Source organism: Chrysemys picta, chromosome 9 (assembly GCF_011386835.1).
Source record: "Chrysemys picta bellii isolate R12L10 chromosome 9, ASM1138683v2, whole genome shotgun sequence".
In the NCBI taxonomy this organism is placed as follows: Eukaryota; Metazoa; Chordata; order Testudines; family Emydidae; genus Chrysemys; species Chrysemys picta.
The window spans coordinates 81,146,808-81,218,184 of record NC_088799.1 but is presented as its reverse complement, the minus strand read 5'-3'; the positions used below and the strand labels follow the sequence as shown (position 1 = coordinate 81,218,184).

Below are 71,377 nucleotides of genomic sequence, written 5' to 3'. Positions count from 1 at the left end.
GGATACCTCTCCTAGGGAGATAACCCTCGTAACTTGGAAGAGCAAGTTAATAATAATGGGGGATTCCGTTATTAGAAATACAGGTAGTTGGGTTTGTGATGACTGGGAGAACTGCATGGTAAATTAGCTTCTGGGTACAAAGGCTGCAGATCTCACAAGACATTTGGACAGATGTATGTGCAGCGTTGGGAAGGAGCCGGTGGTCATGGTACACGTAGGTACCAATGACTTACAGAAAGGTAGGAGAGAGGTCCTGGAGGCCAAATTTAGGCTGCTAGGTAAGAGATTCAAGTCCAGGACCTCCATGGTAGCACTCTGAAATGCTTCCAATTCCATACACAGAGCCAGAAAGATAGGCAGAACTGCAGGGTTTCAATGCATGGATGAGATGATGGTGTTGGGAGGAAGGTTTTAGGTTTATAAGGAACTGTGGGACCCTTTGGGGAAGGAGGGTCCTATACAGGAAGGAGAGGATTCACCTAAATCAATATGGAACCACATTGCTGACACGTAGAATTAAAAAGGGTATAGCAGATGTTTTAAATTAAGGGCTGGGGTGAAGCAGACAAGTGCAGAGGAGCACAGGGTTTGGGCACAGACATCCCCCAGGGATGAATTTATTAAAGGGGGAACTCTATAGCCTAATAAAGAGGACAGGCAAGACATTGGTAAAGTACAGGTAGGAACTAATGAGGAACAATCAAATGTAAAAGAGTCCCATTTAAATATAACATGAAGGTAAGCAACTGCATATTGACAAAATGTACTAGTGTTTATATAAAAATGCCAGAAATCTAAATGCTAAGATAGGTGAACTTGAATGCCTGGTATTAAATGAGGATATTGATATAATAGGCATCACAGAAACATAATGGAATGAGGATAATCAATGGGATCCAGTAATACCAGGGTACAAAATATACAGAGAGGTCACGGTGGTGGAAGAGTGGCAAAAATCATAAATGAATCGAACTGTACCACAGAATGAAATTCCATGCTTGAACAATAAGAGTATAGAGGTAGGAATATGCTCCCGACCGCATGACCAGGACGGTGATGGTGATTATGAAATGTTATGGGAGATTAGATAGTCTACAAAAGGCAGAAAATGCAGTAATAATGGGTGAATTCAATTAGCCTCATACTGACTGTGAACATGTCACCTCAGGAAGGAATGCAGAGAGAAATTTTCTAGACACCACAAATGACGGCTTCTTGGAGCAACTTGTCCTAGAACCCACAAAGGGAGAGGCAATTCTTGATTTAGTCCTAAATGGACTACAGCAGGGGTCGGCAACGTTCGGCACGCGGCTCGCCAGGGTAAGCACCCTGAAGGGCCGGGCCAGTTTATTTCCCGGCTGATATTGCAGGTTCGGCCAACCGCGGCCCCCGCTTGCTGAGGTTCGCCGTCCCGGGCCAATGGGGGCGGCGGGAAGCGGTGCGGGCCGAGGGATGTGCTGGCCGCAGCTTCCCGACGCCCCCATTGGCCCGGGACAGCAAACCGCAGCCAGTGGGGGCCGCGATCGGCCGAACCTGCCGCGTCAGCAGGTAAATAAACTGGCCCGGCCCGCCAGGGTGCTTACCCTGGCGAGCCGCGTGCCGAACATTGCTGACCCCTGGACTGCAGGATCTGGTCCAAGAGATAAATATAGCTGAACCCCTCGGTAACAGTGACCATAATTTAATTAAATTTAATATCCTTGTCCGGGGAAAATACCAACAAAACCCACCATGATATCGTTTAATTTCAAAAAGGAGAACTACACCAAAATGAGGACATTAATAGGAAATTAAGAGGAACAGTCACAAGGGTGAAATGTCTGCAAACTGCATGGAGACTACTTAAAAACACCATAATAGAAGCTCAAATAAAATGTATACCCCATCTTCAAAACACACACACTCTCTCTCTCCTCTCTCTAAAAGGACCAAAAACATCACCATTGCTAAACGGCAGAGTAAAAGAGGCAGTTAAAGCCAAAAAGGCATCCTTTAACAATTGGAAGTCAAATCCTCATGAGGAAAATAGAACGGAGCATAAATTCTGGCAAGTCAAGCATAAAAGAATAAGAACGCTGGTCAAAAAAGAATTTGAAGGGTAGGAATAATTGGTCAGTTTTCACAATGGAGAGATAAATTGCGGAGTCCCCCAAGGATCTGTACTGGGACTTGTGTTGTACAACATATTCATAAATGATCTGGAAAACGGGGTGAATAGTGAGGTGGCAAAATTTGCAAACAATACAAAGTTATTCAAGAGAGGTAAGTCCAAAGCTACTGCAAAGAGTTACAAAGGGATCTCACTAAACTGGGTGATGGGGCTACAAAATGGCAGAATAAATTAGATATTGATGAGTGCACAGTGATGCACATTGGGGAACATAATCCCAACTCTACATACAAAATGATGGGGTCTAAATTAGCTGTTTCTTGAGTTTCATTACTCAAGAAAGAGATCTTGGAGTCAATGTGGATAGTTCTCTGAAAACATTTGCTCGATGTGTAGCAGCAGTCAAAACAGCTAACAGAATGTTAGGAACCATTAGGAAAGGGATAGATAATAAGACAAAAATATCATAATGCCACTTTATAAATTCATGATACACCCACTCCTTCAATACTGCATGCAGTATTTCAAAAAAGATATATTAGAATTGGAAAAGGTATAGAGAAGGGCAACAAAAATGATGGGGGGTATGGAACAGCTTCTGTATGAGGAGAGAATAAAAAGACAGACTGTTCAGCTTAGAAAATGAAGGACTAAGGGGAGAATATGATAGAAGTTTATAAAATCATGAATGGTGAGGAGAAAATGAGTAGGGAAGTGTTATTTACCCTTTTACATAACACACGGACTAGGGGTCAGCTGATGAAATTAATAGGCAAGAGGAAGGAAGTACTTCTTCACACAACGCACAATCAAGTTCCACAACTCATTTTTGGTCCTGCCATGTGGGCAGGGGACTGGACTCGATGACCTCTCGAGGTCCCTTCCAGTCCTAGAATCTATGAATCTATGAATTGTCAGGGGATGTTGTGCAGGCCAAAAGTATAATTGGGTTAAAAAAAGAATTAGATATGTTTATGGAGGATAGGTCCATCAATGGCTATTAGACAAGATGGTCAGGGACATAACCCCATGTTTTGGGTGTCCCTAAACCTCCAACTGCCAGAAGCTGGGACTGGACAACAGGGGATAGATCATTCAAAATTGCCTTGTTCTGTTCATTCCCTCTGAAGCATCTAGCACTGTCCACTGTCAGAAGACAGGATACTGGGCTAGAGATGGACCATTGGTCTGAGCTAGTATGGCCATTCATATGTTGGATGGAAGGATTTAATCAGGTGCATGTGTTTACCTAGCCTCCTAGTGGCAGAAGCCTTCTCCTCCATTCCTCTCCCTGCTTGAGGTGTCAGGTTAACAGTCAGCTCCTGAACTCGGATATTGACAGGTGATGGGGGGGAAATTTTGTTTTTGATACAACATGTATGTATCAGACCTTTGCAGCCTTCCCAAATCCTTCCAGGGATAGTCTTCCTCAGGCACTTTTGTTTAGTTTGACTTTTATGTGTAGCCTCAGTGAGTTCCATTTCTTAGTTGCTTTGGGCATTGGAGGAACTGCAACAGCTCCTATAACTTAAGGTCATTCAGCCTGGGCCTTTAGAGGACAGCTATAACTGAGCTCAATGAGGTATAGGGGAGAACAGAGTGTGCCTATGCTTGCCGCCAGCGATACAGGGACACTGTGAACTCATACATTTTTAAAAATCAATTTTTCCTTACCTCTTAGATTATTCAACTGAAAGGACTTTAAAACTCTAATGCACCACTTATCATTTGTGCTCTTTACTTTTTGCTCCTTGCTCAGTTTAAGATGGAATAACTACAGCCTGCACCAGCTGTCATTAGTCCTAAGGGACCATTATAACAGGCAAGGATAGGCTGGGTGGAGGAATGGCTACTATGTCTTCTGTACTGCCTTTATGGAGGGGGATCACCCTGAGTGGGCTGAGACAGCTTTAGGGCTGCTTTGCACCCTGGAGCAGCGTAAGTGACTCATCCAGATAACATACAGTTAGAAGGCTATATCCTATGGGGATATTATAGAGAGCACAGCCAATGTTTATTTTCCAGGGCTTCTGAAGGAATTCTTTGAAACCAGTGATTCTGCCCTATGTCCTCTTAGGTCTTGTCTTCATTAGGAAAAAGGGGTGTTCTTACTTTGTGCTAGCTAACAGATGGTAACTAACACAATATTATATATCCTAGGGAAGACAATCCAATCTGTAGTTTCTATAAAGATTAGGAGGTCCAGGTAAACCCTAGTTCCCTTAGTGTCTTTCCTATGAACTGCTTATGTAACGCTGACAGACCGCAATCCTCAGCAGGCGGGATCAAACCTGGGAGCTCTGAAGCTTAGTATATGAGTCTCTACTGCATGAGCTAAAAGCCGTGTGTCTCAGCCAAGGCTGTAGTAGACTCATCAATCTCTAGCTGGGGTAGGTGCCAATAGAGGGAGACAGAGCGCCACACCAAGAAGGCCTGGGTTACACTACCACATGTGAAAGCTACAAACTGCTTTGTAGGATTTTCCCTCATGTTAATTACCATGTGTTAGCTAATGCAAGGTATATACACCTTTTTCCTAGTGAAGAGGTTTCCTTAGGGGGCTGAAATTCGTCCCTAATGTTGTGTAACTTCAATGTGTTTGGTCCACTGTCCCCCCCTGTGCTGTGGGTAACATGCTGACCCCCACTCTCTGACAAGCATGCAAGGCACTTGCCTTGATTTCAGAGCCATTTCAATGGAGCATGCTTTTCTAAGCCTGCCTGCCCTCCCCCACCCCCGCCCCCCGCCGGTGTATTTTTACAATGTATTCAGGGCATTCTGTTGGGTGAAGCTGGTCCTTTCAGTAGATGTGAGGGAATGTATGGGCATGCCTTTCATAGACCCTTCAAGTGTCACACTGCACATTCCTTGCAGATCCTCCGTGCCTTAAGCTGCACGTGTATTCCTTTTACAAACACCACATGCATCACACTGCACATGCATTCCCCTTGCACATCCTGTGTGTGTCTTGCACTCATGCATGCCTCGTGATATTCTATGCTGCAAGTGTTGTTCCAACTGCCTATTAATAGTGTTACAGTAGAACCTCAGAGTTACGAACACGAGAGTTATGAATTGACCAGTCAACCACACACCTCATTTGGAACTGGAAGTTCCACACAATCAGGCAGCGGCAGCAACCAAAAAAAAAAAAAAGGGACAAATACAATACAATACTGTGTTAAATATAAACTACTAAAAAATAAAGGGAAAGTTTAAAAAAAAATTTGACAAGGTCAAGAAACTTTCTGGGCTTGTTTCAATTAAATTAAGCTGATTAAAAGCAGCATTTTTCTTCTGCATAGTCAAGTTTCAAAGCTGTATTAAGCCAATGTTCAATTGTAAACTTTTGAAAGAACAGCCATAACGTTTTGTTGAGAGTTACAAACATTTCAGAGTTACAAACAACCTCCATTCCCAAGGTGTTCGTAACTCCGAGGTTCTGCTGTATTAGGGATAATTAATCCTCTCTCTTTGGTAATTAGCCAATAAGAAATTCATGACAGGCAGTTATAAAGGATTTCATCACAGATCATTAAAGCAAGTCAGGAAGAGATTTCACAGCTTTATAGCACTTGACCACAGATAGCCCATTGGGTAGGGCATTGTTTTAATCATCTTTTCCCTTGCAGCAGAGCCAGGCGTGCTCAAAGAGCAGCCCTATGCAAACTACTGATTGAAGTCTCTGTTCGAAATCTCTGGAGCCTGCTACTGTTTCCAGCTCTACCTGCAGGGAGAGTCTGCGGCACCAGCAAACATGGAAGCTGAGAGCAAGTTGGATTGATCAATTCTCATTATGAACAAAGGGCCACAAGCTTCACGCACCTCAAAGGAATTTGTTATTGAGGCTGCAGGACACCAACAGTCCCTCTGGTTCTCTATCTCCCAGTTCATGCTGCACGGTGTCCCCACCCAGAGATGCTGTAATTCCTGGCCTGGATTATGCAGGCACAGAAGGGCTTGCTGACTATACTGCCGGCACCTTTCAGCAGCATGACATTCACTTAACAAGTGTGAAATGTTTGCAGCCTTGTGTGGAGGAAATGCAGCCCTCCAGGGTCTACCTTCTCAAGAGGGTGAGAAGAGTTAAAAGGAAAAGAAGCAGAACAAGGAGCAATGGTCTCAAGTTGCAGTGCGGGAGGTCTAGGTTGGATATTAGGAAACACTATTTCACTAGGAGGGTGGTGAAGCACTGGAATGGGTTACCTAAGAAGGTGGTGGAATCTCCATCCTTAGAGGTTTTTAAGGCTCAGCTTGACAAAGCCCCGGCTGGGATGATTTAGTTGGTGTTGGTCCTGCTTTGAGCAGGGGATTGGACTAGACGACCTCCTGAGGTCTCTTCCAACCCTAATCTTCTATGATTCTATGAAAAGACAAATAGCAAGCACGAGTGATGGGAGGCTGTTATTCTCAAAGCACCTGCTGGATGTAACCATCTTCTCTGCACAATGTAAGGGACTATCTGTGCTGTACCTATTCACAGATCTGTCATTCCATGTAGTTAATGCAGGGTTCTGTTATTGCCCTGTCACTTGTAGTAAGGTAGGGTTACCATACGTCCGGATTTTCCCGGACATGTCCGGCTTTTTGGTCCTCAAATCCCCGCCCAGGAGGAATTTCCAAAAAAACGAACATGTCTGGGAAAATACTCCCAGCTTTGCCGGCATCCCTGCCCCAGTCCCGGCTTACCTTAGAGCGGGCTCTGGCAGGCTGTGAGCTGCAGTCGGATTCCCCCGCAGCGGCGGCGGCTGCTGCTGCTCAGAGACACCTCAGCCCTGCGCCCCCGGCCGGGCGCCTCCCCAGCGCAGCAGCAGCCAGAGCCCGGGAAGCGGGAAGCGCCCGGCCGGGGGCACAGGGGCTGGAGGTATGGGGGCTGCGCGGCAAACCGTGAAGCCGGTAGCGCTCGGGCAAAAGACGCTCGGCTCTTCAGCTGCACAGAGCTGAGGTGTCTCTGAGCAGCAGCAGCTGCTGCTGCTGTGGGGGAATCCAACTGCAGCTCGCAGGCTGCCAGAGCCCTCTCTAAGGTAAGCCCGGGATGGGGGCAGGGATGCCGACAAAGCTGGGAGTACCATGCGCTGCTGATTGCACAGGTGGGGGGCAGCACTGGGGGAGCTGCTCCGGGGAGTCGCCAAGAAGCACTGACAGTGGTGGAGGAGCAGGGGAGGGCAGTGTAAAAAAGGCAGGAGCGTGCAGAGGGATTGGAGCTCTGGCTACGATGGGCATCGGGCTGCCTTGCCTGCAAGCGGATCGGAGCTCCTGGGGCTGGGGCGTGCTGTATGGCGCTCAGCTCCCCATTTGTGATGAGAGACAGCAGTGTGGTGGATCACTGCGAAATTCCTGCCCAATCAGATCTGCAGGGGCAGGGCTTGCAGGTACTGGCTCTGACAGCTCCCATTGGAGCTTTTCCCAGCCAATGGGAGCCACTGAGCTTGGCTTGTGGCGGGCGCAGCACGTGGAGACCCTGGCTGCCCCTGATCCTAGGAGCAAACACAATGCCAAAACGAAAGTGTAAATTCACTGCAGAACTAAAGACGTGTTTTCGAAGTGGTAGAGATGAATGGGAAGCTGAGTGCATGGTATGTAGATGGGTACTTACGTCTCTGTGAAAAATAAAGGTGCTAATGATTTACAAACTCATGTGGACTCAGACAAGCACAAAAAAGCAGTTCGAAGAGAGAGCTCATCAACGAAATTGACAGATTATTTTGTAAAAACAGGCAGCGAATCAGAGGATGCTGTTACTGCAGCAGAGGGTGCGTTTGCATTTCACACTGTTAAGCATCATAATAGCTTTAAGTCAATGGATTGCACATCTGTCTTATTGAAGAAGACGTTCCCTGATTCTGAAGTCACACGGAAATTTTCAAGTGCTAGAACCAAGACAGAAGCAATTGTTATCTCTGTGCTTGCACCGCATTCTGTTGATGTTGTTCTGAAAACGTTTGAAGAAAATGACATAGCTTACTGTGGAGTTGCTACAGATGGAAGCAATCACGGTTCAGTGAAAATATTTCCAGTAATTATTCAGTATTTCAACTGGAAGAATGACGGTTTGCAGTCAAAATTGATTGAGGTCCAGAACGCACCTAATGAGACTGCCGACATGATTGCTCATTATGTAAAAGAAATGCTTGAAAAAATGGTTTGTTCAAGAAGTGTATTGCATTTACAGGTGACAACTGCAATACAAGTTTGGAGGACTCCGGCATGATGAAGATGGAAAGAATGTGTTTGCAAACTTAAAGAAGTTGTTGCAGAAGAGAACATTAATTGGTGTGGGTTGCCCTGCACACATTTTGAACATCTGTGTTCACCATGCAGCAGAAAGAATGAACATTGACATTGAGAACATTATTTTTAAAATTTACCAGTACTTTCATATCTACACTGTCCGAACTGAGCGGCTGAAGGAGTACTATGAGTTTGTTGATGTTGAATACAGAAAGCTGCTTTCTCATAGCAAGACACGATGGCTGTCATTATTTCCAGGCATTACAAGGCTGATACAGATGTTTTTGGCCTTGAAGTCATTCTTTCTGTCACAGGACAAACCACCCATAGTGCTTAAGACATTTTTTGAGTATGAATTAAGTGAGATTTACCTCTGGCACATGAATTCACTCATGAGTGTATTCCAAACTTACATCCAAGAAATCAAAAGGGAAAGCAATTCTGTCATGGAAGTGCTGAACAGTTTGAACTCGGTTCACACTATCCTTCTTGAACGCAAGACTCACAACTTTATGTCCCTGAAAGTTAAGGGACTACTGGCACAAAAGCGCATGGAAGGAATTGATGAAGAGTGTGACAAATTCTGTGCTGAAGTAAATAATATGTACAGCAGATGCTTAGAATATTTGGAGATTGGCTTAGACCCCTGGCCGACTTCTCTTGTTTCAGGTGGATTACCCTGAGTGAGACACCGAATTGGAGTGATGTGGAACCTCATATCAAGTACCTGACCGATAAGAGGGTGCAAATTGATGACGTGAAGTGTTTTGATCAGTTCAGCAACCTGAAGAAGTTTACGGAAAGTTGCAACAGTGATGAAGAGTTCAGTAATTTGCTAGCACACCAGAAGTGGATCAAATATTTTGAAAAATCCAAAAACATTGTGTCATTCAGAACTGTTAAAGATTGAAGTTCTTCTTTGCTATTCCTTCTCACAATGCAAATGTAGAGCGAATTTTTTCACTGATGCAAAACCAATGGACAAAGGAAAGGAACAACTTGAATGTTGAGTCGTTGAAAGGAATTCTACTTGTACAGTACAACTTCAGACAAACTTCTTGTAAAGACTTTTATGCCTTCTTAAAGAGCAATCAACCACTGCTGAGAAAAATGCAATCTGCAGAGAAGTGTGCGTGGGCACATGAGGAGAAAGAAAACTGAAGAACTGGTGAAAGGAAAGGACTCACTACATATAAAGAATTACGTCCAGGAGGAATTTTTAAATAGCTCAAAATGTCTGGGATTTTACTGGGTGGGGAGGAGGATGCAGAACCTCCGAGCCCGGGCAGCACCAGGGACCATTAGCCTGGAGCCCCTGCTGGGCTGCCTCTGTCTTGGGATCCAATGGAACGGGGGGGAGGAGGAGGGGGTGGAATTCCTGAGCCCACGCTGATGCTGCCCTGTCTGCAGCCGGCAGGATGGAAACGCTGGAGGAGAAAGCCTGGGGAGTTGCGGTAGGAGCTTAGGGCTGCAGGGCAGGGCAGAAGTCCCAATCCCAGGCTGCCTCGGCTGGGGTGGAAGACAGTCAGTCCCCGCCTGGTCGGAGCCTGGGCTGCCTCGGCCGTTGGGACCTGTGCAGACTGCAAAGCCAAATCCCCCTGCCGTCCCAGCATCTGTTGTGTGCACGGCTGTGTCTGTGGTGTTGTTGCTGCTGTGGGCTGTTAAACGCCTTCCATGCCAGCCCAGAAGTGGATGCATTTCAGTGGTTTTGTATCTTCAGGAGGCCATGGGTTCACAGGTGCTATAGAAACTTGGGATCTTGTTGGTATGGGGCGGGGACATCATCCTTTCTGAGCGTCAGTTTCCCCATCTGTAACGGGGACAGTGTGCTCCTAAGGGCATGGGGGAGAGTTTGTGAAGCCAGATGAACACTGTGTGGGGGTGGCCAAGAGGGTGAAAATTCCCTGTCACTGACTGAGCAGCATCTCTGTCCAGGCTGGGGGAGAAAGCAGGAAGCCTTGGCTCTGTGGTGGGTCTGAATGGCCAACCCTCCCATTCCTCCCTCCAGCCAGGACCCTCCAGCCCCTGCTGTAGCCCAGTCCAGGCCAGGCAGATGGCAGAGCAAAGGCACCCTCAGCCCATGATGGCTGCTGGCGACTGGACTTGGCCTGCGCCGCTGACTGAGTCGGGGGCGAGTTCTGGGTCACGCTGCCCATTTGGAGTTTGCATGGATGAAGCTGAGAGCGTTTTCTGGGCGACTTGAGAGACCCAGTGGGACTGAGACGAGTGCTGGGGGGAGAGGGGTCGCTGCCAATCACCAGCTGAGAAACCGAGAGCGCAGGGTTGGCAAGAACCCCAGCATTCAAGCAATGGAAGGAACTGGGGTGATCAGATTCAGGAACCCAGGGAACTGGGTGCTCTAAGGCATCTGGGGAGCTGGGAAACAGAACAGTGTGAGCTGCGTGTCCTGACCGCTCCCGAAAACTGAGTGCCGGGGCAGATCCTCCACTGGTGTAAACTAAGTAGCTTCACTGAAGTCATGGGAGACTACACTAGTGGAGTGCCTGACTGAATTGGTGCAGCTGTTTCGCGCGGCTGGGAGGGAGGAGGGGAAATGCGGGGTGCTCAGCGGAGGGGGCGGAGTTGGGGCAGGGACTTTGGGGAAGGGGTGGAGTTGGGGCAGGGCAGGGAAGGGGCCCCATGGAGTGTCCTCTTTTTTCAATGTTCAAATATGGTAATCCTAAGTAAGGCACACAGTGGGACCCCATGCTGAGGAGTGAAGCTGTTACAATAGCAAAGTACAGTACCTGAGTGTCTCTTCCGCCTGACACACTCTCCCCTCCCTCCCTATCAGCTTTCCTGAGTGACTCTCACTACTCAGTGCATATTAGACATACCCCAGGGTGAGGTGGAGAGCCAAGTCACATTTAGTCTGCCCCTTCCAAGGTAAGCAAAGAGCCCACTAAATGGAATGTAAATAAACCTCTTTGCCCCTGCCTTGGCCCACTCCTCTGCAGGTACCTCATCCCTTCCCAGGCTCAGCAGGGTTGTCCTCCTACACTTGTGCAGAGCAACACCTCCCAGGGCTTTCTCCTGGGAGCCTGGCTTCAGACTCAGTAGTCCTTCTCCCCTTTGTGTCAGGGGGTTTCCATGCCACCTTTTCTAGTTGCTGGTAGGGGGATCCAGGCCCTCTCTCCTCTCTGGGCTCCAGTCCAGGGATCCTGGGGCAAGCAACTATGGTCTGCTTCCTGAGACTCCTTGCTGCCTCCCTGGACTTCTTCCTACCTTGGCCTTCCCCCACGGCCGTTACCTTCAGCCTCTCCCTGGGCTTATGATACACATACCTCAATCTAGGCCTTTCCTCCACTCTCTCGCAACCAGAGAGGGACTGCAGAGCTCTTCTCCTTTCTCTCTGCAGCCCCCTGCTCATCTGGGCTTCCTCTCATTATGCTCACCATTCACCTCCTCCCCCTGATGGGTTTCTTCTTAGTTTGAGCCTTGCCCATCCTGCAGGTGTAGCCGGTGCACTAATTTCTCTCTATCTCCTGGAACTCTTTCATTAGCTGTATGGGGTATATACCACATCACAGGGCCATACTGGAACTCCACAGCGTATCAGCATTATTAAGGCTAGAGAGGTGAACAGTACAGGCTAGGTTTAATGCAACCAGCAGTGGTGGCCTTTCATCACACAGCTCTGCCAATGCACCTCAATCCTCACTTGCAGCACCTCCTACTTTTCTTGGTTCCCAAACAGGAAGAATGAGGTGCTCGTGTGAGTCATCTGGAAGCCAAAGGATGTGAGCTAAGTGAAAATTCAGCTGTTATATTCTGAAGTCCAGCCACAACAATCTGCAGGGAAACTTTCTTCAAATCCTGCACTTACAGCACGGTAAATCTGGGATTCTTCTCCAAAATCGAGCCACAATATGCCAGGCCTTATGAATTCAAGCTGTTCTCTGTGAGCAGGCTTCATAACTCTTAGCCAAAATCTCAAGATCTGCTTGGAACTTTCAACTGTGGACCAGGACTTTGGAACAACCCAGGCAGGGGTCGAAGAATGCATGGCGCATTTTACCCAGAACATCAGCCCAGGCAGACCAATCGACAGCTACTAGTTCTACATTTCAATATTAATTCTTAGTATGTCTACACTGCAATGAGACACCCAGGGCTGGCCCGTGGGCTAGAGGGGATGTTTAATTGCAATGTAGACATTCAGGCTTAGTCTGGAGCCTGGGCTCTAGGACCCTGAAAATTATAAGGGTCCCAGAGCTTGGACTGCAGCCTGAGTCCGGACATCTACTGCCCCTTAGCCCAAGTCAGCTAGGACAGGCCAGCCGTCTGTGTCTAATTGCAGCGTAGACATACCCTTAGGGTGTTGTTTCAAGCATCTCTGAAAATGGAGATGCGATACTGCCCACTCAGCTCCAAGAAAGTCGCTTCTTTAGAAACACTGCAAGCTGAACGGCAGCCCTGCACCAGACCTGAGGTTGTGTGGTTCAGTTGTGTCTTCACAAAAGAACAGTTTCCCGGACCTTTTTCAGGAAGGGCTCGTCTATGCACTAGCATAGTTAAAGTGGTACAAAGCCCCTAGTGTGGACACAATTATACCACTATAAAGGTATCTGTAGGGGTATAGCTTATTCTCCTTCCTATACAGGAATAAGTTATACAAGTATAAGGCATCTTTAGACCAGTGTAACTGTGTCCATGTTAGGGCTTGTACCAGCATAAGTAGTTCAGTGAAAAAAATATTACCCCAGTACCAGTACAACTTTCAAGAGTAGATCAGGCTAATATTTCCAAAACTGAGTGCTTGAAGTTAGGTGCCTATACCTCGATACCTAAACAAGTGTCTCACTTTCATAGATTAAGAACCACAGCTCCAACTCAAATTATTGCACATGGAACCTTAACTCTGCCCCCTTATGTGTGCTCATATCTTATTTGCTCACACTGTTTTTGTTTTTCCTATCAACTTAGATACACATGTGGAACATCTTGTAGTTCTGTATACTATTCTGTATATGTCGGACAAACAGAATGGGGGGAAAAACTCACTGAAAACCACAAATATTTCCTTCTTAAACATTTATTTAACTACAAATACAAAAAACATTCAAGGGCACTGAGTCCAAGATGGAATGTGGGAAGCCCCAAAACATTCCCTAGTACATTAAAACACAGGATTTAAAAAAAAAAAAAACCCACAGATGATGGAGGGGGGAAAGGAAAGAGCTACAGCTCTGATTTACAATGCCAATGAATTTACAAAAATATAACCTGTTTACAACCTTTACAAAAATAATATTCACCATAAAAAATACAAAACCTATGTATTTCCATGGGCAATCCCTGACTACAGCAATTGAAAACAACAACAAAAACCTCGTGAGATGCACCGGGATGAGTACCATGAGGACTTCCTCCTAGCATTTTAATTAGATCTTTCTGAACACACCAGAATTAAGAGTGCCCTGAGCACTAAAACAGCTTTCCCAGCAGCTACCTGCTCACATAACAGCATATTCAGGCTAATTCAGTTCAGTATCCCTGTTCAAGACAGTATTTAAAATACGTGCTTAAGTGCCATTAAAGTCAATTGGACTTAAGCACATACTTAAAGGTAAGAATGGATTTAAGAATTTTACTACATTCTTTCCTGAATTAGGGCCTGAGACATGATTGGGAAAAAGGAAGTTGAGCCAGGAAATATTTCCAATATTTCTAAATCAGTTATTCCCAACTGAACTCTTACAGAGGCTGAATAATTTTATTTCCTTTAGCTCATTATAAGCCATCCCTGCTCAGCATTAGTGGCTTTCTACACTGAAAAGCAGGATTCAGACTCTCTGGAGATTCCCCACACCCAAGTTTGTTCAACATTAAAACAGAAACTGTAAGTCACAGATTTCTAGAAATGTCATATTCCATTCACTGTGCTGAAATTTTTCTTTAAAAAAAAAAAAAAAAGTCAAGAACAACTCTCACTGATTTGCAGCCAAACCTTCAAAATGGCCATTGACTGTGGATGCCACAATTTTTGGTGGCCAAACTGAGATGACCGGGGCCTTATTTTCAGAGGTGTTAAATACCCATAGCTTCCATAGGCGTCTGCAGGAGTTGTGAAAATCAAATTCAAGGCATCTCAAGCTGGGCACCCAAAAGCAGTGGGTCACTTTTTAAAATTCTGGCATTAGTAAATAACTTTGGGCCCAATCCTGCTCCCACTGAAGTCAAGGGAGTTTTGCTATTGACTTACTTGGAAGCAGGAACTGGACCTTAAACTCCAGTTACATTTTTCCTAACCATTAAAAGCCCAGTCCTGCAACCCCTTACTCATACAATCAATCCTCTTCAAAGAATTTCATTGAAGCCAATGGGATGACTCACACAAGAACTACTTGCTTAATGGGTTGCTTGGGCCCCTAATTTGCTATATGTAGAAGAGTAACTAGAATCCAGTTAAACTAGGCAAAAATAGTCCCATCCTGTATTTAATTAACACTCTTTCATTAAATACACCATAATTAAACAGCTACACTGTGACTGGCCTAGAGAATACAGCCGGAGTGTGCTTCAGAGTAGCTTATCTGCATGCTTTACTTGAACAAAGAACCTTACATCGCAACCGCTTCATTCCTAAGGCAGAAGTTAATAAGGTTTGTCAATGAATAATATTGATCAGCCTCTGAACAACATGGTACACAGCTTAAAAATGATAGGGCACCTTAAAATACAGATATAAAAACCTTGAACTAGGGAAAGGACATGTTCGCTTAAACCAAATTCTCCAAAAGGAAAAATTCCTTTACACTGTGCTTTCCCCATTCACCATCAAGGCTACCCGGTGAGATCAGCAAGGACAAACAACACATCAGCAAATGGCAAGAATTTGCAACACACATTATAATACTCACATACAGAAATCACTGGTTGTTAACAACACTTACAAAAGGATCATCAGCATTTACCCAAGTTTAGCTTTTTCTCCCAGAGTGTAACTCCAGAGGTTCATTTATTCTTAATTGCATGATTATGCTGTTGGGCAGTAACAGACACAGCAGCCCCTGAAACAAATGAAGGAGCAGGAAAAGCCTTAGGCCTGGTCCCCACTTAGTCCGGACTTCGGACTAAGGTACGCAAATTCAGCTACGTTAATAACGTAGCTGAATTCGAAGTACCTTAGTCCGAACTTACCGCAGTCCAGACGCGGCCGGAAGTCTCCCCCCGTCGACGCCGCGTACTCCTCTCGGCGAGCTGGAGTACCGGCGCCGACTGTGAGCACTTCCGGGATCGATCCGGGATCGATTTATCGCGTCTTAACCAGACGCGATAAATCGATCCCAGAACATCGATGGCGTGCCGCCGGACCAGCCGGTAAGTGAAGACTAGGCCTTACATTCAAACTGGGCTGGATCCTGCATGGGGGCACTGCTGAGCACTCTCAGTGCTCCCCCTGAAGTCAATGGGAGCTGATGTAGTCAGCTTGCAAAACTAACTCGTGGGGCAGAACTACCATTGACTCCAATAACCCAGAGTTGATAACATGAAGGGCAGGTGAAAATCCATCCCGCTAGTGACCAGATTCTGATTTCACTGGTATAGGAGTAAATCCAGAGTAGCCACTTAAGTCAATGACATTACTACCAATTTGTGATGGTATAACAAAGATCAGGATCTTGGCCCCAGATCTGCATTTGCCCTGAGATGTTTTACATTTAGGCACCTTTTTAATTAGTGCTGCATAGTTAAGTAACCAAGTAATGAGGTATCATTTACTGACATTTTAACTTAGAAGGGATAAAATGTTCAATACTTCTGTTTATTGCAAGGCAATCTCAAAAACTGCAACTAGTTGAGCTTGACTTTGCCAGAGGTGAATAGCAGACAGGGAAAGCATCATGTCTAGCTTTAGGTGGCGATGCCCCTCACGCATGTGAGTTGACTTTTTCCTCAACAGGTTCAGGTCTTAAAGATGTTCAACAGAAACCAATGTCTATTAGTAACAAACCATCCAGGTGAAATGTGCACTTGAGTTTAAACAAGGCAATACTGCCCCCTGCTGGCTGCTGGGAGACACCATGCCTTTAATTACTCCATAAAAGGCAAACACCAATTAATTATAATCTAATTACACATTCCCATGTGGTTTGTGTTCTCAGCCAACTTCAGACACCCAGAGCTATGATAACAGCCAAGGGATTGCTATGATCAGATGAACCCAATGGGGTTTTGATTATATAAATTTCCTATTGTCAAACTTTCAACCGTAACATTCAATAATGAAATCACAATACATGTCAGTTTGTTAAGACAATCTTTATGTGCCAGTTAATTAGTACTGAAATGGTTTTAGCTAGCCCAGCACTGGAACTGTCAATACCAGGGGCTCGATAACAAGAACCATGGTCTTAAAAATATTTAGACATTTGCAAGTTCTCTTACTCAGAACAATAGATCAGGGGCATTACTGAGTGCATAAAGGGTGTCGTACATGGCAGCCGATCCTGGGGTTAAAAGAAAGCTGATGTTTCTATCCATATTGCTGAGTAGTAAAGGCTCGGATACACAAGTGACATCAGAAAAGCGCAGAATAGTGCGCACTTCTTGGACTGTAAATAGTTTGACATTTTAAATTCGGGGAAAGAGGCAGGGGAGTGGAAAGAGGGCAGAAAACACAGAGGCAGGAAAATGCACAGAAATAAAGGGAGAAGAGGGGAGCCTGAGACACAGGATAGGGAAGAGAGGAACCATGTACCACAGGCCAAATCCTGATCCCATTGAAGTTAATGATTATTTTGCCTCTGACTTTAATGGCTTTATGCTACTAGACCAGCTCTGTCATTTTCATTTGTCTCCTGTCTGAGGCTCTCCAAGGAGGCTGTAAACATTAATGGATTAATCCTCACAACAGATCTGCGAGGTAGGAGAGTATTATTGTCCCTACATTAGAAGTGGGGCAACAGGAATGGCGAGGTGAAGTGACCTGCCAAACACATTCAGCGTGTATGGCATAGCTATGTGGAGATCTCCTGACTTCCACTGCTATGCTTTATCCACAAGACCATCCTTCTGCTTTGTCCCTTTATAGCTTGATGGCTGCAAAGCACCATTGGTAACTGGCATAAGCAATATGTTTTTCACTCCAGAGAGTTGTTTACTAAACACAGGGAAAACCACCATCCTTTCTGCTCTCTAGGCCTTCAGCTACTGCAGAACATATCCGGAACACCCAGCAGCGGGGACACTGTGTTCTCAAATGTACCAGTGAGCTCCCTGGCACACCACTGATGCTCAGGCAATGTGAATTAAATTAAGACAGCCCAGCACTGTCAACAGCTTATGGTTCTTAGCTGGGATAAGGTGAAGGGTTTAATCAGGGACAGTCCAGCTCACTTTCCCGAAAGCTCATGAGAAGATGAACAGTGCCCACAATGCTAACTGGGTACAGATGGTCTGATATCTTGCACCCTATGCCTATGCACTTTGGCAGCACTATGTATACTCAGCAAAACTCCCTCCTCACCACCCATTGTTCTAGGCACCCTAATATCAGTGAAACTCCTTGAGTATGTCCCAAAGCTCATGAGGTTAACAACTCTACATTGGACTTGTACCCTCAAGGGTGTAGCAGGGTGAAACAGACGTGTGGCTAAATGGGGCAACTCCAATGCCAGCCCCAGATATCGGTGTCAAGCCTTCACAAAAAAAAAGCAATCCCCATATGTTGAGGTGCAGCGAAATACAGCACACATGGGAAATGTCGTGCAGCCCAACACCATCGCAATGTGGAGCTAGCCACATTCTTCTTCACCCTTGTTTGAAACAGCCAGCTCCACAGACCGGGGAAGAACTGAGAGATTATTAGAAAGGCACCTCCTTTCCCTTCCACTAGGTGTCAAGGTTGTGCCACAAATGAAGTAAAGATCCACCTGGAGATGACGTTTTAGGGAGCCTGTGTCATCAGCCACCTGACAGCCACACTGAATCCCACCTAACGTGAACCATAGTGAAACAGTGTGTTTTATAGAATCCGAATGACAGCCTCCATCTGTCTGAATTCATGGCAAAGTGCTGATTGCAATCAGTCTCCCAGAGACGCCTCTCCTCCTGGAGCAGCTGCTCTCTGAAAATGACCTCACTATGAAAGGAATCCGTCACAGCTGAGTGCCAGGGCTGAAAAACACATTAATATAATAGAGTATGTCATATGCCCTGATTGCTAGGGTCCTCTCATGAATTGACCGTGGGTGTGTTCTGCAACCACAAAACAGACTATTGCAGCTGATCGCCAAGGCTGGATTCCTGTCCTCTCTCCCGGAGGTGTTGGGTGTGTCATGTTTTCTCCTGAAGAATTTGCCCCTGACAACGATACTGCACTTAAAAGCTTACTTTAATATTGCCTGTCAATCAGTGAAGCGACCCAGTGACAGGATTTCTCCAGCCTTACAGGAGACTTGGATTGTTTCATATTCTACAACTTCCCCCCACCAATCCAATTTGTCAGATAGCAGTTCAAAGTGTAACCTGCTCCTGCTTAATGCACAGTAAGAAGAGAAGCTGGTGGCAGCTTTGAGAAAATAGCACAAAAACCTGCAGCCACCAACTTTGGAAGCTGCCTCCAGATACCAGTTCCAGGAACTTCAGGAAGTTTAACACAGCCAAACCATGGCAAACTCTGACAAATCCTCCTAGAGAAAATTAAAGACAGAAGAGTGCATCCCTACGGAACAGCCATTCTCAGAAAATGAGGTCATCTTTAGTCTGAACAACACATTATTTTATAATAAGGCCACTTCACCACTCATGGCATGATTACTTTAACAGGCACCATAAAGTGGCCAGGACACAAACTTCCAGACACCGGAGTCATTCAGCCAAATCAAAGACACATGGCACTGGGATGAGACATCATACTTTTCTGCTCTTCCAACAGAAGCCTCTTGCAGGCAAATGGCAACCCTCATTACCTGGGAGTAGTATTTAGCCTCCCTGCACAGGTTAATACTCAGAATATGAACACACAAAGGTCTGATTAATTCCAGTAGGGGGCGATATGCACCTGGCAGTACATTACACTAGCAGTGAGAAAATACTCTTTTGAGAATACTCCATTCAGCATTTCCCATTATGAACTTGGCATAGTTCGTTCTGGAGGGGTTCCATCCTTCTAGTTTTTAATTAACCAGGGTAAGGGGATAGAGTGGTTGTGCCATTGAGACACCCTCTATTATTATACTGAGTTTATTTTGTTGTAGCTACGTAACATACTAAACCCCACAGGCTCCGGTTTTATCAGCATAGGACAGAAGCACCTCCCGCAGAAGCCAATGGGAATGGCCTGCATCCTACAGCAAGAGAATTGGGCACCGGATGAGCTGAAAGCCAAGCCATCCTTCAGTCTGCACTTCAAAGGGGCACCATCCAGGCCAAGTGGTCTCTATTTAGTGTTTAGAAGATGAGACCCATGGTGCTCACAGGAGGGGCAATGGAGGGGAGACCCTTACCCTGGGTTACACACAGTGGTGAGCTGGGAACCGGTTCTAAAAGGGCTTCTAAATTTAACAACCAGTAAGTTGAAGTGACCAGGGCTGGATTAACGTTTTGTGGGCCTGGCACCAAACATATTGGTGGGTCCCATGTGGTTGTGATGAACCCCTTCCAGATATGGTCCTAGCGTGACAGCACCATTAATGCCATAGTAAATGTGGTATTGCCGGGATGGGGATGAAAACATTTATTCAAAAACAAAATAAGATATTTGAAGCCAAACTGCGACCTCCACTCAGCCCATAGAGAACAAACTGGGCTAACATCAATGTACTCAGAACACTGAATTTGGTTTGTGTGGGAGGGGGGTTGTTAGTTTTGTTTTTTTTCTTTAAACACTCAGAGCCTGCTTAGGGCCCTGAACACAAGTGCTTAATTAGCACACTTATGAGCCATATTAAGCCCGGCTGCAGCAGTCAGTGGTGTCGCACCTGTATTTCCCCACCACCACCTCCTCCACCCAAAGTTATGTTTCCTAAATACATTGTTGAAAGCTGCATTTTCTACTTTGGTACAATAATGTTTACAAAACTTTGGGGCAGGGTGTGGGGAGGAAAATTGCTGGTGCCCATCTTTTGCAAGGAGAAAGGGCCACTGAAACACACACACTTTACCACAAAGGCTACCACAATCCAGCCTCAAGTTCTTACCCCAATCTTCACACCTGGGCTCTCCTCCCATCCCTCCTACTGTCCCCATCCCACACAACTAACCCCCTAACAAAGGGTCAATCTCCCTGCTACTGCCCACTCCCTACACACTTTCACCCCAGGGCTGTCACCTCCCTCTCTTCTACTACCCCGCTTCTACACACACACACTGAGCCAACCCCCACCTTCAACCCAGACTCTCCCCGCCCTCCCTCTGCCCCCTGCCACACCAACTCCCACCTAAACACCCTGCTTCTCCTACACCCCCCACACGGAGTCACCGCCAGCTCCCCCATCGCACCTGGACTTGCCCCACGACTGCCCCTTTCCCCCAAAACTGGGCTGCGCCCCTCCCCGGAGTGCAGGGAGGTAGTTTCTGGGCATTCCCACTGGCAGGGGGCGTGGCAGCCAGCACTGACAAGTCCCGCTGTCACTGCCCCCCTGTGCTCCCAGGCACCACAGACAATCCGTGTGTGGGGGTGCTGAGGAGCTGTGAGGGGAGTGCAGGGTCAGGGCAGGGGCTCAGGGGGCTGGGAGGGTGCAGGGGTTAGGATGGGCAGGGGGTTGTAGGGATTAGGGTGGGCAGGGGGCTGGGCTGGGGTCAGGGGGTGATCATGCAGGGGGCTGGAGGGGGTATGCCCCAATTCCAGCCCCTTCCCTTAGGCCTCACCCTGGCTTGTCTTCTCCTCCTCCTCGGAGTGGTGTGCTGCGGCTCGCTCCTCCTTGCCCCCCTCCTGCCTGCAAGCGTGATCCAACTGACGGGAGGGGGGGGCGGACATAGCATGCTGAGGAAAGAGGCGGGGGAGAGGCCTCATCCCCGCCTCTTCTTCTCCTCCAAACATCAACACAGAGGAGCCCGTTAGCAAGCCCCTTTGGGAAAGGGAGCAGAGGTGCTTAGAAGAAGACCGGGGAATGCAACAAGTACCCTGCCATCTGCATTGGAGCAAATTCCACCATGCTTAAAAAAATCCTGACTCTCAATTCGAAATATCCCTTTATGAAAAGTGTACCATTCCACATCCAGGAAATACAATTAAACACACTGCTATTCTGGTATGGCACACAGAAATTCAGCGCATGAGTCCCTCCTGCCCAGCAAAAAAAAAAAAAAGGAGTGGCAGCTAAACAACCCTTCTCCAAGAACAGGTCCCCTCGTCGGCGCACAAAAGGAGAAGTAAACAAAAAGGCAGCCACGGCAGAAAGCTGAGCAGAAAACCAGCAAAATACGTCTGCCAAATGGAAAAGGCCACCTCTAAAAAGTGGGGGGGAAGAACAAATGATGATCAGGCCTCTAAGAGGAAGATACAATCAGCTGAGGGGGATAAATCCAACACAGAGGGTCCAGACCCTCTGAGCTCCCTCTTAGAGTTGGGGGATATTTTCATACCCCCCATCCAGCCCCTCACACAATGAATTCAATCATTACAGCTGAGATGTGATTCAAGGAAACACTGTGTGCTTCGAGGGTCCTGTCCTGCCCATGGAAGCAAATGGCCCTGTAACCATGCATGGTGACCAAGAGGGCCACGAGGTCTCTGGGCATCAATATAAACACGTATGAAGAAAGGTGGTGTTTGGAGGTACCACATGCATCTGCCAACCATCACCAGCATGAGGTAGGGCTCAAGCAGTGGTTGAGAGAAGTTTACTCAGTGAGCACTCACAGACTCATCATTCTACTCTGATTCTACCCCCCAACATTCAAAGGCCATCTCCACACAACCCAGGTTCACCCAGCCAAAACTATGCCTGGAGTTACCCCTCCCTCTATGTGCTGAGGCAGTGACGTGTGTTTCTCCTAGTGTTGGCAGCCCTGGGCCCGGCTCAGAATGAAATGATCGCAGAGTAGGAGCAAGGCATCGAAGCGCTGGAGTCGCTGTAGGACCTGGGCCAGGGCAGGAACAGTGACTGTGTCTCCTGAGGAGGCAAGGTGAGCGACGAGCTGCTTGAATCCAGACATCCTGCTCACCAGATGGGATGGGACCCCCAGCTCCACCCCCACGTGGCTGAAATTCTTGAGACCAGACAAGCAAGGGTCCAACTGGAAGCCAAGTAACAGCACCAAGGAGTGGGGGAGCTGTATTATGGGGAGACCTGGGGATGGCAAAAAAGGGAGGTGAGAGCCTGTCTACCAATGAGGGAAGGGTGTCCTGCAAATAAGGCAGTGAGGCCTATATCACAGCCCCTGCCCCCACCCATCTGATGAGCAACTGCAACATCACCTTCTGCCTGGCCTCAGCACAGAGGGAACTTTTGCCACAGGGCACTAATGCATTTCCTTTCAGTGCTTAGCCTCATGACCCTGGCTCTCAGCCCCAGGGGAGCTTAATCCTCACGCACCGACTTTTCAACTGCCAGGGGGTGCTCAACCTCCGGCTCTGCCCTAGGCCCAGCCCCCACTCACCCCTTTCCCCAAGGCCACACTCCGCCTCTTCTCGCCTCTGCTCCACCCGCCCCACCTCTTCCCACGCAGTTCTGCCCCCTCCCCCGAGCACACCGCTTCCCCGCTCCTCCCCCTCCCTCCCAGCCTCCCTGCATGTGGCAAAACAGCTGTTCACAGCGGGTGGGAGGCGCAGGGAGGGAGGCGCTGATGGCAGGGCCCATCGGCGGGTGGGAGGCGCTGGGAATGGGAGGGGGGAGCTGATAGGGGGCTGCCAGTAGGTGCTCAGCACCCACCATTTTTTCCCCCATGGGTGCTCCAGCCCCAGAGCATTCACGGAGTCTGCACCTATGATCCTCACTGTTAATACAGGTAAACTAGGTGCCTGTCTCCGACCCCTCCCACAATCCAAGGTGTGTCACAGAACGGCTTGACCATTCCCCGCATTAATGCCACAGGCCCAGTGAAAGAGGGTCAGCCACAGATCTCTACGTCAACTGTCAGGCCTCCACCTGAACCCTTGGGGAGCAAGGACATGACTGAAAAATGCTGCCCAGACAGCCACTCACCTTGTGTGACGCTGCTAATCTCACACACAAGGCTCAGGACATCATTCACCTGCTAAGACAAAGACCCCCAAGGATTGGGGAGATTCATCAGGGAATGAGCAACAATCATATGTGGATCTTGTCAGTGCTCCACTCAAAGGACCTGCCCTGTATGAGTAATGGCCTGGATATTTCCATTCCATCTATACATCGCCACTCAGTCAGGGCAGCAAGCCTATTAAGATGCTCTAAGTTCTTCCAGCAAACCACCATCTCAATAAACAAGTACTTGAAGCTAAGCTAGTAAGTTAATTACCTGCTAGACATTTTTTAGACTTATATTAATCACTAATCCATCGCAAACTGGTGAGGAGATCAGATGGCTCAGGGGACTGGGAAGCAGAATTGTTCACCACCAGGTCAGTTTTCCATACTGGCAAACATGCAAAGATGATTCACGGGTGTTGCAGGGATCAGGTGAACTGTACAGATTCTGCTGAGTAAAGGACATGCTTGGCCTTTGCCCTTTTGCCAGGCTGAGTATCTGAACCCAGCCCAGGTTGGTAGTTGCAACCATCTGATAGCTCTTTGGTGGCCCTTAGACAAGTTGGTAGGTCTTAGACCAGTTCCTTGCAAACAAAAAAGCACCACAGCTGGCAGCTTTCCTTGGGCTCTCAACACCAGTTAGTTTAATGGTGGAAGAGTTATGTGCTACCCTGGCCAGTGGGACCTGGGCTGTGTCCCTTCCAGGGCCGGCTCCAGGCACCAGCCCACCAAGCATGTGCTTGGGGCGGCGCCTGGAGGGGGGCAGCGCGGCGGGGCGCTCTGGCCCGAGAGCGGGGCCGCGACTGGGCTCGCCGCCCTCCTCACAGCACTCTGGCAGCCGGGGAGAGCGGAGAGCCCCAGCCGGGCTCTCCGCCCTCCTCCCGGCGCTCTGGCCGCCGGGGGCTCTCCGCCCTCCCACCGGCGCTCTGGCCGCTGGGGAGAGCGGAGAGCCCCGGCCAGGCTCTCCACCCTGCTCCCGGCGCTCCGGCCGGTCGGGGATTGCGGGCCCGCGGCCTAGGGCGGCAAAAAAGCCAGAGCCGGCCCTGGTCCCTTCCCAAACTCACACCACACAGCTCACTGAACAACAGATGGTGATGACTTTTGGATGGTCACTACCAGCCAGTGCTGGATCTGAACCTGCTCAGAGGTGAAAGGTTTTGTACCCCCAGCCCCTTTGCTATCCCGTCCCTCCCTGTGTGAGCCCCGTAGTAGCTGTTATTATACAGAGGAGGGTGAGATGGGAAGAACTTACAGGCTGCTCCCTGCCTTCAGCAGTGGGAATTTGGAAGGATGAGGATGATCCCCTGACAGGCTCCAGAACAAGTTCACTTTGTGTTATCAGAGAGGCACCAAACAGGGGAACTTCAAGGGTTAGCTCATCTGTATGTCTCCAGGTCCTCTGAGCCGCCTGCTTCTCTGCATCCTCCTGGCTTTTGGTGCCCATGAACTCGGCCTGGGTGGAAAACTTCTGCAGGTCTAGCTCCGTGCACTCCACTGGGGCATGGGGCCACCTAGGATGCATCTCTGAGGCACATGATGAGAGGGGAGTTTGGGCCTCTGTGAACCCAGCTGTGCCCTGCCTGGCATCTGAGGATGACGGGCCCCCTGCAGAACAGTCGCTGGACCCTGAATTCCTTATCAGGGGTTGGGTCTCCAAGACGCTCCTCGCCAGCTGGGATTTGGGATTGGGGCTGACAGCAATCGCTTCCAAATTGGGCTGGAGAGCAGGGATCTGCAGGCCTATGGCTTCACCATTCGAAATGAACTGAACCGGTTCAACGGGACCTGGAATCAGAAACTCCATGCTTAAAAGTATGTGGGTTTCCCTTCCACCAGCCTCTCCACCTGCTGAGGATTGGGCTCCCTCCTGTCAGCCACTCCTTAAAAACCCAATTTCCCACGAGGCCCTGCACTGCCACTGCCTGTCTCCAGCTGCAGAGGAACAGACAGGACAGGGCTACTCAGTGCCCGCGAGGTGGCAGTGAGCACTACTGAGCACAGCAAGGCTCCCCGCTCTTCCAGGGGTCGATCACCAGCCCTCCAGAGTCACCCCCACTGCACAGCCAAGCACTCTCTCCTCCCCAACCCACACATCCCTAGGAGAGAAAGACACTGAAGCTGGAGGAGTGGAACCTACATGTTCCCAGTGCCAGTGCAATGTCTTCTGAGTTCAGAATCCTCCCCAGGCTTCCACCTTTCACCCAGAGGAAGCTTCCTAGTGGCACTGTGCTCTGTCCACCTCGATTATCCCAGTGTCTGACCACACGGCAGCAGCGATTTTGACACCTCCCTCCCCCCCCACCATGGGGTGCTCCTTCCTGCCTGAGGAATGGAAACTGAGCAGACATTAGGGTGTGGGGGTCACAGCCCAGCCTGCCCTTCCCCCCAGACCCAAGCTAAATCAGCAGAGCAATGAGAGAAGTTACCTTCTGCTTGCCCGGAGCAAGGGCTCAGGTTCTTCACACCCAAGCAGCAGGGACTAGACATCTGTTCCTCACAGGGAAACCTGCTTGGCATGGCTGAGTCCCGGAACATCACCCTCTGGGCCGAGAAACTCTGGGTCCTCAGAAACACTTTAAAGGATAAAGAACAACTGATACCAGCGAAGACCTGGCTTGTTTTCCCAGAATGCACTAGGCCATCTAGTATGGCTATTTATTTGGTGACTGTAAAATTCAGGAGCAATCAGGCTTCACTGCCTGGCATGGAGAGGGCTAGTGCTGTGCACTGTTCCCCATGCAGCTGTGCCAATGCACCTCAATCGTATCTCTCTAACCTACTCCTCCTTGCTGTTTTCCTCATCCTCTTAATTGCTTCATCCTCTGCTGCTCCAGCCCTGGCCCCCTCACCTCCACAACTGCCAAAATCTCCTCAGTCTTGACCCAACCTGGGAAAACCCTAGAAGAGAAAGCACTAACCTCAAAAGTGATAACCTCACTGGCCCCATCTGGCACTCTGTTTGAATCTGAGCCCTTACATTCTCCTCCTCTTCCCTGCTATTTCTAGGGAAGAAGGGGCAGGGGAAGGAGGACCAGAGGGATGCTGCATTGCATTCACTCACCTTGCTGACACTGGCTCTTCCAGAAGCGCTTGCAGCAGATGATGGCGAGTGCCAGCAGCACCAACACAATGATGACTAGCGCACTGCTGGTTAGCACTAGGAGGGCGGTGTCCTGGGGAGGTACTGTGGGGATCACTACCTTCACCAGGGTAGTCCTGGAGCTGCCTGCAAACATACCAGCCAAAGAAGGAGGTCAGAGCACATGGTGTGCTGCAGGATGCTACAGAGAAGAAAGCAGACTGGACCAGGGCAGCACGGATCCAGCCTGAAGTGATTAGTACATGACCAGTTACAAGGATATTAAACACATAGACACAGATGTCCCTTAGGACAAGAGATCTCAACGTGGAAATTAAAAACATCTAAGGGCTAAGTTCCCTGTAAGCTGCGTGGGTGCATGGCCACGCAGCATCCTATTTAGCACCACACAGGTGCTCAGGGAACCTGCCCGGGGACCTGCTGCTGCTCGGGGGGGCACCCCAACCTAGCCTGGCCCCCAACCTGCCATGGCTGGGGCGGCCCCCCAGCCCCAACTATGTCACGGCCCGGACCTGCGGCAGCCTGGGTGCCCCTACCCTGGCCTGAATCTGGCCAGGGTGGCCCGGCCCGGACCCAGCTGCAGCTGGGGCAGTGCGGCGCACATAACAAAATTCATTCCACACATGGGTGGGAAAAATTAGAGGGAACACTGCCTAAGGGGCTTAGGAACCTAATTCCCAAGACAGTCAAAGAAAGTTAATGGACTTAGACACCTAAGCCACTGTTAGGTGGTCACTGTCAGAGATAAGGGATATTGAATTACATACACCACTGGCCTGCTCCACTCCACCACTCCTCCCACCTCCTGTTGCTCTAAGGAATCTAAATCCATGAACTTTCTGTGACTGTCAGTGGGAATTAGGCTCCTAAATTTTTCTTGATTTTTAACAACAGAAATACCCTGTTTCCCCGAAAATAAGACAGTGTCTTATATTAATTTTTGCTCCCAAAGATGCGCTAGGTCTTATTTTCAGGGGATGTCTTATTTTTCAGAAATGAAAAATGCCTTATTATCGGTGGATGCCTTATTATCGGGGAGGTCTTATTATCGGGGGGATGCCTTATATTACAACGAGAGGCAAAACTGTAAGTAGGCCTTATTTTCGGAGGATGTCTTATTTTCGGGGAAACAGGGTAACAAAACATTACAGGATAGAAAATGGCTGAGCTGCTGTGTCTGACCACATATCATGGCACTGCTGGCCCCACCTGCCCCTCCCCTCCAGCTATATACTGTCAGTACTTCCTTGGTCAGAACTCACTGGGGCAGAATTCTTCTGCTACAGCTAGCGTAATAAACTTCAACACAAGGACTAGACATTTAAATGAATAAGCACAGCCTCTGCAAGGACACTCATGAGGACAGAAATAACAAAAAGCCTCAATCTTCATGTTTCAGGGAAAAGATGATCGGCAGCGGGGGTCAGGAGGGAATTTTCCTTTGCACACTTAGGGCAAGTCTACACTACAGAATTACTTTGGTATACTACATCAAGGGCGTAAAAAATCCACACCCCAAGCGACATAATTATACCGACCTAAGTACCAGTGTAGACAGCGCTATGTTGGTGGGAAAGCTTCTCCTACCTACACAGCTACCACCTCTCACGGAGGTGGATTAACGAAGCTGACAGGAAAGAACTCTCCCGTCAGCGTAGAGCATCCTCATTAAAGCACTACAGCCACGCAGCTGTGCCAATTCAGTGTTTTAAGTGCAGACCTGCCCTTAGTTACACTATGGGGGTTTATGCCTTTATTTGAAGCATGTAACAGTGGCCACTGTCGGAGATAGGTGATATTGAATTACATGCATCACTGGCCCGCTCCACTCCACCACTCCTCCCACCTCCTGTTAATCCGGCAGGGCTCACCGCATGCCCTGTGACATGACAGGTTACACAGTGAAAGACAACAGGTTGGAGTGCTGCTGGCTACGTACACTGAGGCTCAGAGGAAGGAGTCTGCTTTGTGCAGGGGATGCATTCCAGATCCTGCAGCCCGCCAATCCGGGTTTTACTGTAAAACCTGCCAAAGAGTAAGTGGAGAATGCTCTAACAACAGGACAAAGTATAAGGGAATTGTATATATCATCTCTTTGAACAGCACCTCCCTATGCCCTCCCACGTGCGTCTGCTGCTGGTGTTCCAGCTGCCAGCTGTACTCACCCTGGAAGACATTCCCCACAGGCTGCATTGGAAGTGGCAGTGCAGTTGGATTTCTGGACACGGTTGATGAGGGGGCAGGAAAGACAAGTTTTGCAACCATGGAACCCCCAGCTGTCCTTAAACCTCCTGGGAGGGCAAGCAGTGCACTGCGCATCCCTTCCTTCACCATAGCCACACTCCTGCAAGAGACAAGCACAAGTCCATGACTGAGACAAAGAAATGGCATCAGATCTGAAGATACCATTGTGATGTTGTGCAGTCTATATGGTTTTATAAAAAAATAATAAGAAGTGAATATAATGTAACTAGAATAGTTTTATAAAAATATGATAATAAGTGAATATAATGTAACTGGAATATGCTTCATGCAAAAGGTCTCTTGTAAGGTATCATTACAAAGCTTATAATCTACTGGGTATGATCATCCTATTTGTATAAATGTACCACTCTTGTATCTAAAACTAGAAATATAAAACATAACTCTGAGGGCCTGTTGTAATTATGCAAAGTGTGGGCCATTAATAGTGGTTTGGAATCTTGATGACTCCCATTAACCAGGACCATTGTCTGCAGATGGCTGTGTTTACCTGTTAGTCTTCCTGTATATGTGTGTGCTGGCAAGTGGGCAATGAAGTTTTGCAGTGACATGTGATCATGTCACCTGACCTGGAATCCATCTTTAACCTGGTGCTTTTCCAGTGGTGGGGGGGGGCGGGGTGGAAACCCAGAGGGACAAGTGGGGGGAGAAGCCATCATGAAGAATCCCCTAGCTATCACCTGAGCTGCACCAAGAGCTGTACCAGAGGAAAGAATTGTGCCCAGGCCTGGAAGGTGTCCAGTCTGAGAAAAAGCTTACTGAAGCATCTCTGAGGGTGAGATTATCTATATTTGGTTTGATTAGACATAGATTTGCACATTTTATTTTATTTTGTTTGGTGACTTACTTTGTTCTGTCTGTTACTACTTGGAACCACTTAAATCCTACTTTCTGTATTTAATAAAATCACTTTCTACTTAGTAATTAACTCAGAGTATGTATTAATACCTGGGGGAGCAAACAACTGTGCATCTCTCTCTATCAGTGTTATAGAGGGCGAACAATTTAAGAGTTTACCCTGTATAAGCGTTATACAGGTAAAACGGATTTATTTATTAGACCCCCATTGGGAGTTGGGCATCTGAGTGCTAAAGACAAGCACACTTCTGTGAGCTGTTTTCAGGTAAACTTGCAGCTTTGGGGCAAGTGATTCAGACCCTGGGTCTGTGTTGGAGCAGACAGGAGTGTCTGGCTCAGCAAGACAGGGTGCTGGAGTCCTGAGCTGGCAGGGAAAACAGAAGCAGGGGTAGTCAGGTGGCAGCTCCCAAGGGGGTTTCTGTGAATCAACCCGTCACAACCTCAAAGGGAAGAAGCTGTTCTATTCTCTAGAGTGAGATTCTAGAGTGAAGATTCTCTTCAGTGAGAGAATTCTCAGTTGCCTTTCACACTCTGGGCATCTCACATCTTTGCACTGCACTGAAGCAGATAGCAGCAAACAAATAGGGCAGCCATTCTGCATTCAGCAATAGCTCACACATTGCCTCAGTCACTAGAACTTGTTTTACTGCCAGGGGGATGCTGGTGTAATGCTGTGCCCTCGGGGGGAGGAGAGGGTTTGCTGGCAGCTGGGATCAAACAGTATGAGCCTGAGCTAGGCAAGGCTATATATAGCAAACTCACTAACCACATTGGAATGTGTAAATCACACCCATGAAGTATGGCACTCTGTCCTCTTCTAGTGGTGAGTGGATCACATATAGAGGTTGATGAGTCTATAGTCTTGATGAACAGAGCTAGGTCTCTTAGCTTAGGCACAGAGGCTCATTTATAGAGCCAGAGGTCCCAGGTGGATTCCTGCTGCCAATGACCCACACAAGGACAGGTTAGGGGTCTATTTCAAGAGTGGGCGAGGTTCTGTGACCTGAAATGTGCAGGAGGTCAGACTAGATGATCACGATGGTTCCTTCTGACCTAAAAGTCTATGAGACATTGCATAGCTCTCACCAGGACACTGGAGTTATCTGCCAGAAGGATTTTTGACTTCCCCTGGGAGCTGGAGATGATGTACTTTGCTTGGTGTTTAAGTAATAAGCTGCACCAATTTGAAACCTCTCCTTACTTATTGGTACTTCCATCTTCCCATTCTCCTATCCCCATTCCTGCATCACTTAGCATGATCAGTGGAATAGTCTAACATCCCTTGCCAATAAAGCCCTGTTCTTTTTAAAGGCACGGACATCCATATCAGAGAAAGCTCTAATACTATCCTTCTACTAAAGGCTAGCAGAGGATTCATCCAGCACCACCAGTGCCAACAATCCAGGTTCATCCCAGAGCAGCCAAATTACCTTGGAAAGCTCCCATCCTGGGCCACACTCCCTGCAAGGAACGCACTTCCTGTGCTCGTCCAGATACTCACTCTCCTGGCATTCCATTGGGTTTGGAGCAGCACCTCGGACCTGGAGAAACAACTGGGGTTACTACAAGTCCCAGAACGCTCCTGAGCTGAACCAAGCGTGTCCTTTACTGGGCAAAGCTTTCTCATTGGAAGGAAAATTTGCCTGCATTCCTTGCACACCCCAAATTCCCATTTGCTTTAGTACAGTGGTGGGCTCCCATTGGCCGGGAACGGCAAACGGAGGCCACTGGGAGCTGTGGGTGGCTGTGCCTGCGGACGGTCAATGTAAACAAACTGTCTCACAGCCCACCAGCAGATTACCCTGATGGGCCACGTGCGGCCCGTGGGCCGCAGGTTGCTCACCCCTACTTTAATAGATGCTTGTGTTGCACCAGGAAAACTTCATTTTCGTAAAAGCAAAGCCATATGCCTTCTTCCCAAAGGGTAGTATGAGGTGCAACTGGCTAAGCAGAGACAGAGGAGGGACTTAAGTAGTAGGTCATGCAGATGAACTGCCCATTCCTTGTGCCATTTGGTGGCATTTACAAGTGAAGTGAGGTGCGGTCAGTTGTTATTCCAAACTCATGTTGGACACTCTGATCAGTGATGATTTTTAAGATCAGGTCAGCAGCTTCCCTGATGGGAGGTCAGTACATAGTCCAGACCAGATAACTTGTTATCCTGGTCTGCTAAACAGTAGGACTGTTCCTAATTTAGAAGCATCACAAAGATCTGCTTAAATGGAGCAGTGGAAAGTACCACCAATGTGGTATCCAGGTCTGCAGAGAGCACCAAACTGGATGGAGCACACAAAGCAGATGTTCAACCCAGAGCCTTAGTTGGTATAGAGTTGACAAAAACCTCCACTCAGAGGAGCTTGTGTTCACGTGATTTGGCGTGAAAACAGTGCAAGAGAAGATAAGTTAATTACACAGTCTTGGATCAGTGGGGCAGAAGGAATCTGGGGATATATAATATGGGGCACAGAACATAGCAAGGGATAACTATCAGTTCTCTAAAGAACTAAAGCCACACTTTATATTACTGGCCACCATGCTGCCACCCAAGATTTTAATGCAACGAATGGAATTCATGGCCAGAACTTAGCACAAGACACAAAACTGATGTGAATCCTCAGCTGCAAACTATACAAAACTAGTCAAAGGCACTAGGTAAGGCTAGTCTACAGACTTACAGCCCAGCCGTGCATTCCTTGGTGAAATCCTTGCCCCACTGAAGTCAATGGCAAAACTTCTATTGATTTCAACCCCCACTGAACTCATTTGGAATTTGGGCCATGCAAATTATGCAGACTACAGAGAGCAGAGCACATAGAGAGAATTCAACAGAAATCAAATTGAAACTATTAAAACACATTATGCAGAAGTTTTGGTTCATTTGTTTCAAGTGGATTCCTACCTTGGGGACAAGAAATAGAGCAAAAAACAGCACTGGGCCTCTCTTCATGTCACTTCTCTCATAACTTCATGCAGCAAATCAGGAAAAGAATTAATAACGCCGTGTCTGCCTCATGAGGTCGACTCACTGGAATCTAAACATTAAAGAAGAGTAGAAAGGGCTTGAGAAAGATGCTTTCAAAGGAAGCCACTGTTATAACTTGAAACAATTCAAAAATGGGTGGAGCACAAGTTTTTGTCAGCCCCGCCACAGGCCTCATTAGGAACAGGTCAAAGGACAGCCTGGCTAATATTCACATAGTAGGGCCTAGTAACATACTGGAAAGGATGATGTTACAGCAGTAGATATATGAGCACTCTCCACTTCTCTTTCCCCCCAATCATAACCCATTTCTATCTATGCCACCATTATAAACTGTAAATGAAAAGGGCCCCTCAGTAAATGTTCCTTGTTATGCCTTGTCAGCCCGCTCAGGTCTGATCTCCCACTCTCATGAGCCCTATGCAAAGCAGACTGCACTTTGGAAGTGGGCTATTGGGCAGGCTTTTCCCGCTATCCAAACAATCAGGACTCATCTGATGTGGCGTCTCCACTGGATAAGTACAGAAAGCAAGATATTAGTTATTACTATCAACTCACATACCCTGAGCAGTATAAGCTGCAAAGAGAGCCATACGACAACGAGAAATTAAGGGTGCTAAATTTATCTAGCCCAGTAAAGCAAAGATCGCAGGAGGGATGAGATCACAGTCCATAAATAGCTTCCAGGATACTGACACTATAGAGTAAATAAAGAGAGTTTGTCATAGTCTCAGAAAATGGTGGTCAGGGAGCTATGGGCTGAAGCTAAAGGAGGAAATGTTTAGGCTCAATATTAATGTCTAGTTAGGGTCCATTTCCATTAGGAAAAATAGAAATGGGCCTGAACCATCCTCCCAAATATAAACCAATCACAGATTTGAATCCAAGTTCCTATCTGAAATTTTTCTCCATACTAGGCTGACTCCAAACACCCTGAACTTTGGATAAGCTCAGCGTTTGAAGCCCCAAGTTCAGCACTGTTTAGATCTATGGTTTTGCGTCTGTCCATTGTAGAGGTAAAACGTTCAGATATGGACCCAGATATGGAATTTGAAACAGAGGCTTTGAGTTGGGCCCATATCTATGAATAAAAACAAACGGAATAAGAGCAAATTCCCAAGTGAAGTGGAAAGGCACCATTCACTAGGGTGTCTTAAGAACAATGGGGACCTGATCTTGGTAGGGGACCCCAGGTGCCACCCTAATACAAACAATAAATAGTAATAAAAAAGGATAGGCAAGGTGAGACAATAATAGGAATGATGTAGGGAGTAGGCCTCCCAAATACAGTTTTATCCTGCATAATCTTTTCTAACCTTTGTATCTATGGCTCCTTGGTCCTCATCCGGTTTAGCAATACATGGCCATTGAAAGCTTTATTGAATTTCTGGTGTGGGTCACCTCAGTTCCTCCTATTCTCTGCTTGTGACACATAATAGTCCAGTCTCCTGTCGGCTGTGATACTTGCGTCTAGTTCTGATTGCTGGATTTAGTTTGGGGGTGCTGATGGCCTGTGATATGCAGGAGGTCAGACTAGATGATCTGGTAGTCTTAAACTCTATGACTTTATGAGCACCCTCAATAGAAAGCCACACTGAGATTCTAGTAAGTGGTTAAAACATCTGGTCCCAATTAGGTTAAAATGAGAAATTCTCCCACTTCTGCAGATGCTGTATAGAATCTCGAGGCGACTGCTAGAATAAAATCTCATTTTCCGGATAGGGACCTAAACATCTCGCGGTATCAGCCTGCTCATTGATTTTATAGGGAAACAATCTACAGTCATTGTTCTGTGTTAAGGGGAATCTATGAACTTGGTGTATAAAACCTGTTAAATTATTGAATCAAAATGATTTCATGATTTGTTAAAAATCTCAGTGAAAACAGCTTTCCCCTATTTAAACACTCCCTTGTATGAGTAATACCCACCCAAAATACTGCACTAGAACTATTGTAAGATGGAGTGGTTTGGACCATTAATGTAGAATACCATAGTTTTCTGCAGTTCCACCATTCTTATCCCACTGGGTTAGACTGTGGCATTTATGCCAGGGCCCTGTTGAGTGGGTGAGGCAGGGCAGCATCAGCAAGATTGTATCTCAGGAGACACAACCTCTCAGGGATGGCTCGGTGACCGCAGTGGATGAATCTGATTGTCACCCAGGCGCACCAGCCATACTCCGCAGGCCAGTGCAGATGCGAGGCTGGCCCATGACTGTGCCTCATCCTGACCGTTCTCTTATAGCATCATGCTTCTCAGGGGAAGCACAAGGCCTTGCACTCCCCAGAGCACAGGGACTGCAGAGACTGCTGGTATAGGAAGCCCTTAGGTAGCTGCAAAAGGGGGAGGAAGCTTCATTCTTGCACTCCTCCACTGTGTGCCCATGCAAGGACCACTCACAGCCTAGCCTTTTAACTAGACAAGAGGATATTTCACAGAGGACTTAACAAGCTAGACTGGCACCTTGTAGTACATAGATCTACAACTACATACTGAGGCCCTGATTAAAAGCCCATTGAAGTCAATGGGAGTGTTTGGATTAGGCCCTACCTAACTTGCACTTTCCTTGAACATTGGTCAGACTTCATATTCAATTGAAAACTGTTTTTTTTTCCCCCAGTAGCTGCTTGATTTATAAATATCCAAAGCACTGAATTGAAATAAAAATCCAGGAACTGATAGCAACACTCAAATTCTTTTCAGGAAGATCCAGGGTGCGTTTTTTTGGTTTATAACCTAGTCTGACCTACAATCTTTACACAGTGAAGAACATTTATATTTGTTTGATAAACACTTGCCATCTTTTGAGATGGCTCCTGCTGTTCCTAATGGATATTCCAAGGCTTCTGGCTACATTTTCAAAGTGGCAAAGGGATTTCAATGGACCAGGTTTAGCATTACTGGATTATCAGGTCAACATATTAGAGTTAAGGGATCACTGAAGATTTACCTGGTCTTTACTGGTATCATACAGCACTACTTGCAATATACCAGAATGGGAAAATTTGCTATAAAACACTCACTGAATATCTGAAGTTGGCAGCTGGTAGAATTGGGCAGAGGAAAATAGGTCAGCCAGATTAAATGCCATTATGTGGTTTATATGTTGCTTTAAAAAAGAAAGAATGACAATGTTAAATAAAAGCAACAGGAGAAAAGGATTTTTTTTAAATCCCAAAATATTAACTGGAAAATATTCCTGCATGTCTAGCATTTTCTCCTGATATTAAGTCAAGTCCCTGCCTTTAGTGCCAATATCTTCTGTTCCCCATTCACTCAATACTATTCATTTTGTTCTGCAAGCATTTCTTGACACTATATTGTGCTTAATATATAGGACTCTCTGAGCCAGATTCTTCTATCTTTACTCATATCAAGTAGTACCTTATTTTGTAAACAGCCCCCTGATTTTAACAGGGTTACTTGCAGAATAAGGTATTGCTCATCATAAGTAAAAAGTGGCTGAATCTTTTAGCCTGGTTTGGAAATAAACACGTTTTTCAATTAACTTGTAGACTTTCTCCAAGTCACAAAAAGTCTAATAAGTGTGTAATGTGTCCTACTTCAAAACTCTTAGCTTGTTTTCTGTTTGTTTTTAGAAGAAAACACCCCAATATCAAAAGGGGAGTGCGCACTGTGCTGATTTTACACCTCTCTGATATTATGACAATTTTTTTATGTTCCCACTCTTGTCGTAATATTCATTTTAGACTTCTGTTTGTTTCTTTCAATTTGTTCTAACAGCAAATAAAATAAGACTTTAAAATACTGTAATAATACCCAATGCAGGAGTTACTGTATTATTATTACTTGGATTCCTGTAGTGCTCACAGCATGCGAAATGCCATTCAAACACATAGGAAGACCTATATCATTCCCAAAAGAATTTATAATCTGAAGCCCCAATCATGCGTCGGGATCTGATTAATACAGAATTCCGCACCCATGTGAAGTTCTGTTTAATTCAGTGGGATTCCCCAGAAGTGCAGAGAGCCATGTTAGCAAATCACAATGCAGGATCGAGACTTAAGATGACAAACAATATAGGAAAGAAAGAGGTACAATTGAGACCTTGAAATCAATGGGACCGCTCACGTACATACAGTTTGTCTTGTGCATAAGTGTTTGCAGGATCATGGCCATAATATGTATAATTTTGATATACAATATATATATATATATACACACTGGGGTCAAGATTTCCAAATGTGACTAGTCTGTGTTGGGGGTTGTTTGAGTATTTTTCAGTGCCTCAAATTTTTGGATGACCAATCTGAGCATCCATCTTCTAAAAACCAGGCCTTTTTAGAGTGTTTCAAGCTGACTTCCCCAAATCACTGGTATCTTTTGAAAATTTTGGCCTCTTTTTTGTCTGTTTTCCCCCTTGACCTATTCATTATTAACTGGTCAGTTTCTTGATTATTGTAACAATTGTTTGTACCCCCTGTTACTCCTTTTTGCTTTTGTCCTCTTTAATGTCTAACACATAATACCACTGACAACCTGTCATTCATACTCAACTCACAGGAAAAAATTACTGCCTCATTTATAATTAAGTTTACAAATAAAACCATTTCTAATCTGTACTTACTAAGAATTACTCCAAATGTACATAAAAATGCTTAGTCAGTTGCTAGACAGAAGTATTTAAAATATTTACAGATGAAGAGCACACCCACAGATACCATAAATATTATACACACAGGGCTCAGGAAATGCATTTTTAAGAACTAAAGAAATCATTATCAACTATTATATCAACTGCTAGCTCATTATTTATTAAACTTTAATGTAAAGTATTACAATAATGGAAAAAGTTGCTTGTACTCATCAATATTTGCTGGTGCTAATACTAAACTCAATCGCATAGTTTATAATAAATAACCAATATGATTATTCATTTGTAATCTTCACTCATATTTATCGTTGGCCGCAATCTCAGCCTTGAAATCTACAGCTCAGCGCTCTAAACACTTTGGTGTCTGCTGTGTTTTATAATCAGGCATGCCACCCCCGCAATCGCTTAAATTAAAGTGTCGGAACTTGCAGCGCGCCCTTCCAGACTACAGTGGTGTCACCTACCAGTGACTCTTTGGCATGCAGGCAAAGTATTCCACGGCTTATTCCAAAGTCCGCGTTTGCAGGGATCAAAATATCTGGACCGTCTGTAAAGCGATCAGATGAAACCCCATCTGCGGGGAGTGGGAGGCTGAAGATTGTACCTGCAAGCCCTGACTTGCCCAGCGAACCACGTGTCAGTACCAATTTCCTTCCTCTCCGGACCCTTTGCACCGCTAGTGCAGATCCGTTACCCCCTCGCTTTGCAGCTTGGTACCGGACAATCATAACCTAGACTCTGAGCGCGGAAACTTACAAGGAAAAGCTAATAAAAAGACCGATCCTTCCTGGCAGCCCGCTTCTTTTCTCCCTACAAGGATCATGTCTAGCTGAGACAGAGACAGGCTCGCCCACTGGAGCCCCTCCCTCCCCTGAAACACGAACGGGAACGTGCGAGGGATGCTCCAGCGCGCTGGGATATGCCCAGGCATGTAAACAGCACAGCGACTCTGCAGCCTGAACCAGCCCGAGACCGCCTCATGCCGGAGAGAGAGACCCAGCCAGAGTGAAAGCAACCCACGGACCGGGATGGACACACGGAGCCCAGGCAGACATACCGATTGGGGCGCCACATACCGATTCCAGCCGCTACGGATCGGGCATTCACTGGTTGTTTAGCATCTAGAGATGCAGAGTAACTTCAGACGCCCCGGCAGGCTGGATGGGAAGTACGGACAAGACGAGGCAGCTCACCCACAGAGAGATGATCAATAGGCAATTAACTGCCCTACCCATGAGACAGGCAAGTACCAAAAGGCATCAGGTGCCACTGCCAGGCAAACATGTCCCATTTTACCTGCTTCTCAGCCGCAGCGATCCTGGTGCGGGCTCCTGAACAAGTTAGGGCTGTTTTGCTCTGCCCCAGACAGCCCCACAGACTGGCCAGCTGGCCCGCACCCACCCTCCCTCCTGCCCTGGAGGGACCCACGAGAAGCGAAGTTCCACCCCGGGACTCCGCCCCCACAGGCAGGCAGGGCTTCCCATTGGATATAAGCAGTCCTCCTGGGCGAGGCTATGCAGATCAGCCTGCCCAAAGGGGCGGGGTCTGGCAGCGGCAATCAAGGTGGTTGATGCTGAATGGGACTCCGCAGTGGCCGGGCTGGAGACAGTCTCAGCGGCTGTGGCTAAAGTGCATGACCAATAAGCAGCAGTGCGGAGTGGGTTGAGAAAGGATCACAGCAGCACAGCAAGCAGTTTGGGGTTATTTCTAAAACTGTGAGGCGAGGCACAGTACAGCAGGGCAGCGTAATTCTACACAATAGCACCGCGAGATGCAGGAGAACACAACAGGACAGAACAATGCAATAGAATACAACAGCAGAACACGTCATAGTGTTAAAATAGGGTGTACTAAAATACCATATAGCCACCCAGTACAATAAAACGAATAGGCGGAGTGCAGCAATACAATATGCCAGGATAGTTCATAAAAGTACAGTAGTAACATGGTTAGAAGAAAAACACAGCAGAGCCACCCAGTTATAGAGTGCAATATCCTGCAATGATCATTGCAACACAGTTCACTGACAACAACCAAGTAAAATATAATACATACAATGATGAACACACAAACAAGAATGACAGAGATACCATTAAGCCATATAGCACTGCCTCTGGAACAGAAAAGAACAGTCATGCTAAACACAGACAGGGAATACCAATCACTGTAATGCCCTTATTTTGGATAGATACTTGATATATTGTACCTGGCAGAGAAACAAGAGTTTTGTCCACTATTATTAATTTTTACTACTGTATACCTAGCAGCCCCAGTCATGGACCTGGATCCCATTGTGCTAGGCACTGTACAAACAGAAGAAAAAGACAGTCCCGCCCTTAAATAAATCCATAATTTAAGTATAAGACAAGAGGCAACAGGTGGAGACAGAAAGAGAAGGGGGACACGAGGAAACATTGAGACTAGAGATGATCATAAAAACTTGGATGGAACTGTCAGAAAATGCAGTTTGTCAAAACAGAAACGCTTTGTGAAATCATATCAATTTTGCTGAAATTTTGTTTTGGAGAAATAAAGGGGAAAAAATTCCAACAATGTTAAAATGTCCTATTTGTATATTTTCAGCACAAAATATTTCAACTTTTTCTTTTGAAACAACTTTTCATATTGATTTTTTTAAATGTTGTATTATATAGTATAATACAATAATATATATGTCAAATAAAAGGAAGATGAAACATTTCAATTTTGTTGGAAAAACCATTTTGATGGCCTGAAACAATTTCCCCTGCAAACTTTTCTTTCACAGAGATCATATGTGACAACAAAGAGATGATATTGGTCAGCATGCTAGGCTGTGGTTTCAGCATACCAGCTGCCTAACTGTTGTCCACTTTTTGCACATTGGCAACAGTTGCGTGGTGTGCCAATGAAGTATTTTAAATTTGATTTAAATACAACCTAATGCAACTGTATAAAACAATGCCACACAATAGTACAATATGACAATAGACCAGCATGCAATAGAATAGTACAACACTGCAACATAATACAGTACAGCATAAACATTGTTTATTAAGTCAGGGGATGTGGAAGTTATACAGATAAATAGGAGTTTGGATGCATAAAGAACTTTGCTATGTATTTGATATGGGTTGGTGGTCATGATAATTTTAAATGAGTTTTTGGAAGGACGGTCAGGTGGTCCCCTAGTGCACTGGAACGCAGGAGATCTGGGTTCATTTCTCAGCTCTGCCATAGACTTCCTGTATGACAATGGGCAAGTCTCTTATTCTCTAGGCCTCAGTGCCCCATCTGTAAAATGGGAATAATAATAACTTTCTTTTTCTCACCGTTTGTCTGCCTTGTACATCTGGATTGTAAGTTCTGTGGGGCAGGGACTATCTCCCACTAATTATATATGTACAGCACCTAGCACAGTGGGACCTCTTAGCACCATTGCAACACAAAATAGATATTGGCATGGTCTAGTGCAGAGGTGGGCAAACTACAGCCCGCGGGACCCTCTTGCCCGGCCCCTGAGCTCCTGCCCCAGGAGGATCGCTCTGGCCCCTCCCCTGCTGTTCCCCCTCCCCCGCTGCCTCAGCTCGCCCCACCACTGTGTTATCTGCGAACTTGCTGAGGGTGCAATCCATCCCATTATCCAGATCATTAATACAGACATTGAACAAAACCAGCCCCAAGACCGACTCCTGGGGCACTCCGCTTGATACCGGCTGCCAACGAGACATCAAGCCGTTGATCACTACCCATTGAGCCTGACAATCTAGCCAGCTTTCTATCCATCTTATAGTCCATTCATCCAATCTATACTTCTTTAACTTGCTGGCAAGAATACTGTGGGAGACCGTATCAAAAGCTTTGTAAAGTCCAGATATATCACGTCCACTGCTTTCCCCATATCCACTGAGCCAGTTATCTCATCATAGAAGGCAATCAGGTTGGTCACGCATGACTTGCTCTTGGTGAATCCATGTTGACTGTTCCTGATCACCTTCCTCTCCTCCAAGTGCTTCAAAATGGTTTCCTTGAGGACCTGCTCCATGATTTTTCCAGGGACTGGGGTGAGGCTTACCGGTCTGTAGTTCCCCAGGTTCTCCTTCTTCCGTTTTTTAAAGATGGGCACTATATTTGCCGTTTTCCAATCATCCAGGACCTCCCCCGATCACCATGAGTTTTCAAAGATAATGGCCAATGGCTCTCCAATAACATCAGCCAATTCCCTCAGCACCCTCAGATGCATTAGATCTGGACCTATGGACTTGTGCATGTCCAGCTTTTCTAAATAGCCCTTAACCTGTTCTTTCATTACTGAGGGCTGCTCACCTCCTCCGCATACTGGGTTGCCCAGGACAGCAGTGTAGGAGCTGACCTTGTCTGTGAAGACCGAGGCAAAAAAAGCATCGAGTACTTCAACTTTTTCCACATCATCTGTCACTAGGTAGCCGCCCCCATTCATTAAGGGTCCCACACTTTCCTTGATCGTTTTCTTGTTGCTAACATACCTGTAGAAACCCTTCTTGTTACCCTTCACTTCCCTTGCTAGCTGCAACTCCAGTCGTGTTTTGGCCTTCCTGATTACATCCCTGCACGCTCGAGCAATATTTTTATACTCCTCCCTAGTCATCTGTCCAAGTTTCCACTTTTTGTAACCTTCCTTTTTGTGTTTAAGCTCACCAAAGATTTCACTGTTAAGCCAAGCTGGTCTCCTGCTATATTTGCTATTCTTTCTGCACATCGGGATGGTTTGTTCCTGCGCCATCAATAAGGCGTCTTTAAAATACAAGCCAGCTTTCCCGGACTCCTTTCCCCCTCATATTAGCCTCCCAAGGGATCCTACCCATCAGTTCCCTAAGGAAGTCAAAGTCTGCTTTTCTGACGTCCAGGGTCCATATTTTGCTGCTCTCCTTTCTTCCTTTTGTCAGGATCCTGAACTCAACCATCTCATGGTCACTGCTGCCCAGATTGCCACCCACTTCTACTTGCCCTACCAATTCTTCCCTGTTTGTAAGCAGCAGGTCAAGAGGAGAATGGACCCTGGTTGGTTCCTCCAGTAGTTGCACCAGGAAGTTGTCCCCAACACTCTCCAAAAACTTCCTGGATTGTCTGTGCAGTGCTGTATTGCTCTCCCAGCAGATGTCAGAGTGATTGAAGTCCCCCATTAGAACCAGGGCCTGTGTTTTGGAAGCTTCAATTAATTGTCCGAAGAAAGACTCGTCTACCTCATCCTCCTGGTCCGGTGGTCTATAGCACATGCCCACCATGACATCACCCTTGTTGCCCTCAGTTCTAAACTTAACCCAAAGACTCTCAATAGGCTTTTCTCCAGTTTCATACTGGAGCTCTGAGCAATCATACTGCTCTCTTACATACAGTGCAACTCCTCCACCTTTCCTCCCCTGCCTGTCCTTCCTGAACAGCTTATATCCATCCATGGCAGTGCTTCAGTCATGTGAGTTACCCCACCAAGTCTCTGCTATTCCAATCACATCATAGTTCTTTGACTGTGCCAGGACTTCCAGTTCTTCCTGCTTGTTTCCCAGGCTTCTTGCATTCATGCACATGCACCTAATATAAGTAGCCGATTGCCCTGCTTTCTCAGTATGAATCAGGAGGCACCCCCCTGTGGCACCCTCCTTCTTGTGTTTCCTCCCAGTATCCCACTTCCCCACTTACTTCAGGGCTTTGTCACCGTCCCCCAGTGAACCTAGTTTAAAGTTCTCCTCACTAGGTTAGCAAGCCTACCTGCAAAGATACTCTTCCCTCTCTTCGTTAGGTGAATCCCATCTCTTTCTAGCAATCCTTCTTCTCAGAACAACATCCCATGGTCGAAGAATCCAAATCTCTCTTTCCGACACCACCTGCATAACCACGCATTCATCTCCACCATGCAACGGTTCCTACCTGGGCCTTTTCCTTCAACAGGAATGTGATAGTGAACTCTTTGTGATCCGCTGATGAAAAGTGCTATATAAGAGCTAGGTATCAACATCATCAAGGGCCTTATCTAGACTACAGAATTAGACTGATTGTTCTTATCTCATGTTTTGTAGCTCAATTAAAGTTAACACAATGGTTTGTATCCCCACTTGCATTCACACATGCATGACCTACATCTTTCACTGAGTGTGGTCTCTGCTGAGGGAGATGAAAGAAATGGGCTGATGGCCAGATAGGCAACTTTGGCTTTGTCTACACTATGGACCTTACAGCCGTGTAGCTGCTCTATGCCAGCAGGAGAGAGCTCTCCCGTCAGCATAATTAAACTACCCCCAATGAGTGGCACAGTCCACAATAGCCTTTTGTCGGTGAAACTTACGTCAGTCAAGGGGTGTGTTTTTCAAAAGTTTTACCGACAAAAGTGCTAGTGTAGGCACAGGCTTTGTTGGGCATTGTGGAGTAGGATCGGAGGATTGATTTAAGTTGATTATTATAACCCTGCATCAGCCAGCAGTTACACTGGTTCTTTCAGGACTGAGATAACACAACTGAAGCTAACACTGGGGCATAGTGCAGGCCTTCACCTGAGTTACTTGGTATGATGGGGTGTTCACCCCAGTGGCATAGCTAGGAATGGAAATTTGGGTGGGCCCCAACTTTTGGGCGGGTGGGCAATGACAGATTGTGTTAGCTCAGCTTCGCCCCCATGCCACGCCCTCTATCTAGCCCTGGTCCCCCCAGACACAGGGCTTCACCTGCCGAGCTGGGCACACGCATGGGGCCAGGACCCCACCCCCATGTGCCAGTGTGGGTAGCTGCTTGGGTAAAAGAGGTTCCCACCCCTTCGGGCTGAAATTCCCACATTCCTTAGGGCAGAGGGGGGATAATAGGCACTGACCCCGCCCCTCCTTCAGTTGAGTAGAGTCTGAAGGCTACGACCCCACATCCCCGGAAAGGTACCCAGTCAGGGAAACAGGTTCTCTGAGCCTCACCATCTTGGGAAGAGGGAAAGTTTATCCAGAGCAGGGAGGGAAAACTGGGGCAGGGAAGGAAGAGGCTGGATGGGGGAGGGCAGAGGCAAAGGTCTGGAGTTGGGGGGAAGGGGCAGGACTCAGGGGGGCACAAGACATGAGTGAGGCAGCAGAACTGGGGAGCATGGCAGAGCCTGGCACTGGGGGTACAGGGACAGGACTGGGGGCACAGGAGGGATCTGGGGACCTGGGGAGGGAGGCAGGAGTGATCGGGAGGCCCACCTCCCCCCCACCTACTCCAGCCAGTCCTTACTGCTCCCAGGCACCAGAAGACAAGGCTGCCCAGGGCGCACAGGCTGTGGGGCATGCCCATGAGATGAAGGCGGACCACCCCGGCACTCAAGCTCCCAAATCCAGCTCGGTGTCTGTCTGCCTGGCGGGCCATGTCCCTCTGTCCTGCTGCTGTGTCTGTGCGTCCTGCACCGCGCGCTGCTGCCCCAGTCTCTGGAGGCCTGCCCATGGCCAGCCCAGTCATGCGCCTAGGTGCCAGGCCCGGCTCCACTCTGGCCCCAGCACTAGCCCTGCCCAGACCCTCCCCCACCAGGCACACACCCCTTGCCTGGGACAACTCACCCCCTCCCAATCTGTAGATTCGGGGGGCTCCAGCCCTGCCCGCACTCCATTCTGGATTTCAGGTGCCCGAGTTCCGGCCTGCTGTAGCTGCACTACACCCCTGCTCAGATTTGGGTGGGCCTGGATGCGAAGTGGGTGGAACGTGGCCCAGCCAGGACCAACCCCTGGTTCACCCCCACACCAGTCTGGAAGGGGTTAATGAGGCTGAGATGGGACCAGTTAACCAGATAGGTCCAGGGCCGCCCAGAGGATTCAGGGGGCCTGGGGCAAAGCAATTTCAGGGGCCCCTTCCATAAAAAAAAGTTGCAATACTATAAAATACTATATTCTCGTGGGGGCCCCTGCAGGGCCCGGGGCCTGAGGCAAATTGCCCCACTTGCCCCTCCCTTCTGGGCAGCTCTGGATAGGCCAGAGTTGAAGGGAAATAGGTGGCTTAAGTAAGCCCCTGAATGCTGATGGAGTCCAACTGAGACGAAAGTGTGTGGTGGGGAGCTAGGGTAAAGCCAGGAAGCTGAGAGAAGGGAGATGTGTTTGGGGACTACAGTGCCAAGTAGCCTGCAATTTCTCCCTGGGAGGAGGGCATTTGGGCTGGCAAACCCACAGAGTTGGGGAGCCAGAAGGTAGAGCTGAGAAGTAGGAAGAAGTCCAGGGAAAGAGCAACCAGTGCTGAGGGACGGTGGGCCACAATTGCAAGTATAGGGTCCCTGGACTCAAGCTTGGAGTAGTGGAAGGGCTGAGGTTCCCCTACCAGCTACTGAGGAAATGGCACGTACCAGGCAGTGGAATGCAGATGGGCTAGGATGGTTGTTCGGGGAGACTTTGTGACCCCCCGGAAGGGAGGACTATAGTGACGTGGTTGGAGGGCTGAGTCATGAAGAAGGAGCACGCTGAGTCCCAGAGAAAGAAAAAGACCATAGGGTGAGGAACTGACAGAAGGGGGAATTAGACCTGAAACCAGCTAATCCCCAGAACAACCAGGAGGAGCCCTCCAATGGTGTGTGGACCCCATGCTGCATGGCATAAGCTATAACTCAAGCAGTACATGATTGAGGGACTTGTGCATATTGATTGAAAGTGAATTAATGTCAAGCTAAAGGAAGCAATCAATTTGTAACTCAACCATAAACTAATAGTGGGCTGATAAAAACAAATGGGAAACTAAACTTTAAGGGTCTGTGATATAACAGAAATCTAATGGTTCGAGCTTTTGAGTTGTTATGGCACAACAGTATTACCTTGAAAAGCCCTAGGCGAAACTTCCACCTTGCGCCAGCCTCCCACCCAGCTAACCCCGCCCCCACGTGGCAGCTAACCATGCCCCCCTGCGCCCCCACTAGCCTGCCACCTGGGGAGCCCGCCGCCCCCCCCGACAGCAGCTACCCCCCCCTTGCGGCAGCTAACCCCGCCCAGGGAGCCCCATTCCCTGTGGCAGCTAACCCTGCCCGGCGAGTCCGCCCCCAACGGCAGCTAACCCCGCCCGGGAAGCCCGCCCCAGCTCACCTCCACTCCGTCTCCTCTGCTGAGCACGCCAGCGCCACTGTAATTCTCCTCCCCTCCCCGCCCAGGCTTGCAGCGCCGATTGGAGGAGAATTAGAGTGGGGCTGTGTGCTCAGCGGAGGAGGCAGAGTAGAGGTGATCTGGGGCGGGGAGTGGTTCCCTTGTGTGCCCCCCCCCGTTACTGCGGACGGCCCTCCCCGCCCCAGCTCACCTCCACTCCACCTCCTCACCTGAGCGGGCTTTTAGACGCCCTCAACCACTAGGCGCCCTAGGCAGCCGCCTAGTTCGCCTAGTGGTTGCACCGGCCCTGGGGGTATGCAAAACAAATCAGACTCCTGAAAGGGGTACGATCATCTGGAAAGGATGAGAGCCACTGATTTGGTGGATCCAAGAATGGAAACTGAGATGTGGGGCTATGTGCAGGGCTGCTGTAAGGCCAACACGGGGCTCTGTGAGGCAGCCACTAAACAGTTTGTTCCCCCCCCTCCCAACTTCTAGGGGCCTCGCTCCTGCAACAGGAGCTCTTGAAGTATACCGTGAATATTGAACTGATCCTCAACATTTTCCAAAAGTTACCATGGGATCTTTAACTTCCATCTGGAGAGCCTCCGGGTCTTAGTTTCACAGTGGTTCTGATCTTTTTACTTATTGGCAATGCTTGCATAGTTTATTGAACCAAAAGAGTATTTCAGAGTTTCCCTTCAATACAGCTTGTGTTTGTTGATCTTCCAGGCATGTTGTAAAGCTTTTCTATTTCCACAGGCTTTTTAATGATGGGATGGAGATAGCTGAGGATTGCTTATTTTCTTTTTGATGGGTTGGGAAGTAGCCCTTGGTGTCACTGATGTGTGAATTTGATTTTGAATGTGTTTTGAAATTTTGTATTTTGGGGCGCTGTATCTGGGTCACTATGTATATCTTGTTAGATTGACAGTCAGGCAGACTGATAGCCAGTAGAAGTCTTTCACTGAAGAAATCACAGAAGTCCACACTAATGTCCAGCCAACATGTACTAGAGAAGTTTGATTGTGAGTGATAGCAGACTGGAATAACTGGCAGGATTTTATATTGAGTTCTGTTAAACTGTCAGTCCACAGAATCCAGTCTTTTTCTCACAGTAGGAATTTGCTTTTTACAATACACTGATCTAGCTGAGAAGACCATCAATGACACAGTCCCCACAGGGAGCAAAGGAGAACAAGTCTTGTAGTACACAGGAGCAAGCATGATTTCATCTTTTGTGTGGAGCAGCATGTCTCCTGTGATTCCAGAGTCTGATGCAATTGACCTGTGCTGATACTTGTCTTGCATCATTTGAATGACAGAATGCATCCAGCCAGCTGTCTGACACAGTGGCAGCTCATAACTGTTATTGAGTCATTGCTTTACAGATGGCACAGGTCAAGAAATTTACATGAGCTTCTGCAGTTTCTATGACAGACTGCAGGTCTGTTGTTTCCTGGGCAGCTATTTAAATAATAGTGAAAGTTTTGTACTAGAGCATCATGCACAAGCTGTATGGGCTGATGGCTGACCATAAGTCTCACTAGGACAAGCCTCTGAGTGTAGTGTGTGAACCTGCCCATGGTCAGTGCTCATCATTGCTGGAGAGCTGTCAAATAAGTTGTGTGATATTTACCAAATGTGGGACACAACAGTCGCAGAAGTCCGTTAGGTCTAGCAAGCTTTGTACTTCTGTGTGGTTACCTTTTGTATGGCTGAGCTTGCCTGTGTGATAGTACAAAACTATGCCTGAAAAATCCCCTCTCGTACTCCTTGCGCACTTAGTGTGATGTTGTGTTTATGAAGTAACATGGCTATGAGGTGAGAATTATGCTCTTCAGATGTTTTCCTGTATGCTGTGGTGTTTAGAACTCCAGATGGCCCTAAGGCTTCACAGATTGTGTTTTGAAAGAAGAGAGATTCTAAAATCATTTGTAGCAAATGCAGGCATTCATGTGTTATGAGTGTTATGGATCTGAACTCCTGGTGAACAGGGCCGGTGCAACCACTAGGCGAACTAGGCAGGGGCCTAGGGCGGCAAGTAGTTGGGGGCGCCTAGGGCCGTCCTCGGGCATAGGCAGCTGGGTAGGGTACCTGAAAATTTGGGGCACCACTGGGTCTTAGTGTCCACCCTACTGGTTTTCCTATCCCTGTTCTGACCCTTCCTGCAGGCTCTGAGTCTTCCTGGGAAGGGAATCTAGTAGTTAAAAGCAACAGAGGGTCCTGTGGCACCTTTGAGACTAACAGAAGTATTGGGAGCATAAGCTTTCATGGGTAAGAACCTCACTTCTTCAGATGCAAGTAATGGAAATCTCTAGAGGCAGGTATAAATCAGTGTGGAGATAACGAGGTTAGTTCAATCAGGGAGGGTGAGGTGCTCTGCTAGCCGTTGAGGTGTGAACACCAAGGGAGGAGAAACTGCTAGCAACTAACCTTGTTATCTCCACACTGATTTATACCTGCCTCTAGAGATTTCCATTACTTGCATCTGAAGAAGTGAGGTTCTTACCCACAAAAGCTTATGCTCCCAATACTTCTGTTAGTCTCAAAGGTGCCACAGGACCCTCTGTTGCCTTTTACAGATTCAGACTAACACGGCTACCCCTCTGATAGTAGTTAAAAGAGAAACAGTCTCCAACCTGCCAGACCTATTAGCACAACACTGAAACTGTTAAAGAGCCATTCAAGGGGTAATGAAGACATTTAACAGGCATTTGCCAACCCCCAGGCATCTACTGTCAGTTTCTGAGGACTTGGCTACACTTGCGAGTTGCAGCGCTGTAAAGTCACCCCCAGCGCTGTAATTCACTCCCCGTCCACACTGGCAAGGCATTTGCAGCGCTGTATCTCCGTGGTTGCAGCGCTGCATGTACTCCACATCCCCGAGAGGAATAGCGTGTATTGCGCTGCAGTACTGCGGTGCCAGTGTGGCCGCCCAATGCGCTGTGACTGGCCTCCAGAAGTATTCGGCAGTATCCCACAATGCCTGTTCTAGCCACTCTGGTCATCAGTTCAAACTCTACTGCCCTGGCCTCAGGTAACCAACCATGTGACCCACCCTTTACATTCCCTGGGAATTTTAAAAATCCCCTTCCTGTTTGCTCAGCCCAGCGTGGCGTGGAGTGCTATCAGCAAATCTTTCCAGGTGACCATGCCTCCACGCGCTAAGCAAGCCCCAGCATGGAGCAATGGCGAGTTGCTGGACCTCATCAGTGTTTGGGGGGAAGAAGTTGTACAGTCCCAGCTGCGCTCCATCTGTAGGAATTACGATACCTTCGGGAAGGTATCAAAGGACATGATGGAAAGGGGCCATGACCGGGATGCCCTGCAGTGCAGGATTAAAGTGAAGGAGCTGCAGAGTGCCTACCGTAAAGCCCACGATGCGAACAGCCGTTCGGGTGCTCCCCCCGCGACTTGCCGATTTTACAGAGCTGGATGCGATATTTGGGGCTAACTCCACCTCCACTCCGAGCACCACCATGGACACTTCAGAGCCGGTGGGGGGGCGGGGGTGAGGAGGAGGAGGAAGAAAACGGGAGTAAGGGTGGTGGGCCAGATGGAGACACCCCGGAATCCCTGGAGCCATGCAACCAGGAGCTCTTCTCGAGCCAGGAGGAAGGTAGCCAGTCGCAGCGGTCGGTACTTGGTGGAGGACAAACAGAAGAGCAGGTTCCCGGTAAGCGATTTTTTTTCGGGAAGGAATTTTTTCGGTGCGGGCTCTTTGGGAGAGGAGGGTTAGGCATGCATGCCTAGATGCGGAATAGTGCATTGATGTGGTTTATCACATCGCGGTAATCGGCCTCGGTAATCTCCTCGAATGTCTCACCCAGAACGTGTGCAATGCGCTTGCGCAGGTTTATCGGGAGAGCCACCGTGGTCCTTGTCCCAGCCAGGCTAACGTGTCCGCGCCACTGTGCCACGAGGGGTGGGGGGGACCATTGCTGCACACAAGCAAGCTGCATATGGGCCAGGACGGAAGCTGCACTGCAGTAGAAGACCCTCCCTTGCTTCCCAGGTCACCCTCAGCAGCGACATATCGCCCAGGACGAACTCCTGTGGAAAATGTTGGGACAGTGTTCAGTGTAGGTGCCCCCTGAAACTGTTGGCTCTCCCCAAGGCACAGAAACCCAGAGGACAGTGCAGCCCTGAAACAATCAGTCCCCCTTACTCACCATTTTGAGGCTCCCGTGGGATATGTGTGCTCTATTTCGGACGGGAAAATTATGCAATTATGTAGATCCTGTGTGTTTTCTACTCCTTAAGTGCGGGGGGAATCATTACTCTGTCTGGTATAAACAATGCTGCCTCTGTTAAATGTTGCATTTTGCTTCTACAGCAGCATCAACCTTGAGACCTCAGCCATCCCTCTTATCGCCTGCTCAGAGACTGCAAAGACTCAGGAAGAGACCGCGAAAAAGCAAAGAAGACAAGCTGCAAGAAGTGATGCGGCAATCTATTAAAGAGAATGAGAAAGTACAGAACTGGAGGGAGAGAGAAAGCAGGATCCGCCAGGAAAACGCAGCGCACCGGCGGCAAAGCATGGAGCACCGACAGCAAAGCACGGATCGGCTCATAAGCATCCTGGAGCACCAAGCAGATGCTATCCAGGAGCTGGTAGCCATGCAGAAAGAGGAGCAGTACCGCAAACGCCACCCCTCCCACAGCCCTTGTCCCAAAACTCTTTCCATTGTGCCCCACTGTCACCTCCAACCCACTTTCCCCAACCTCCATGTTCTTCATGCCACCCGCTGCCTCCAACACCAGTATCTTCACCACCCAGCCCTGAAAACCACGACCCTTACCCTTTGCACTCAACCCCCATCACCATGCAGTATAGCTATCCTGAAGTGCAGCACTCACTGCACAGCACACCAGACAGGACATACGCGAATCTGTGATTGTACCGTTCCCCACTCCACCCCCTTGTTTCTTTTCAATAAATATTTTTTTTTCTTTTCAATAAATGGATTTTTTGGCTTTGAAAACATTCTTTATTATTGCATAAAATAAAAGACTCTTAGCCCAAGAAATAAACAGGCACTGCAAGTCTGCTTGTCTGCTTAGCAAGCACTGATTCCTAAAGATTGGAACTACTGCACTTCACTTCCATGCAGGGCACCAGATATCACTGCTGGTTTTCCGCCTCAAATTGCTCCCTCAAGGCATCCCTAATCCTTGCAGCCCCGCTCTGGGCCCCTGTAATAGTCCTGCTCTCTGGCTGTACAAATTCAGCCTCCAGGTGTTGAACCTCAGAGGTCCATGCCTGAGTGAAGCTTTCACCCTTCCCTTCACAAATATTATGGAGGGCACAGCACGCGGATATAACTGCGGGGATGCTGCTTTCGGCCAAGTCCAGCTTCCCATACAGAGATCGCCAGCGGCCCTTTAAACGGCCAAAGGCGCACTCCACAGTCATTCGGCACCGGCTCAGCCTGTAGTTGAACCGTTCCTTGCTGCTGTCAAGGCTCCCTGTGTAGGATTTCATGAGCCACGGCATTAACGGGTAAGCGGGATCTCCAAGGATCACAATGGGCATTTCAACTTCCCCTACTGTGATCTTCCGCTCTGGGAAAAAAGTCCCGGCCTGCATCTTCCTGAACAGCCAAGTGTTCCGAAAGATGCGTGCGTCATGCACCTTTCCGGGCCAGCCTGTGTTAATGTCAATGAAATGCCCATGGTGATCCACAAGCGCCTGGAGAACCATAGAGAAATACCCCTTCCGATTAACGTACTCGGATCCTAGGTGGGGTGGTGTCAGAATAGGAATGTGCGTCCCATCTATCGTCCCTCCACAGTTAGGGAACCCCATTTGTGCAAAGCCATCCACTATGTCCTGCACGTTACCCAGAGTCACAGTTCTTCTGAGTAGGATGCGATTAATGGTCTTGCAAACTTGCATCAACATGATTCCAACGGTCGACTTTCCCACTCCAAACTGGTTTGTGACCGACCGGTAGCTGTCTGGAGTTGCCAGCTTCCAGATTGCAATAGCCACCCGCTTCTCCACTGGCAGGGCAGCTCTCAATCTCATGTCCTTGCGCCGCAGGGTGGGGGCAAGCTCCTCACACAGTCCCATGAAAGTGGCTTTTCTCATCCGAAAGTTCTGCAGCCACTGCTCGTCATCCCAGACTTCCATGACAATGTGATCCCACCACTCGGTGCTTGTTTCCCGAGCCCAAAAGCAGCGTTCCACACTGCTGAGCATGTCCGTGAATGCCACAAGTAATTTCATGTCGTATGCGTTACGCGGCTCGATAGCATCGTCAGACTCCTCACTCTCACTGTCACTTTGGATCTTCAGGAATAGTTCGACAGCCAAATGTGACGTGCTGGCGAGTCTCGTCAGCATACACCTCAGCAGTTCGGACTCCATTTCCTGCAGACAGATCACGCTGCACAGAAACCGTTGAAAGATGGCGCCAAAGGTGGATGGAAACAAAGGGATTTCTGGGATGCGAAGCGATGCATCACGGGGCATTGGGACAGGACCCAGAATGCCCCGCACCCACGCCCCCTTCCCACAACCCACGGCGCCAGAATGGGAAGAGGTGCTCTGTGGGATAGCTGCCCATAATGCACCGATCCCAATGGCGCAGCAAATGCTGCAAATGTGGCCACGACAGTGCGCTGGGCAGCTGTCAGTGTGGACAGACTGCAGCGCTTTCCCTACTCAGCTACACGAAGTCAGGTTTAACTCACAGCGCTGTACATCTGCAAGTGTAGCCAAGGCCTGAATGTACTGACAAAAACAGTTGTGCATGACTGTAATATTTATTCAGAACATGTCAGTCTACAGGACCTTAGTTTAAAATTTGCTTTAAAAATATTTCATTAGTGAGTTGGTGAAGATTATAAAATCACATCTCTAAAAAATCCTTGCATAGATTTTTAGATGCACAATCATCTTTAATCTTAAATGCTTGGATCTTCAGACATGGTTTTTTAAATAAATTCTTCAAAAGACCACCCTTATCTAAAATACACATTTTAATTGCTATAGTAAAAAAACGTACTTCCAAAGTCTTCCTGTCCTTTCTGTCCATCCATTTCTCCCTTCACCCCCTCTCCCCCTCCTCCCACTGAAAGAAGCAACAGCCCTTTGCTTCCAGATAGCTGGACAGAGTTTCCCTTTCTTTACTTCTGACTATCTGGTGAACTAGTTTTAAGCAAAATCAGTACCTTAGTAAGATATAAAATCCTTTGTTATGCCTAAAATCTTTGGAAACATATTTTTTAAAGTTGGTGAAATTTCATAAACATGTGTATTGTTATGGAGATCACACAAAGTAAATTAGTGCTCCCTTTTTCTAAAATCATTGAACACTGTTATGAACACACTAAACCTCTGTGACTGATTAATTTTAAATAATGGCTGTTTCAGTGAGTTAAATATGTAGTAATCTGGAATGATTACTTTATGAAGGCTTAAGCGTACATTTAAAATATAAAATCAGCTTAGAAATACTGATTAAGAAAATGTAAAACAGAGAAGAGCTGCATCATGTATTCCATAATATTTAAGGTTGTATTCAGCAAGACAGCTGACTCACCCTTACTACAAAGTTTTTGCAAATAAATGTCTGACAAACTTCAGGGCATATCAAAAAACCTGTGACTGACATTTTTTATTCCCAGGTTTAGTGCCTTTAATTAGGTACCTTCTGCATGTCCATTCTGCGTGAGGGAGAGGGTACAGGGGTCTCTGCGGGGAACTGTGACTCTCCACCACCGTGAGGCAGGCTGGGCATCTTGTTGTTCTTTCTGCCTTGTCTCTCCGCCCCCGCCTCCGCCGGGCTGCAAGCTCAGGCTGCCGTCGGGCATAGGGGCACCAGTTTAATAATACTGCATAGGGCTTGCGGGGGTGGTGAGCCCCAGCCATGGAGGAGCCGGCGCGGCGCAGGGGGGCAGGAGCCCTGCAAAGGCAGCAGGGCCGCTAGCGGGGAGCAGCCGTGCCCCCCGCCCCTCCTGCCCAGGCTGTGGCCTGGCGCCCCCCTGGGGGGCACCTGCAGACTGCAGCAGATGCATGCGGGCAGAGGCCCCCATGCACCCCCCAGTTCCCCCCTCACTACGCTCGGGCTCTGCAGCTCCCGGGCATGTGAGCAGCCGCTGGGGCGCGGGGCCCTGAGACTGCTCCGGGAGGGGGAGGGGCGGCGGTGGCTCACACTCCCGGGAGCCACAGAGCCTGAGTGCAGCGAGGGGGGAGCCGGGGGGGGTGCACTGGGGCCTCTGCCCACATGCATCTGCTGCAGGAGCCCCCAGAAGGCAGCTCCTCCCTGCCAAGCTGCTGCTGCAGCGGCCCAAACCCGGCAAAGCCAGTGAGTGGACTAGGGGCGGGGGCCGCTGGGGTGGGGTGGGGTGGGGTGGGGAGGGCTCGCGGGGGGGCTGTGCACCCTCCAGGGGAGTTCAGGGGGCAGGGAGGGGGGAACCTCATCTGGGGAGCAGCCCCTGGGCACGGCTGGCCCCTGGGGTCTATAAAGGCTTGTTTAGGGTTACCATATTTTAATTTTTAAAAAGGAGGAAACTCCATGGGGCCCCGGCCCTGCCCCAACCCCGCCCCTTCCCCACCCCCGCCCCTTCCCCACCCCCAGCCCCGCCCCAACTCTGCCCCCTCCCCTGAACTCTCCGCCCCCTGCTCCTCCCCCTCCCCTGCTTCCCTCGAATCAAATGTTCGCGGGAAGCCTGAAACAGGGAGGCAGCAGGTAGGCTGGGGCGGGGTGCAGCGCAGCTCAGTCTGGCCCTCCTGGCCGAGCGGCTCCCTTTGGCGGCCGGCCGGCCGGCCCAGGCCAAGAGGCTCTGGCCCCGGCGTCTCCCGCCCGGCTTGGGCCCTGGGTCCCCGGCCCCCGGCCAACTGCCCGTGCCCCCAGTCCCGGCCCAGCACCATGCCGGCCCTGGCCCCGGCCCCCAGCCAAGTGCCCACGCCCCCAGCCCCGGCCCCCGGCCAAGTGCCCGCGCCGACCCCGGCCCCAGCCCCGGCCCCCGACCAAGTGCCCGTGCCGACCCCGGCCCGGCCTTTGGGCCAGCACCACGCCGGCCCCGGCACCGGCCCCCAGCCAAGTGCCCGCGCCCCCGGCCCAGCACCGCGCCGGCCCTCGGCCCCCGGCCCAGCACCGCGCCGGCCCCCGGCCCCGCACCGCCGGGCCCTCCCTCCCTATTTTCCCGGACATGTCCGGCTTTTTGGGATTTCCCCCCGGACGGGGATTTGAGGCCCAAAAAGCCGGACATGTCCGGGAAAATCCGGACGTATGGTAACCCTAGGCTTGTTGGGATTTGCCCCTCAATGAACCGATGTTGGAGGTGGGGGACACACAAGGTGGAAGTTTCGCCTAGGGCGCAAAATATACTTGCACCAGCCCTGCTGGTGAAGCTCTGTTCAGTGGTACTCTGCTGCAAAAAACCTGGGATCCATTTAGTTCATCTGCAGTCTGATCCATAGCGAGGTGATGATGTGTCTCAGGTCTTATTTCTTTGTTTAGTAGGTGCACACTGATACGGATTCAGATCTTGCCTTGTTGCTTTGTTTTCGTTTTCCTTTTTAACTACCACAATAGGAGAAACCTAGGAGATGAGGCCTTCTTTGTTAAACATCAAGCTTTTCCGGGCACATTAGTTCTCCTCCCTCAGTTTCCTGATGCGGAATAGGTTTTACCTGTGTGGTAAAGTTTCCAGGTGAATTGTGTCCTCTGTGTGCAAGTTGATTCAATGTCCTATCAGTTTCTAATGCCTTGGAATAGGGCAGGGGTCAGCAATCTTTCAGAAGTGGTGTGCCGAGTCTTTCTTTATTCACTCTAATTTAAGGTTTCGCATGCCAGTAATACATTTTAACGTTTTTAGAAGGTCTCTTTCTAGAAGTCTATAATATATAACTAAACTATCGTTGTATGTAAAGTAAATAAATGTTTAAGAAGCTTCATTTAAAATTAAATTAAAATGCAGAGGCCCTGGACCGGTGGCCAGGACCTGGGCAGGGTGAGTGCCACTGAAAATCAGCTCGCGTGCCGCCTTCGGCATACGTGCCATAGGTTGCCTACCCCTGGAATAGAGTGTGTTTGGCAGAATTGATTCATTAGTCAGATGTCACAGCATTTACTGCATGCATCCATCCTACCTCAGTGGCTGTGGTTTCTGTCCCCTGGTCACTATTTTAACTGGGCTTTTCATCTGATTACCTCATGTTAGCTGTGACTCCACCACATACCCAGCTAGTGATTCCATTTGGACAAATTTAGACTGTTGCCTTTTTGCAAGGGCATGAAACTCATGTATACCCTTTTGGCCTGCTTGCTGCTTGTGTTATTCCAAAGTCCTGGTCAGGAACTGAGACATTGCACACACTGCTGTGTCAGAAGTTGGCATGTGCTCTAGTTTGGTATGGGACTTGAAAACTGCACAATTAGCTTCAACCTGTCCAACAACCAATCCAACATAGGCTCAGTCTTGGTCCAGTTCTGTATAATGTCTTCATCAATGATTTAGATAATGGCCTAGAGAGTAAACTTATAAAGTTTGTGGATGCTGGGAGGGGTTGCAAGTGCTTTGGAGGATACGACTAAAATTCAAAATGATCAGACCCTTTCTCCAGTTTGTCCAGTAATAAATAGGATGAAATTCAATAAGGACAAATGCAAAGTACTCCACTTTGGAAGGAACAATCAATTGCACACATATGAAATGGGAAATGACTGTCTAGGAAGGAGTACTACAGAAAGGGATCTGGGGGTCATGGTGGATCACAAGCTAAATATGAGTCAACAGTGAAACACTGTTGCAAAAAAAAAAAAAAGTGAGTATCATTCTGGGATGTATTAGCAGGAGTGTTGTAAGCAAGACAGGAGAAGTAATTCTTCCACTCTACTCTGTGCTGATCAGGCCTCTGCTGCAGTATTGTGTCCAGTTCTGGGTGCCACATTGCAGGAAAGATTTGGACAAACTGGACAAAGTCCAGAGGAGAGCAACAGAAATGATGAAAGGTCTAGAAAACATGACCTCTGATGAAACATTGAAGAGAACTAGGTTTGTTTAGTCTGGAGAAGAGAAGACTGAGAGGGGACACGATAACAAACTTTTATGTACTTGAAAACTGTTACAAGGAGGAGGGTGAAAAACTGTTCTCGTTAACCTCAGAGGATAGGACAAGAAGCAATGGGTTTAAATTGCAGCAAGGGAGGTTTAAGTTGGACATTAGGAAAAATGTCCTAACTGTCAGAGAAGTTAAGTACTGGAACATATTGCCTAGGAAAAGTGTGGAATCTTAGTTATTGTCTAACCTGTTCTTAAAAACCTCTAAACACCTATCAGCAGGGCTGGTGTAACCACTAGGCGAACTAGGCGGCCGCCTGGGGCGCCAAGATTTGGGGGCGCCAAAAAGCGGTGCCCAACATTTTCTTTTTACAGTATTGCTTAGGGGCAGGTACCTGTCAGTCTCCAGCGCTACAGCCGTCCTTTGCGCCACGCGGCAGGGCCGGGAAACAGCAGCAGCAGAGTGGCCTCTCCTGCCCCATGGCGGGCTACGCTTCCCACCTGCCCCTGCTGCTGCGGAGGCTGCCGCCGCCCTGGGCTTGGGCCGCCCAGCTCCCCCCGAGTGGCACCTAGTTCCTGCTGCTCTTGGCCGGCAGGAGCGCGGCCCCAGCCAAGCCTGGCCCCTTGCGTCTCCTCCGGGGTGGCGCCCCCCGCCCGCGTCCTCCTGGGCGGCCATGGCGGCAGCGGCCGGGGAGCCAGAGAGGAGGAGTGGCCCCCAGGCAAGCGGGGGAGACTCCGAGGTGAAGAGGCTGCTGGCCCTGGCACGGCCTGAGCACTGGAGTCTGACGGGTACCTCCCCCTTCCCCTGCCCCCCAGCCCGGTGAGTGTTACCTGCCCCACCAGCCTCAGTGCCCCGCCCCATACTGTCAGCCACCCCAAGCTCACTGTGACCCCAGCACCCCTTGGCAAAGGGCCCCTGATCTTCACAAACAGTTATCACCGCAGGCCTGACAAACTCACTCACCCCACACGTGTCTTACAGGGCACTTACCCACAAAGAGGAGCGTGGAAGGGATCTACACAAGGCTGGTAACTTGTCAAGAGTGAGAATCTTTGTGAGATGTGTGCATGGGTAATATTGAAGGAATAATGTATTTACCTTAAAAGTCTGCTTTATAGACTTGGAGTAGAAATTAGTCACCAGGGAATAATGGCCCTCCGGGGCAAGAAGGATTTGTCACCCTGCCTAACCTGGCTGGTGATGCAATGCAAGGCTCAATTGTTTAGCTTTGCACAATAGTAAGACTTTGAATGGGACACTATCAGAGGCAATGGCAAACAACTGAAACGCCTTAAAGGTAAAAAGGAAACATTACAACAGCCATTACCCATTCTGACAGGCTGTTTATAATGCTAAGTTTACTAGTTTTCAGAGGTTGTGTGTGTGGGGAGGGCGGGGGCGCAAGGTGGAAGTTTCACTTAGGGCACAAAATAGCCCTGCCTATCAGGGATGGTCTAGTTATTACTTAGTCCTGCCTTGAGTGCAGGGAACTGGACTAGATGATCTAATGAGGTCCCTTCCAGTCCTGCACTTCTGTGGTTCTGTGTTGAAGGGATAACTTGTTTATGATCTGTTAGTCTCCACATTAGAAGATATCACCTCTAAATTTACTTCATCCCTCACAGTTAGTTAGTTCCCAGATGTTGTTTTACCTCTTCTCCAGCAGAGGGTGACCTATGTATGCTATAAAATAGCCTCTGAATCCTCCTTTCTAGCAACATCCCATCTTCACCCTCACATGTAAGAGTTTCCACTGATCCTGGAAGAACAGAGGAACAGCTCATTCTAGTAGCACACTTTGGCCAGGACACCTAGTTGAATTTGAATCATGGATAGGTGAAGATGCACACTTGTAGAAATGGACACGAATAGGAAATAGGATCTAAACCCTCAAGAACTTTACAGAAGTTCAGATCCAAATCTGATTTGGAATTGGATCTTTGTGACTCGGACTCATCTGTTTTTTCCGATGGTTGTCAAGGAAATCAGGAGATCAGGGATTTTTTAATATTTTTAAAAATGGCCATGACTTTAACTGTTTGAGGGTTTTGACACACAAGCTGCCTTTTGCCCAGGAGAGGGCATTGAATCCCTACTTTGAAACAGCAGCCATAATAGCTGCCCAGTTCTGCTGCTCACTGAAAAGTCTTTGGGAGAATTTTGTTTTCTGAGTCTGGTTTTGAAGATCCCATGATCTCAAACACAGAATTAATTTTCGTTAGCCTCAGGCTTTACTCTCCCTGCCTGCTTTATGCTCTTACTGATCTGCTAACATTTATCCAGATACTCAGCCCTTTGCCCACCCCATTGTTCACTCCATTCTCTATCACCCACAAGACATGGTTTTGCTAACTATCCCAGACCCCACTCCCCAACCTGTTCAGTGCTGCCCTTTGCCATGTCTTTCCACAACTTCTGTCTGCACATGACCCAGCAGAGCAGAACAGTCCTGTTCTCTCTCTTTCATAAAGATACATACAATATACAGCTTTAATTATAAGCACAGAAGGGGGCTCCAACTGAGGGCCTCCACTGAGGGAACTGAATGTGTGTGAATTGGTCCTTGGGAGAACATTCCACAGTTTTCATTGTCAAGATGTGCTTCCTGACATCCAGCCTTACTTTACCTTCTTTCAATTTCATCCCTTTACTCCTACTCCCTCATTCAGTTGTTGAATGCCCGGTCTCTCTCCTTAGTGTGCCCCTCCTCCCCCCCATCCTCTTCAGACATGGTTAGAATGTAGGCCACTTCATAATAGCTGATTAGGCAACTGAGGTGGATTTAGTTCTTATCTGTCTTTGTAAGTCAGTGCTTCCAGTTCCTAGATCACTTGTATTGACAGACTGGATGGAGTTCAATCTCTCTGGCACTGAGGTGGCCTGAACTAAATGGAGGATTCCAGGAATGATCTCATGTGGACCTCTGATTCCCTGACCATTATCATTCTTACGTTTCAGTCTTAGATTCATAGATTCATAGATTATAGGACTGGAAGGGACCTCGAGAGGTCATCAAGTCCAGTCCCCTGCCCGCATGGCAGGACCAAATACTGTCTAGACCATCCCTGATAGACATTTATCTAACCTACTCTTAAATATCTCCAGAGACGGAGATTCCACAACCTCCCTAGGCAATTTGTTCCAGTGTTTAACCACCCTGACAGTTAGGAACTTTTTCCTAATGTCCAACCTAGACCTCCCTTGCTGCAGTTTAAACCCATTGTTTCTGGTTCTATCCTTAGAGGCTAAGGTGAACAAGTTCTCTCCCTCCTCCTTATGACACCCTTTTAGATACCTGTAAACTGCTATCATGTCCCCTCTCAGTCTTCTCTTTTCCAAACTAAACAAACCCATGATGCTTGATGCTTTCTAGGTTTCTACCTTCCATGAGATATTAATATTATGGTAATGACTAGAGTCCCCAAAAGAGAGCCCGGGCCTCATTGTGCTAGGCACTGTACAAATGCATAGTGAGAAACAGGCCCTGCTCTGAAGAGCTTATAGTTTAAATAAAAAAGACAGCCAAAGGTGGATGGAAAAATAGAGATGGCATGACTGGCCCAAGGTCACAAAGGTCAGAGACCAAGTTGAGAATTGAATCCAAGTCTCTTGAGTCCAGTGTTCTGGCCACTGCACCACACTGCCTCGCAACATTTGTCTTCCACCTGACTTCCCCCAAACATATTAACTTGAATTTTTCCAAGCTGAGTCACTTTGCCCTTTTCCTGCCCGTGGCTCTCAACTCTCTAGGTTCCTTTGTATTGTTTTTCTGTCCTCACTAGTTATTTACAGTGCCTCTGAACTTAGTGCCAACCACAAATGCCATTAAGATTCTGTTTATCTGCTTACACCCCTCGTCTTCAGGCCCATTAATGAGGCTTTAAACAAGAGCACCAATAACTGTGGTAACCTGCTGAACACCTCCCCCAACTCATTATTATTTATGATCTGTGTTTGGCTTTTCAGCCAAGTCTTCAGTCATGTCATTGTGCCCAATTTAGAATTGTGCAAGTAAAATGTCATGATATGCTTGAACAAATGCATTATTAAACACAAAAACTGGCTGTTACACTAATGTAATTCTATAAAAAAAATCAGGCATATTTGGCCAGTGTGATGACTTATATATGTCCAAATAATGTCCACAGTGACATCTCTGCTACCCCCATTGCCTTTAATGCAATTGCACAGATGTAGTAGTTTGGCCCTATAAATGGAACACAGGACCTCTTCCAGTCCCCGTTGACTTCAAAGAAAGCAGGATCAGATCCGGAGTAAACACTAATAAAGATTTTTCTTTTGTCACTAATGGGAGCAGATATGTCTCAGGCTCCCTGTGACTGTCCTATCTGAGTAAGAAGGAGCTTTATTGTTATATTGTCATCATATTTCAGAGCAGATCAGCACTTTTAAAAAAGACGCTATTATTATGTCAATGTCCATTTTCATCTGTAGCAGATACAGCTGAGTGAATAAATGACTTTTGGGGGACTGTGGCTGACCAAAAAATTGCATATATAATTTTGAATTGAACAAAACATTTTGTTTGTCCTGAAACATGTGGGTTTTTTTTCCATTTTGTTTCATTAATGGGTGTCTTTCAGCCTCTCTCCTTTTAAAAAAAAAATCCTGTAAACTTCAAAATGAAAAGTCAAAACATTTTCTTTCAAAACTGTTGGAACCAAAAGGTATACATTTTTTTTCAATTTTTTTTTTACATCTGAAACTGCTTCCCACCCCCTTTGTGAATAGACTATCCAAATTTCACCCAGCTCTGGTAGCAGAGTCACTCTAGTATCCCATCCTTGATGATACTGTTCTGTGCAGTTTTACCTCATATATACATATATATATAGAGAGAGAGAGAGAGAGACTTTGTACTTTTTTAGAAACTGATGACAGCCATAAAATAAATACACTAACCTCAGGAATTAATGCCACATGGGACTTCAGTTAACTCAGTGGGTGAAATACTTCCTTGATATACAGTACTGTATGTAGACCATCCACTTATATAGTATCTTTCATTCTGAGGTTTCCTAGAGCACCTTACAAACTTTTAGTGTAAGAGCATTACTGTTGTGTATATGTCCAGTCAGACTTCTAACCTTTTTGTTCCTCTCTAGACCTCTTCAATCTCAGCTAGATCTTTTTTAAGGAGTGAAGAGTGGAAAAGTTCAACCCAATCCTTCAGCCTACTGTTTCTTTTTGCAAGGTTAAAGTCATAAGCAAAAGTGGATGTAAGAATGCCTAAAGAATACTGGGGAAATGACTGCAGTTGGGAAATTATCAGCCATTAAAGTAGAAGCGTTTCCTAATGGATTTGTTGTTCAAGTTTTCCACCAGATGTCTGCAGCTCTTTACGTTCAAAGCATTCTATGCTCACTTGCACTAGCCGAGTTAAAAGGGCAAGGTTGCAGTGTCTCCCCTTCGTGTTTTTCACCCTCACCTCCTCCATTTCCAATGCCTTAGATACGCAGTGAACTCCTCCTCTTCCCTTGGCTTCGTCTGGGGCACCCTTATCTAGCAAAATGCCGATAGGGCTGCAGTGGAGGGTCAGAGATTTGTGTTATCAGGAAACAGAATGAAAGGGAACCGAATTTCAGAGAAGAAGGACGAGGGCTGTTTTTAGCTTTTTTGCATTCCCAGACTGAAAGACTAAGAGCTACGTCCTAGTAGGGGAGAGACCATATGCCAGCAAGTCATAACTCCAGTCCAGCTGGGTCATGGACACTGGCAGAGTAGGCTGCGGGTGTTGAATGTTGTACTTTGATATCTATGTTGCATTTCTGTATGAATTTGAGTTAGCTGTAACCATCTGATGTTTGTTTAGTGGCTGAGGCAAAATGAGTTGTGGGACTAACGGCTTGTCTACATGGTGAGGTAATGCGCAGTATAGGGATGTGATTTCTAAAGTGCACTAGCATGTTGTGCATTAACTGGTCCGTGTAGACCAGGGGTGGGGAAACTTTTTGGTCCGAGGGCCACATTGGGGTTGCAAAACTGTATGGAGGGCCGGGTAGGGAAGGCTGTGCCTCCCCAAACAGCCTGGCCCCCGCCCCCTCCCACTTCCTGCCCTCTGACTGCCCCCCTCAAAATCCCTGACCCATCCAACCCCCCGCCCCTAATCGCCCCCTGGGATCCTGCCCCCTATCCAACTCCCCTGCTCCCTGTCCCCTGACTGCCCCCCGACCCCTATCCAGAGCCTCGCCCCCTGACAGGCACCACGCCCATCCAACCCCCCCATTCCCCGTCCCCTGACCGCCTACTCCCGAACCTCGGCCACTTATCCAACTCCTCGGCCCCCTTACCATGCCGTTCTGAGCAGCATGTTTGGTCGCCGTGCCGCCCAACCAGAGCCAGACATGCTGCCGCACTGCTCTGCAGGAGCATGCAACCCCACCGCCCAGAGCGCTGCCCGCATGGCGGCGTGACTGCGGGTGGGGGAGAGGGGAGGACAGCAGGGGAGGCACCGGGGACTAGCTCAGGGGCTGGGCAGGATGGTCCCGCGGGCCAGATGTGGCCCACAGACTGTAGTTTGCCCACCTCTGGTGTAGACCCTCTGCTGGTGCCCTTTAACGCAGCGCTGTTTGAAATAGTACCATGCTGAAGCACAGTAGGGAACCACAGGCTATGTCTGCACTGCGCAGCTTACAGCGCCACAACTGTGCTGCTAAAGGCTTGCCAGTGAAGGCACACTGTGTAGCCACTCTTTGTCCGCAGGAGAGAGCTCTCCTGCTGACAAAACAAAACCACCCACCAATGAGGGGTGATAGCTTTATCAGTGGGAGAGCGTCTCCCACCGACAAAGCATTGTCCACACCGGCGCTTTTTGTCATGAGCACCATAAGCAGGGATTCAGCCATTTGGTTACATCAGAAGAGTACAGCTCCTCCTCAATGTAAAAATGTGTAACAGCACATCCACTTTGAGTATGGAAGGAATTGTCTGAGAATTTACAAACAAATTGGTTATTTAGTTTATACCCTGAAACTAATTTAAAAATGGATCCTTTCAGAAATTTAACACCCATGTCAGATTATTTATCCCAGATTACGTTAACAGGATAATGCAGAGTGTTCCATAGAGTTACAACTCACTGAAATCTCATGCTTTGACTAAGTTTGAAGAATTTAATTTGTGTTAGGATTAATGGCCATTTTTTGCTGTTGTCCTTCATAACTGAAAGCTTTTCCTTCAGCAGATGACAAATATTGTTTGACGATAGAGAATTCCATGAAGAACTGCCTTCTTTCAAAATGGCTGCCATCTCCTACTGTTCACAAGGGGAGTGCTGCTAGAAGCTGTCCTTAACAAAGCCTCCTATTGTTCCCAAGGAGAATGAGGCCAAACTGCCCTCAGGGAAGATGCTGGCCCATACAAATATAAGTGGCCACCATGTTCTCTGTGGGCAGCTTGGCTTCCCTCCTATAGGGAACAATGGGAAGCAGAATGGAGCTGGTGTTACACAATGGAGTGGTGCAAAAGGGCCAGAGTGATGGCAGAATTCCCTAGCCCCAGATTCCTCTGGCATGGGGGATTCCTTAACTAGTGCGGAGCCAGCTCCGATGTCACAACCTGCATAGCCTATGCAATATGGGTTCTGCATGGGGCATATTTGAGGGTTAGTGCTGCTGGACTAAACTGTTTTTTAGTGATCTCTGGTTACCAGATAGCAGTAGCTCCAGAGGCCTATTTCTCTCTCACCTCATCCTTTGCCCCAATAAACAAAAATCTAAATAATAAACATGAAAAGGAAGATCTTGAACTAACCTGGTGTGTGCCCATCATCACTCTGTCTGCGTGGTGTAGCACTTTAACTCACCCATCCTCTTTATTCTTTTGGCTTTTCAGATTGTAAAGACTGTCTCTTACCATTGTGTTTCGTGCAGTGCCCAATACAATAGGGCCCTAGTTTCTCATTGGGGCCTGTGGACAGTATTGTTATAATCATCTTCAGGCCCTGAAATTAGGGTGACCAGATGTCCCGATTTTATAAGGACAGTCCCAATTTTGGGGTCTTTTTCTTATATAGGCTCCTATTACCCCCCACCCTCTGTCCTGATTTTTCACATTTGCTGTCTGGTCACCCTGCCTGAAATATACATGAAGATACTATAGAAACTATAGTTACAAGATGTCAATTTTGTCTGACTTTGCAGACTTGAGAGTCTCTGTTGCTTTCTCACAAAATGAGTTATGATCTGCTATGAAGCAAATGACACACGATGGCCTATGTGAATAGCTTTATATCTGCTTACTTCGTGTCAAACAGTTTCTGTTTCCTCAAAACTATTCACACTGTTTACCACCTGAATTTTCTGCTATTAAACACAGATATTGTCACTTTTGCTTCTGGTCACCACTTCTTAAACATACCTCTAGTTTTGTTGACTCCATTTGCCTTATCCAGCATGATTCACTTGTTGACTGCTCCCTAGCACATCTGTAACATCTTGAAATAGCCTCTCTCCCTAGCACTGTGTGATGGTGCCGAACTCAGGGAATTTCATAACTATATATGTCACCGTTCTTGGCAACAGTTGCTGGTTTGGAACCATTTTCTTAGATATCACAGTGATGAGTGTTATGTAAGTAACCTAAGCCCGGCCCTCTCAAGATGTGGCTTGGGAAAACAAAGAAAGATGTTGGAGCATCAGCTTTCTGGCCTAAGTATAAGCAGCGTACTAATGACATATTTATTCTTACCAGTGTGCAGCACCCTGGCCATCTATATCCATTTCATCTAAAGACTTGCTTGCCTTTCAAAGGATTTTCTTTTCAGTACATTTTATTATTTCCAGCAGATTTTGCTCGGTATAGTGGGATCCATTTTCACCTGCTCTTCAGACATTTCAGCACCCAGATTCCTTTCATAAGACCAGTCATTCAGCAATGCCCCAATTCTCTCAGAGGCCCTGAGTGAAACCCCACTGAATTCAATGGAAGGACTCCCCCCTAACGGGCTTTGAATCAGACTCAGAAATAGGCATCTCTGTCTCCATCTCAGGCTATGGCAGGGGAGCATTCTCCAGTACTGGATCCTGAATCTAAATCATCACCTACCACCTCTCTGCTTACAGGGCTCCCTGGTTCATGTCGGGCTGTACCAATGCAGCACTTCCTCATATTCAAACCTTCACTGTCTGTTCTGGAGCATGTTGATGACAAAAGTAAGTTCACTGCTTTTTTCATAGATTCAAGGGCCAGAAGGGATCATTGTGATCACCTGACCTCGTGTATTACATGGGCCAGAGAACTTCCCCAAAATAATTCCTAGAGCAAAACTTTTAGAAAAACATCCATCTTCATTTAAAATGGTCAGTGATGGAGAGTTCACCACAACCCATGGTAAATTGTTCAATAGCTAATTACTGTCACCATTAAAAATTTACACCTTATTATTGGTTTGAATTTGTCTAGCTTCAACTTCCAGCCATTGGATTGTGTTGTACCAGTCTCTGCTAGATTGAAGAGCCTGTTAAACATTTGTTTCCCCCATAGGTACTGATAGACTGTAATCAAGTCAACCCTTAACCTTCTTTTTATTAAGCTAAATTGATCGAATATATCACTATAAGGGATGTTTCTAATCCTTTAATTATTCTTGTGGCTCTGCTCTGAACCCTTTCCAATTTACCAACATCCTTCTTGAATTGTGGGCACCAGAACTGAACACAGGATTCCAGCAGAGGTTGCACCAGTGCCAAATACAGAGGCTAAATAATCCTTCTACTCCTACTTGAGAGTCCTCTGTTTATACATCGCAGGACGGCATTAATCCTTTTGGTCAGAGCGGGAGTGTAAGTTCAGATGATTATCCATCATGACCTCCACATCTTTTTCAAAGTCACTGCTTTCCAGGATAGAGTCCCCATCCTGTGAGTATGGCCTACATTCTTTGTTCCTTTCATGGATGCCTCCCTGGTGGTGTGGTGGTGGTGGTTATGATTATTTTTTTACAATAGCATCCATTATGTGCTAGGTGCTTTCCAAACATGTAAGAATACTCCCTGCTTAGAGCTCACACATATACTACAATTGGAATGATACAGAGAAGATTAGCATAGCCCCTGTGCAAGAATGACACACAAACTTATGATCTAAAGACATAGGTCAGGGGAAGGAGAAAAACAATAGGCAAGATATATACAATGAAGGTACAAATCAGCAAGATTCACTGTAACTGGCACAGTAGTCCTGGGTCTCTACAGGGACTTAAAGTGGACAACCCAAGGGAGGTCAAACCATGCATAAGGACTGCATGGAAGAAAGCATAGAGATGATTATGTGAAAATCCAAGAAAGTAGGATGAGGTTGAGAACCTTGGCAGAATGGAGGGGACAGGGTGACATGAAGCCGGACAAGAGAAGATAAGCAGGGAGGGGCAGAATATGTAGCGCTTTGAAGTTGGGGGACACAGCATACATTTCGTATGACATTAGACAGGAAGCCAATGGAGGGATTCAAAAACAGGAGTTACACGGTCAGACCAATGAGCAATGAAGAGTTTACTCCCTTCAGAGTTTTTCAGTTTAGGCTTCCTCCTTTATACCCTTGTTGTTTCCGTGGCTGGCACTACTAGATGCCAGCTGTAACAGTAATGATGTTTTTACATTCACATCCCAGTTTGTTCATGATGGGGAGAAGAGCCTGAGCCTTACAGCATGCTAAATTAAGAAAAACCCAAGAAGAGTAGCCAAATCCTCACTACTGCTGTAAATTGATTTCAATGGAGTTTTGCTCATGTTGCCCCTGACCTGAGCAGCTACTTAATGTTCAGTTTCTTGGGGATATTCCAGTTAGGTGGAGAAATTGGTGACAGTCGAGTATTTCTTCAATGCAATCTTGTAATTCACAGGGATTATACAAAGTCCTATGTGTCTGAACACAGAAGGAATCAAATAGCAAGAAACAGCTTATTTTACTCACAGCACCAAGAACACTCTCTTTTCAGCCCATACCCCACCCAAAAAACTTCTCCCCAGGTTTCTTCCAGGGTCAGATACTTCGCTTTCAGCTGCTCCTTCATGGTGACTGTGTTTCTCTCTGGTCTTCTGTGTTCTCCCTTCTCTTGCTCGCACTCACATGTACCCACATTCCCCCCAAACAATACTCAAGAAAAACTCCTGCGTGGGGTCACATACTCCTTTTGTCCTAGGTGGGGGCTTATCGTTACAATTATGTTAATTGAAAGGTGTATTCACACCTATGAATCTCAATAAGGTTTTAACTCAACCCATAACAAGGTTTCACTCAGCTCCTGACAACCCATTTGCACCAGCAGAAAATTTGGCCCAATGTTTCTGGGTGCGTCAGATGCCATTGCAAGATAGTCAGTACTGCAGATTAAAAATAATTAAGCAGAAACACACAGCAACCACAGAGAGAACCTTTTGCCTCAAGTGTATTTATTAGTAGGCACCTATGGAAACCAAATGCCATCAACCACTTGAGGCAGTTGACTATCACTGTGCACAATCTGTTACTGTCACAACTATTGTGTGGTGGTGTGTTGCTAATATTAAATGACATTTCAGGATTTGACAAATATATGTGGTAAATAGTTTAGTTTTGTTTTTAAATACAGTCATTGCATGAAGTTATCCAAAACCAACAGGGGAAAAGTACAGGCTGACATTGAAGGAGAGGGCTTGAGTAGCTAGTAGGCGGGTGGTTTTAGCAAGCTGATAACTAGCAAAGCACAAGCAAGACTCCCTCACACTTGAGGCAGGGGGTAACAAGGTGACTCACAGTCCTGGGTACCCTGAGAACCATCCCACAAACATCCACAGCTGTCCAGTTGTACAGCAATCCCAGTGTTTCTTCAGCATGAGGGAAGGCACTATAAAAAAGACAACAATTATCCCAGTCTCAGGCCTCATACTTAGCAGTGGCTGCCAATACTATGGTAGTTTAGTGATGTGGACAAAAGTCTTTTAGAGATCAGTATGAGCAACATATCTATCTTCTCTTCCCATCCAGCTCAGAATTTGAGCAAAGGTTTGCAGAAGTGAGAGATTAAGTTCTTCAAAATTCTTGCCTTCATTTCCTTATGAGGGTTGTAAGCCTGCACATGCTTTATTTGATTAGTTACTGGGTCCTTTGCCACATGGAATGAGTAATTTACATGACCCAGAGGACTCTTCCCAAGCTGAGTAGCATGTGTGTGACACAGACCTGGTTAGTTATGCAACTTCTTCATATTTTATTTTATAGACCTTATTTATGGTGGCATTATTGTTTGGTGGCCTTTTGTCCTTTTTATTTTTTTGGCAGTGATGATGATTTTTCTGCTGTAATATAAACCAGGAGCTGCGTCCATGAGAGTATTCCAGGTCATTTTCACAGTACACTGCTCATAAACACTGGGCGGGCTGCCTGCCAGAAGTTCTCTGCCTGTCGTGGGGCAGACAGCTCTAGTGTTGCTGTGCACAATGGGACCATTATAATATATGTTTTAAAAAACAGACATTTTATTTTAAAGGTGGCCCAGAACCAAAATCTCTCTCTGTCTCTCTCTCCTGACTAGAAGCCCGGGACTGAATTAACAGGGGACGCTGCCGGTCAAGCCCGAGGTTTAGAACTGTGGGAGGGTCCATGACTGCAATAGCAGGAGCTGCAGGACAGGATGGAGGAACACTTGTAAAGCTCCATAGGGGAAGCCTTCAGATACTTGCCTACACTGAACTTGGCTGTAGACCAGTGGTTCTCAACCTGCAGCCCGCAGGCCACTTTCGGCCCAATCAGCACAGAGCTGCAGTCCATGTCACATCCTCAGGGCCATACAGGTAGTATTGGATGTGGCCCACAATGGTAAATAGGTTGAGAACCACTGCTGTAGACTGTCGGCCCAGCATTTGCATGAATACCTCATGCATTCAAAACTTTCAATAAAAAAAGCTTCTCTGGATCCATGGCAATTGGAATCACCAGGAAGATTAACATAATTTACCCATCATGTGGCTTCTTCTTGGACTCATTTTCCTTTATGAAACAATAGTGAACCATATCATTTATTGTTACTTCCTGCCTGCAGCCTATTCCCTTTGCTCACATCTTTCTCAGCAGTTCTGACAATCTTTGGCTGTAACTTCGCTAGCCCAGCTCCAGTCTTCAACTCTCATGTCTTGTCCAGAGTTGTGGAGTATGAAATGCATCCTGAGACAACCTCTGATCCAGGGAATCCCCAAAGTGTGAGATTAGACAGCCCCAGGAAATCAGAGTCCAGCAGCCAATATGTGACAGATGATTCATTCTTAGCCAAGCCCACCTCCCTGATTGCATATCACCAAGAATAGTTGGCAGGGTTAAGAAGAAGCAGTAAGGGGGCCAAGAGGAACAGGTTGTAGGCTGCAGAGACTCTAGGGGATTAGGGAGAAGGACGTGGGAAGAAGATGACCTGTTAGTGGCTGAGTATTAGTGATCAGAGGAAGGACAGGATGATCCATTGGAATTTATGGGTCACTGCACTGGAGTGAGAAGGAGGAAAAACTGCAATTTGGGATAAGTCTTCAAGGAATTGGGTCTCACCAGGCAGTGAGTCCCTTCACACATTATTATACAATTGGATTCAGGAAATGATCCCATAAGCTGCTGAGTGGTCTCAACTCCTATGGTAGTCCTGTTAGAGTTGAGAGCACTCCAAACCTAGCAGCTTGCAGGACTGGGCTGAATATTTGCAAAGGCCATGCGCACTCTGTACTAGCCCACACGGCTACGATCTAGGAAGCTTGGAAAAATGAGATAGGGTTTGACTTATTCTGGAGGCAAATCATAGGAACTTGACCTGAGACCCCAGGAGGACCTATTTGGAAAAACAAAATGAACTCAGCTTAGGGAATATGGAGGGAGGTGTCCTTTTGCAGCCTGCTTGCACGGTTCAGAGCTCAACTGTCATAAGTGAAAACAATAGATTAATCTATCATTTCATTCATTGCGGTTGGTTTTGCCCTTGACTCTGTTGATCTTTCCAAGGCAAATATCAAACAGTTTTGGCCTTTCAGCTATAGTGAAAACAAACTTCCGTTGATTTATTACTTTAATTCTTAATTAAAC

At 47.5% G+C, this 71,377-nt stretch overlaps 2 protein-coding genes and 1 non-coding gene across 13 annotated transcripts; 2 read left to right on the top strand and 1 right to left on the bottom strand.

Annotated features, from left to right (window-relative positions):
• Window positions 1-21,468: 21,468 nt before the first annotated feature.
• EDA2R (ectodysplasin A2 receptor) lies at window positions 21,469-38,743 on the bottom strand. Of its 11 annotated transcripts, none has more exons than XM_065556565.1 (12): window positions 37,744-37,869; window positions 35,685-35,770; window positions 33,977-34,171; window positions 32,580-32,712; window positions 31,111-31,221; window positions 28,726-28,904; window positions 28,500-28,585; window positions 26,522-26,686; window positions 25,887-26,033; window positions 24,713-25,245; window positions 23,437-23,488; window positions 21,469-22,581 (listed from the first exon to the last, which is right to left on the bottom strand). In XM_065556565.1, the coding sequence occupies exons 4-12, from the start codon at window positions 32,625-32,627 to the stop codon at window positions 22,286-22,288; spliced, it is 1,617 nt and encodes a 538-aa protein (XP_065412637.1). In that variant the 5' UTR covers window positions 32,628-32,712; window positions 33,977-34,171; window positions 35,685-35,770; window positions 37,744-37,869; the 3' UTR covers window positions 21,469-22,285. The 11 variants fall into 11 exon arrangements, with proteins under 11 accessions (XP_065412637.1, XP_065412641.1, XP_042709218.2 ...); XM_065556569.1 differs by having other exon boundaries at window positions 23,437-23,485; XM_042853284.2 differs by lacking the exon at window positions 33,977-34,171.
• Window positions 38,744-49,408: 10,665 nt separating this feature from the next.
• LOC135973436 (uncharacterized) lies at window positions 49,409-51,648 on the top strand. Its single transcript, XM_065556570.1, has 2 exons — window positions 49,409-49,978; window positions 50,639-51,648. Exons 1-2 carry the CDS (start codon window positions 49,738-49,740, stop codon window positions 51,310-51,312), a joined length of 915 nt encoding a protein of 304 aa, XP_065412642.1. The 5' UTR covers window positions 49,409-49,737; the 3' UTR covers window positions 51,313-51,648.
• A 15,686-nt stretch (window positions 51,649-67,334) lies between these two features.
• On the top strand, window positions 67,335-67,437 carry LOC112060226 (U6 spliceosomal RNA). The gene has a single exon (XR_002889538.1). It is a non-coding gene; the product is annotated as a U6 spliceosomal RNA (small nuclear RNA).
• The last annotated feature ends 3,940 nt before the right edge of the window (window positions 67,438-71,377 follow it).

Coding starts and splice junctions, on each gene's coding strand:
- EDA2R (XM_042853280.2), bottom strand. CDS start 32,627: ATGAAGAGAGGCCCAGTGCTGTTTTTTGCTCTATTTCTTGTCCCCAAG. Junction 31,222..32,579: donor CTCTATTTCTTGTCCCCAAG/GTAGGAATCCAC, acceptor TTGTTTCTCCAG/GTCCGAGGTGCTGCTCCAAA. Junction 26,034..26,521: donor GAAGAGCCAGTGTCAGCAAG/GTGAGTGAATGC, acceptor TATCCTTTAAAG/TGTTTCTGAGGACCCAGAGT.
- LOC135973436 (XM_065556570.1), top strand. CDS start 49,738: ATGCGATATTTGGGGCTAACTCCACCTCCACTCCGAGCACCACCATGG. Junction 49,979..50,638: donor AACAGAAGAGCAGGTTCCCG/GTAAGCGATTTT, acceptor TTGCTTCTACAG/CAGCATCAACCTTGAGACCT.